The 65,206-nt window shown below is 47.2% G+C and overlaps 3 protein-coding genes and 4 non-coding genes across 10 annotated transcripts in view; 3 read left to right on the top strand and 4 right to left on the bottom strand.

Annotated features, from left to right (window-relative positions):
* Nucleotides 1-5,049: 5,049 nt before the first annotated feature.
* Nucleotides 5,050-16,341, top strand: LOC131697676 (lipid transferase CIDEC-like). Of its 3 annotated transcripts, none has more exons than XM_058988227.1 (6): nucleotides 5,050-5,196; nucleotides 11,896-11,955; nucleotides 12,728-12,869; nucleotides 13,122-13,271; nucleotides 13,409-13,596; nucleotides 14,346-16,341. In XM_058988227.1, the coding sequence occupies exons 1-6, from the start codon at nucleotides 5,120-5,122 to the stop codon at nucleotides 14,518-14,520; spliced, it is 792 nt and encodes a 263-aa protein (XP_058844210.1). In that variant the 5' UTR covers nucleotides 5,050-5,119; the 3' UTR covers nucleotides 14,521-16,341. The 3 variants fall into 3 exon arrangements, with proteins under 3 accessions (XP_058844210.1, XP_058844212.1, XP_058844211.1); XM_058988229.1 differs by lacking the exon at nucleotides 5,050-5,196 and adding an exon at nucleotides 6,606-6,713; XM_058988228.1 differs by lacking the exon at nucleotides 5,050-5,196 and adding an exon at nucleotides 10,128-10,394.
* A 7,965-nt stretch (nucleotides 16,342-24,306) lies between these two features.
* On the top strand, nucleotides 24,307-44,714 carry LOC117412076 (G-protein coupled receptor 22-like). The gene is made up of 3 exons (XM_058988223.1): nucleotides 24,307-24,777; nucleotides 39,604-39,689; nucleotides 41,358-44,714. Exon 3 carries the CDS (start codon nucleotides 41,455-41,457, stop codon nucleotides 42,844-42,846), a length of 1,392 nt encoding a protein of 463 aa, XP_058844206.1. The 5' UTR covers nucleotides 24,307-24,777; nucleotides 39,604-39,689; nucleotides 41,358-41,454; the 3' UTR covers nucleotides 42,847-44,714.
* Nucleotides 44,715-49,010: 4,296 nt separating this feature from the next.
* trnaf-gaa (transfer RNA phenylalanine (anticodon GAA)) lies at nucleotides 49,011-49,083 on the bottom strand. The gene has a single exon. It is a non-coding gene; the product is annotated as a tRNA-Phe (tRNA).
* Nucleotides 49,084-57,344: 8,261 nt separating this feature from the next.
* On the top strand, nucleotides 57,345-57,417 carry trnaf-gaa (transfer RNA phenylalanine (anticodon GAA)). The gene has a single exon. It is a non-coding gene; the product is annotated as a tRNA-Phe (tRNA).
* A 287-nt stretch (nucleotides 57,418-57,704) lies between these two features.
* Nucleotides 57,705-57,778, bottom strand: trnan-guu (transfer RNA asparagine (anticodon GUU)). Its single transcript has one exon. It is a non-coding gene; the product is annotated as a tRNA-Asn (tRNA).
* Nucleotides 57,779-58,684: 906 nt separating this feature from the next.
* Nucleotides 58,685-58,758, bottom strand: trnan-guu (transfer RNA asparagine (anticodon GUU)). The gene has a single exon. It is a non-coding gene; the product is annotated as a tRNA-Asn (tRNA).
* Nucleotides 58,759-63,777: 5,019 nt separating this feature from the next.
* LOC117962732 (inositol hexakisphosphate kinase 2-like) overlaps nucleotides 63,778-65,206 on the bottom strand; it is a 24,496-nt gene continuing 23,067 nt past the window's right edge. For both annotated transcript variants that reach the window (XM_058988225.1, XM_058988224.1), the window contains exon 6: nucleotides 63,778-65,046. In XM_058988225.1, coding sequence (XP_058844208.1) covers nucleotides 64,474-65,046 — 573 coding nt within the window. In that variant the 3' untranslated portion in view covers nucleotides 63,778-64,473. The remainder of the gene's footprint in view (nucleotides 65,047-65,206) is intronic.

The raw sequence follows: 65,206 nt of genomic DNA, 5'->3' as shown, positions 1-65,206 counted from the left end.
CGCTGCAGAGCTGAGAATGCAGTGTGTAGACTAGTGCTCATTATTATTAAGGTGCTGGTAATGACGGCGCTGCAGAGCTGAGAATGCAGTGTGTAGACTAGTGCTCATTATTATTAAGGTGCTGGTAATGACAGCGCTGCAGAGCTCAGAATGCAGTGTGTAGACTAGTGCTCATTATTATTAAGGTGCTGGTAATGACAGCGCTGCAGAGCTGAGAATGGAGTGTGTAGACTAGTGCTCATTATTATTAAGGTGCTGGTAATGACAGCGCTGCAGAGCTGAGAATGGAGTGTGTAGACTAGTGCTCATTATTATTAAGGTGCTGGTAATGACAGCGCTGCAGAGCTGAGAATGCAGTGTGTAGACTAGTGCTCATTATTATTAAGGTGCTGGTAATGACAGCGCTGCAGAGCTGAGAACGCAGTGTGTAGACTAGTGCTCATTATTATTAAGGTGCTGGTAATGACAGCGCTGCAGAGCTGAGAACGCAGTGTGTAGACTAGTGCTCATTATTATTAAGGTGCTGGTAATGACAGCGCTGCAGAGCTGAGAATGGAGTGTGTAGACTAGTGCTCATTATTATTAAGGTGCTGGTAATGACAGCGCTGCAGAGCTGAGAATGCAGTGTGTAGACTAGTGCTCATTATTATTAAGGTGCTGGTAATGACAGCGCTGCAGAGCTCAGAATGCAGTGTGTAGACTAGTGCTCATTATTATTAATGTGCTGGTAATGACAGCGCTGCAGAGCTGAGAACGCAGTGTGTAGACTAGTGCTCATTATTATTAATGTGCTGGTAATGACAGCGCTGCAGAGCTGAGAATGCAGTGTGTAGACTAGTGCTCATTATTATTAAGGTGCTGGTAATGACAGCGCTGCAGAGCTGAGAATGCAGTGTGTAGACTAGTGCTCATTATTATTAATGTGCTGGTAATGACAGCGCTGCAGAGCTGAGAATGCAGTGTGTAGACTAGTGCTCATTATTATTAAGGTGCTGGTAATGACAGCGCTGCAGAGCTGAGAACGCAGTGTGTAGACTAGTGCTCATTATTATTAAGGTGCTGGTAATGACAGCGCTGCAGAGCTGAGATTGCAGTGTGTAGACTAGTGCTCATTATTATTAAGGTGCTGGTAATGACAGCGCTGCAGAGCTCAGAATGCAGTGTGTAGACTAGTGCTCATTATTATTAAGGTGCTGGTAATGACAGTGCTGGAGGACCATCCACTCTAGGTTTAACAGGTAAGATGAGATCATGAACTACTGTAGGACTTGGAAGGTTTAATTGGTTCAGTTACAATTGAAACCAGGGTTGGAACAAAGACCAGGAGTGGAAAGGCCAACTTTGGCCACCCCTGGTGTAGAGACAGCATGTATAAATGTGACAAACTAGAGGGGTAATGAATGAAAAACAAAAGCAAACACAGGACAGTCAGGGGAGCCTGAGGCAGTGCCAGGCTATTATACAAAATAAATCAAGAGCCAAGGACAGGGATGCAGCCGCCCGTTTAAAAACAAACAAGCAAGCTAGCAAGCGATAAACCCAGGGAAGCATGTCTGTGCCGTGTGTGTATTTTTAACCCAGCTCTAAGTGGAATAAAAACTGAATGAGGGGCCAGCGAATCACTCAGCCGTAGAGGAAAGCGCTCTTCCATGACTGAGTGTTAATATTATTAGAATAGCGCAGACTATGTCAAACAGCTTGTTAGTGGTTTGTTCTTGTCTCTATTTATGTATTTAGAGAGGATGGATGTGAGTATTAGTAGAGGTCACAGAGCTTACTGAAACGGGGCCCCTGCAGTACCATCGCTCGTGGAGGGCCACACTGGCAGCTGTTGAAGTTGGTATACTCTGCTCTCTGAGAGCCACACTGACTGTCTTCATCAGCGGACGGGGTCACTTGATGTTCCTGGGGTTCACACTAAAAGAACACAGCAATAAACATTATAAGCAGGGGTTCACCTGACTCGTGTCATTAGGGTCTCATGTGAGTATCAGCAGAAAGGGTTTGGTACTCACCAAAACTAGGGGTCATCATCCAAGTCGCTGTCGAGCTCCACCTCCTCCTCCTACAGGAGGTCAAACCACTGGGATATCAAGGATGCTGGGTTCTGATCCTCCTTCCTGGAGCTCGGACGAGCCTGCGATGTGCTGACTGCATCCAAACTGCAATTAGAGGGTCAAAGGCTTCAGTGGTCATCTTACACAAACTACCTAATTAATTCATTAATTAATTAATTAATTAATTAATTAATTAGTCATTTTGCAGACGCTTTTATCCAAAGAGACTTACAGAGAGTAAGGGGTGAACTATGCATCACAGTGCGTATTCACAAAGCTGACAAGTCTAAGACTAGTCATTGTAGTCAATTTGGACTAAACTCTTATTCACGAACGAGTCTTAATGGAATTTTGGTCTTAAGTATGGTCTTCACTTTAAGACTACACTGGAGGACACTTAAGTCCTAATTTGCTATTCATCACACCTGTGTTTAACTAACATGGCTCTACAGGTGATACTGTACGATTTATCTGAATATCACCCACATGTGGAAAGCGTGTTTTTGTAGACACGGAAAACCCTTTGGAAGTTTTTCACCGAGTTGGGCGACAGTCAATTGAAATGCTAATAAATATTTTAAATACAGACCTTTCTCCCTCAAATAACAGAAGCAATGCAATTCTACCTCTGTTGCAGGTAAATAAAACGGTACATTACCACCTTTACAATCACTCGAACTTATTTAAATAAATGAAACTGTCAATTTTAGAATATTTTCTTTGAAACAAAACAGTACAAATTGTTAACTATAAAAACATACAACAATGTTCGCAGTACAAGACTACAATTAAAAAGCAGCGCTACCGAATCGTTTAATGCGGCAAGCTAGCGCAGCACAGAAACATTGTGTTCAATAAGAAAACAACATACAGAAAATGAAAGGAGGCGCGGCAACGGCACAGCAATGCGCCTCCAGCAGCAACGGCACAGCAATGCGCCTCCAGCAGCAACAGCACAGCAATGCGCCTCCAGCAGCAACAGCACAGCAATGCGCCTCCAGCAGCAACAGCGTAGGGTCGTCTCAGCGGTATCTATCAGGTTAATGTTAAAAGGTATCAGTTTAACCGGAATAATATACATTTATAATTTTTACCGGTTCAAATGCAGCTGAGAGTTCCTTAGAAAATAAAAAACACGCTCAAAGAACTGGAAATACTAAAATATACCTGTAATATCATGAATATCAATCAACTGATTTGATTTATTTTTAAATGTATTTTTCACTGAAATTACAGGTGACTTTTTTAAAAATATATATATAATTAGTGAGATAGCCTAATCACTGTGAAATAATTCAACATATCACTTTATTTACAACCTTAATATATAATTATAATGATGTGTTATTCATGTAAAATATCCAATCCTATTTTACAATATATTAGTTTGACATTACTGTATATTTTTACAGCACATTTTCTGACATTTTCTGAATCTTGTTGTTGAAGGAGACTCTTCGGTCCGTATCGCTTCGTTATGTTATTAATCTCCTTTGAAGCTGTAATCACACGGGGAGTGTGTCAGGAGGGAGCATGAGCTGGAAACACGTGGAGAAGAAGCCTTCTCTTACTCCTGGTGAGCGTGCCCCAGGAAATGAGGATGTGTGAATAAAAACATATCAAAACAATCAGGAACGTGTTGAAAATGTTTTATTCAAGCTTTTAAAAAAACAAAAATGAGCAACTTCTGGCAAACCTGGAAGGCTGAATCTGCCAGCCCCACTGGGACCTGGTTAAAATGTGTGGATTAATACAGTACATGGCATTCGGATTTGGCAACCCGTTGCTTCCACTAGGTGGCACTGTCGTATCAGAAGTTGAATGGAAGTTCTGATATGACAGACCCAGCGCTCCATTACTGGGATCAGGGGCTGACAATCAGGCGAGGGTCACTGGTGTGGCTCGGGCTGATTCACCATGCAAAGAGAAACGAGTGAACAAACAGCTGCTTGGGTTTGTGTGGATCGCTGTTCTCCACAGAGGCGAACAAAAGCAGCGATCATCATCACAAACCCAAGCAGCTGTTTCTTCCCTCGTTTCTCTTTCCATGAGAAAGTGATCACAAGCAGACAGGACCTGTTCCAGGGTGAGCAATCTCTCAGAGCTGCTGCCACAGCCCCACACTCACTCCTCTTTTTAAGGCGCTGGTTGGCGCTTGTACTGTCCTGCATCGAAGCCTCATCGTGTGTTTGCAGAGCATCTCTCTGCCGTCCCCCAGTTAATCAATCAATCAATCAATCAATCAATACACAGGAACAGCAATCCTTCAACTCTTAAATAAACATGATGTGCCTTTCTCTGAACTTACAATAACATAGAAGCATTCTCTCTCTCTTCAGCCCTACTGATGTTACGCTACTAGGATATTGTGTTCAGTTCTGGTCACCTCGTTACAAAAAGTATTTTGCTGCTCTAGAAAGAGTGCAAAGAAAAAAGCAGCAAGGACCAGGGGTCACAAATGGAGATTAGATAAAGGGGCATTCAGAACAGAAGATAGGAGGCACTTTTTTACACAGAGAATTGTGAGGGTCTGGAACCAACTCCCCAGTAATGTTGTTGAAGCTGACACCCTGGGATCCTTCAAGAAGCTGCTTGATGAGATTCTGGGATCAATAAGCTACTAACAACCAAACAAGCAAGATGGGCTGAATGGGGTCTCCTCTCGTTTGTAAACTTTCTTATGTTCTTATGTGTAGTCTTGTTTGGGTTTATTACTGGAAGTAGAGTTTGTACTGGTAATAAGAAACCCCCAAACGGCTGCAGCCACCAGATTGGCTACTGGTTCCAGTCCCTCTGAAAATACCACATTGCAAACATTCCAAGATGTGTTATTATCCGGACACTGATGCGTGCCTGTATTATTAGCATCGCATTCTCCTTCACACTGACGTTACCCTGTTACAAAACGCCCCGGAGCCCTGACCTCCACGGTGAAGTGAACTCTACCCCGCCACGAGCTCGGCTCTGTCACGTGAAGGAGGGTCCGGTCTCCACGTGATTGAGAATAATGACCAGCAGCTGTACAACACGGCAGCGTCCCAGCAGCCTCCTTCGCGTTTCATATGCTGGAGTGCACGGTGTGCCTGCCCGACACAGAGACTACAGCTAATAATATTAACACACGGAGAGCTGACAGCGAGTAAGTACAGAAGAGAGACCGGGTGCGAGTGATAGCGGTGTCGAGCAACCTCTCTTACCGCATTGTAATGCTTACAGGCACCCGAATTGAGAGGCTGTGTTCGCTCGATTCCTTTTACTGTTCGTTTGATTTGTGAGTTGCGGGAGTCTGTGCGTATTGCTGTTTATAGTTTGCACACAATGGGTGTTGTATGTTTTTTTTTGGTTTAATTTGGCGAATGTTACTAGCATTAAAATGTTTTGCTACCAAACAAAAACTGAGCGCACCAAACAAATGCTTGATCCAGCTCCCCGTGCCCGTGTGCCGATACAGCGAGTGCAGCTCTTCCCTCGTGTTAAACTACAGTGTTTAAGAGGGCGCTGCTGGAGTAGAGATTGTAGAGGCACACATACTCATCCCATTTCAAACATCACACATGCGGCCGCCACTGGATTCTCTAATCTAGACCTTGGGACGTGTTATTATTGTCCTTCCTTTAAAACAGTGTTTCTGGCTTGCGACAGTGCGGCGCTGTCGCTCGCATAAGAGTGTTTAGACAAAGTAGCTGCACCTGACCGCAGAGCGTTCTGCACGCGTGTGTGATTCTGTGACTGTAGCTGCTCTGTGTTTAGCGAGCAGAGCGGTTCATGGTTTGTAATTGACCTACTCGTGTTAAACGCTTGTCTCTCAGTATCTTGTAGTGGCTATTGTTGCCGTGCATTGAACTGGTTACTATTACAGGAGTCGATTGTTCTCAAGTGTGTGTTCTCAGTCGTGTACTATCTGATCGCTGTTTAATGAATTGTTGAGTGTGTGTTATCAGACGTGTTCTCAATCGTGTGCTATCTACCCGCTGTTAGTTTAATGAATCGACGAGTGTGTGTTATCAGACGTGTTCTCAATCGTGTGCTATCTACCCGCTGTTAGTTTAATGAATTGATGAGTGTGTGTTATCAATCGTTTAATCTCCTCACTGTGTGTATATTGCTGAAGAATGGGACACGGCACAGGAATAGTAACACACTGACCTGCTTTACTGTTCATTTAAACTGTGTCAGCAGCGCAGGGCAGGGCCGGTTACAATGTAACGGCTTGAGGTGTGCATGATGTAACCATTAATATCAAATTGTGAATCATTACTGTATCTGAACCACAAAGACAGTCAAATCTGAATCATATCAAATCACACTTAAAATAAGTCTGTCATTCATAAGTATCTATCTATCTATCTATCTATCTATCTATCTATCTATCTATCTATCTTTCAGAATAATCCAGTGTCATGACTAAAGCATGTTAGAAGCAGCTGTCGGGTAGCTGTCAGTTTTGAGCTGAGCTGCAGTCCGCACTTTGTAATCCACTCCACTGTGTCTGTGTTTGCATAGGTCCTAATCATCAGTGCTGGGTCACTTTGATGTGATACAAGTCTCTTAATATGAAAGCCAGTGTTCCAGTATGGTCGGGTATTGGTTAATAAATGAAGACGTGAATGCTGACTTCAAGCAAGCCGTTTGAACATCCCTCCGCTGTTTATCCAGGTGCAGTGAATGCATTGATCACAGATTTCTTTAGCAGGGTCGCAGTTTGCAGGACACCGCGTCACAAGCTGTAATTGTTTGCTGAAGCTTTGCATGATAGTCGAGGTGAATAATTCAGAGCTTTTAGTTTATGTATTACTAGCTTCATACAGCAAGTTTGAAACTCACACCAGCCCTGCTGCAGCCAGACCTGGGGTTTAGAACTCCCCTCAATGAAGTCTAGTATTATTATTATTATTATTATTATTATTATTATTATTATTATTATTATTGAAGTGATCAGGAGTTTGAGCGGGGTTGAAACTTGCACCAGTTCTGGGGTTCAGAACTCCCCTCAATGAAGTCTAGTATTATTATTATTATTATTATTATTATTGAAGTGATCAGGAGTTTGAGCAGGGTTGAAACTCGCACCAGTTCTGGGGTTCAGAACTCCCCTCAATGAAGTATATTATTATTATTATTATTATTATTGAAGTGATCAGGAGTTTGAGCAGGGTTGAAACTCGCACCAGTCCTGGGGTTCAGAGCTCCCCTCAGTGAAGTCTAGTATTATTATTATTATTATTATTATTATTATTATTATTATTATTGAAGTGATCAGGAGTTTGAGCAGGGTTGAAACTCACACCAGTTCTGGGGTTCAGAACGCCCCTAAATGAAGTATATTATTATTATTATTATTATTATTATTATTATTATTGAAGTGATCAGGAGTTTGAGCGGGGTTGAAACTCGCACCAGTCCTGGGGTTCAGAACTCCCCTCAGTGAAGTCTAGTATTGAAATGGCCTGCCTGGTTATTTCAGTGATTTACCTGAGCAAGGGCGGTTCAGATGCTCAGGGCTGCTGTGAGTTTCTAGCCCTGATGCATTATACACAAGGAGATTCCTTCATGACCAGCACAGGGTTGCCCGCAGTATCACCACTGCTCACAGAGTTGTTTTAGTTGATTGTTGGCGGTTCTTAAACTGTAACCCAAACAGCGATCTTGATTGGCAGGTGCTGCCTCTTTAGAACGCCCTGCGAAGTTACAAACACGCCACTCTCTGCAGCCAATCTGCACAGGCTGGAGCCGAGCGGAGAGTTTACAATCCCGGTTTCATCACATTTCAGCTGGCTGGGGAGTGCCTGCTGGACACTGGGAGCTGCATGCTGTGCCGGTGACCTCAGCGTGACTGGCTGTGGGAGAAACTCTGAGGAAATCTGCGCACTCAGTAGCTTGGCTTTGCTGCCTGTGTGTTTTTTTTAGCAGGGCTTTAGTCTTTGCAGTTTGGCTTTACTGTAGTGGTGCCTTTAAGACTCCCAGACGCTGTCTGAGTGAACTCCAGCAGAGTTATAAAACTGTTCTGTGCTGCTGCCCACCTTGTGCAAACAGTGGGGTGGGAGGGTGGGACAGAAGTGAGCTGTGTTCAGCGACTGAATACAGGGCTGGAAATAAGACTCCCATTGCAGAGCATATTGATCCAGTCCTGGTCTTGCTGTGACTTTAATAAGACACACCTCTGAGCTTGTTTACTATGCACTGGGGCTTGTCGAGCTTGTATTAAAACCTGAAATGAGTGAAACTGCCATCCTAGAGTTACTGCATGTAACACCGAGATGCAGCTGTTGACTATCGTAGAATCCAGGATGTTGGAGATTGCGTGACAAATGAGACAGTGTTGAGAGGCCTGCACTGTCACTCCCTATGCCTGGATAGTATTCTGAGAGCAGCAATGCTTCAATCAACCCATGACTGTCACTCCCTGTGCCTGGATAGTATTCTGAGAGCAGCAATGCTTCAATCAACCCATGACTGTCACTCCCTATGTCTGGATAGTATTCTGAGAGCAGCAATGCTTCAATCAACCCATGACTGTCACTCGCTATGCCTGGATAGTATTCTGAGAGCAGCAATGCTTCAATCAACCCATGACTGTCACTCCCTATGTCTGGATAGTATTCTGAGAGCAGCAATGCTTCAATCAACCCATGACTGTCACTCCCTATGCCTGGATAGTATTCTGAGAGCAGCAATGCTTCAATCAACCCATGACTGTCACTCGCTATGCCTGGATAGTATTCTGAGAGCAGCAATGCTTCAATCAACCCATGACTGTCACTCGCTATGCCTGGATAGTATTCTGAGAGCAGCAATGCTTCAATCAACCCATGACTGTCACTCCCTATGTCTGGATAGTATTCTGAGAGCAGCAATGCTTCAATCAACCCATGACTGTCACTCCCTATGTCTGGATAGTATTCTGAGAGCAGCAATGCTTCAATCAACCCATGACTGTCACTCGCTATGCCTGGATAGTATTCTGAGAGCAGCAATGCTTCAATCAACCCATGACTGTCACTCCCTATGCCTGGATAGTATTCTGAGAGCAGCAATGCTTCAATCAACCCATGACTGTCACTCCCTATGCCTGGATAGTATTCTGAGAGCAGCAATGCTTCAATCAACCCATGACTGTCACTCCCTATGTCTGGATAGTATTCTGAGAGCAGCAATGCTTCAATCAACCCATGACTGTCACTCCCTATGCCTGGATAGTATTCTGAGAGCAGCAATGCTTCAATCAACCCATGACTGTCACTCCCTATGTCTGGATAGTATTCTGAGAGCAGCAATGCTTCAATCAACCCATGACTGTCACTCCCTATGTCTGGATAGTATTCTGAGAGCAGCAATGCTTCAATCAACCCATGACTGTCACTCCCTATGCCTGGATAGTATTCTGAGAGCAGCAATGCTTCAATCAACCCATGACTGTCACTCCCTATGCCTGGATAGTATTCTGAGAGCAGCAATGCTTCAATCAACCCATGACTCATCACCGTGGCTTTTAATCCCACAGCCTCCATCATCTTGTTCTGCTTTTGAATACTCATGCAGTTTTCTCAATGCATTGATCGTATTCCTAAATATAATACTGTGTACGTGGTTTCAGCTGATGGTTTTTGGAAAGAGTGTATTTTAATATTTTTATAATAGTGTTCTTCATGCATCGGTTATTGTAAATTAGTACCCGTCCAGTATTCGATTAGTACAATGGTTCCTTGATTGCACCTCTAATATGCCATCAAGTTTAATAAAGCATTGTAAAGCACAGGGAGGCATGGTAAAGCATATTTACGATGGTAAATGTATAGTATAGCCAGAGGACAAGCGGGGGAGAAGTGCAGATGTACTGTGCTACACAGTGTGTGTGTGTGTGTGTGTGTGTAGTGATTGATTTTGTCATGTAGGTGAAAGGTGATCTCTTTGAGGCTCATGTGACTGCCGTGTGTAACGGTCAGGGTGGAGCCAGCTGATTAAGCCTGTCTTTCACAATCCGGAGTACAGTACAGAGAGGCTGGGTATTACTCAACAGGACACACCCTGACCCTGCAGTGAAGTCATTGTTGTGAAAGCTCGGGGTCAAAGTGCGCAGCTGGGCTGAGACAGAATCCAGCCTCCAGCACACGGGCACAGCCAGCATTCGAGGAGCAGGGAGAGCAGAGCCTTTCCACTTGTGTCTGCAGCAGCGTCAGTGCAGTACAGAGTCAAGCAGGGTTACACTGAGACAGAATCCAGCCTCCAGCACACGGGCACAGCCAGCATTCGAGGAGCAGGGAGAGCAGAGCCTTTCCACTTGTGTCTGCAGCAGCGTCAGTGCAGTACAGAGTCAAGCAGGGTTACACTGAGACACAAGTAAGTACTCAACGCACAGCAAAGCCAAATTAGTGTGAACTGAATAATATCTAAAGCTCTTTAGAACTGTCTGAGGGGGGCAGTATTAGAATTACAAGACTTCTTACTGCAGACCCAGGGAATATTTAGAGAGGAAACTGGTTTTCCACATTTTAAAAACTGTAATGTTCTGTACAAAATTATGAGCAGAATTACATGTGTGGATGAAACAGAGCGGTTTGTTTGACAAAGCGTTCAGCTGGATTGTTGAGGGTGTGTTAATCTATACCTTGTCTTAAAGTACAGGAGTGTGTCTTCTAGTGAGAAAACGAGAAGGCTGCATTATACAATAAGAGTCAGGGAAACAGTACATGTTAACTTAAACCCTGTTTTTAAAAAAATAAAAAAATAAAACAGTCCATAGGTGTCTTTAGTATTTGATACTAGCTGGAGATGTTTGAAGCTCGGACAGTGTGTGTGTGTGTGTGTGTGTGTGTGTGTGTGTGTGTGTGTGAGAGACTAGCTGGAGATGTTTGAAGCTCGGACAGGGTGTGTGTGTGTGTGTGTGTGTGAGACTAGCTGGAGATGTTAGAAGCTCGGACAGGGTGTGTGTGGAGATGTTGCTGATCTAACCCAGTTATTTTTGATCCTTGGAGAAACGCTTGTATTTCAGGTCCAGGGTGTTATCATTTCTGTATTTTGCCATTTCATTAAATGTTTGTTCCGAGTTCTATATTGCGATGTTCTGTACCAGGCTGTGGCTCGCTGCTCTGATGAGTGTGTTCTGTACCAGGCTGTGGCTCGCTGCTCTAATGAGTGTGTTCTGTACCAGGTTGTGGCTCGCTGCTCTGATGAGTGTTGTGTTACAGGTTGTGGCTCGCTGCTCTGATGAGTGTGTTGTGTTGTGTTACAGGTTGTGACTCGCTGCTCTGATGAGTGTGTTCTGTACCAGGTTGTGGCTCGCTGCTCTGATGAGTGTGTTGTGTTTTGTTACAGGTTGTGGCTCGCTGCTCTGATGAGTGTGTTGTGTTGTGTTACAGGTTGTGGCTCGCTGCTCTGAGTGTTGTGTTGTGTTACAGGTTGTGGCTCGCTGCTCTGATGAGTGTGTTCTGTAACAGGTTGTGGCTCGCTGCTCTGATGAGTGTGTTGTGTTACAGGTTGTGGCTCGCTGCTCTGATGAGTGTGTTGTGTTACAGGTTGTGGCTCGCTGCTCTGAGTGTGTTGTGTTGTGACTCGCTGCTCTGATGAGTGTGTTGTGTTACAGGTTGTGGCTCGCTGCTCTGAGTGTGTTGTGTTGTGACTCGCTGCTCTGATGAGTGTGTTGTGTTACAGGTTGTGGCTCGCTGCTCTGATGAGTGTGTTGTGTTGTGTTACAGGTTGTGGCTCGCTGCTCTGAGTGTGTTGTGTTGTGACTCGCTGCTCTGATGAGTGTGTTGTGTTGTGTTACAGGTTGTGGCTCGCTGCTCTGAGTGTGTTGTGTTGTGACTCGCTGCTCTGATGAGTGTGTTGTGTTCTCTTGCAGGTGGGTTGACTGCAGTGAAGTGTTGCTGATCATGGATTACGCAATGAAGTCTCTCTCCAAGTAAGTCGGTAAACGTCCACACCTGTTTCTGATACTTCTTCTCTATTGGATTTGTTTTTAAGTGTGATTGTTCTGAAATGTTTTCTAAATGCAGAGAATAAGAATCAGCGTTCTCCACTGTTACATATTGATGCATTTCACCCCAAAATGTTTCCATCGCTGGATGCAGTGTCCAATGTACCTGTTTTTATTTCCAGCACTTCTAATACACTGAGAGAGACTTCGTGCTGAAAGCGTTGGCATCACTTGTTCTGTTTCTTTTAGTATTTGCAAATCCGATTCTCTGAAAATGAAAACGTTAGGGAGTCTGCAGGAAGTGTGTGTTGACATTCCCGTGCAGGTGAGAGGTCACTGTGCAGGGTACCTGCAGCCTGCAGCTGGCTAGAGCATCTGACCCTGAATCATGAAACACACACTAAACATCCAGCGACCTGACGCTGCTCTCCCGCAGGTTTCAATGGAGGTCAGCCGTTCCATATCACTCAATAACAGAACGGCAGAGATGATGCTGATTCACAGCGCGGGTCCTAAAAGCACCGCTGACTGAAGAAGCGCTTCACAGAGGACTGGTTTATGCTTTGCATCGCTGTGGCTCGCTCGCCTTGTCTTGTGCTATCGGTTATTCAGAGATACTCTCAATGCACTCTCCAGTGTGTTAGCTTACAATTCACAAAACACATTGGCTAGTGTGACTGTTCCCATTGATATCAATATACTCTGGCATGTGTTCTACTCGCTCGCTGACTGTCGCCCCCCCGCCCCCCCTCCCCAGGTACGTCTCCGCCAGCGCCTCCATGACCCAGCAGCTGCTCACCGGCCCCGCCACCCGACCCAAACCCTTCCGGGTCGCAAACTTCAACCGCAGCATCAAGAAGGGCATCATGGCTGACGGGCTGAGGGACCTGCTGAACAAGGTGAGAGAGGAGAGGAGAGGGGAAGAGTTCTGTGGTAATGTATCCAACGAGTGCTGTTTGGTTCTGGGAGGTGAGGAGAGAGGGATAGAGAGGGAAGGAGAGATGGAGAGAGGTTGAGATCGTTGCCTCCCCAGCTCCTGGACCCCTGCATATCTCCAGTGTGTGCTGTTTGGTTCTGGGAGGTGAGGAGAGAGGGATAGAGAGGGAAGGAGAGATGGAGAGAGGTTGAGATCGTTGCTCCTGCCTCCCCAGCTCCCGGATGCCCTGCATGTATCCAGTGTGTGCTCTCTGGTCCTCGAGGAGGACGGGACGATGGTGGACACAGAGGAGTTCTTCCAGACCCTGGACGACAACACTGTCTTTGTCGTGCTGGACAAGGGACAGGAGTGGACCCCCAGTGATGTAAGGACATGGAGACACATTCTAAAGACATGAATCATGACATTAACAATGTATTGTGTATTGTGTGTGACAGCTTCCTCTGAGTCTCAGCATGCTCACTGTCTGTCTGTCTGTCTGTCTGTCTGTCTGTCTTTTAGAATGGAGAGTACCGCTTGCACCTCACGGACAGGCCTCGCCGCAGGAAGGATGTGGCCAGGATCACCTTTGACCTCTACAAGTCGAACCCCCGTGATTTAATTGGCTGCCTGAACGTGAAGGCCACCCTGTACGGCATGTACACCGTGTCATATGACCTGCGCTGCTACGGGGCCAAGAAGATGATGAAGTGAGTGTGAGCGTCCGAATATCTCTGTGTCTGTGCAGAGGCTAATTCAAGAGCTCAGACCTGCAGAACATCTCTGTGTCTGTGCAGAGGCCAATTTCAAGAGCTCAGACCTGCAGAACATATCTGTGTGTCTGTGCAGAGGCTAATTCAAGAGCTCAGACCTGCAGAACATCTCTGTGTCTGTGCAGAGGCCAATTCAAGAGCTCAGACCTGCAGAACATCTCTGTCTGTGCAGAGGCTAATTCAAGAGCTCAGACCTGCAGAACATCTCTGTGTCTGTGCAGAGGCTAATTCAAGAGACCTGGGCTTCTGTTTCAAGTGGAAGTAATTCATTTGCAGTAACCAAACCCAGAGGCTTCTTCATTGCAGCTGCTGGGCTTGCTCTCTGTTTCACTCGGACTCTCACATGAACTGTAGGGATGTGAATAGGACTCCTATTGCACAGCACTGTCACACAGTCCAGAGTTACTGCCAGCTTCTTCAGCCACAGTGTGTATAGGTAACGAGCGCAGGTGAGGCTTCTTAAACTCACAGTAAAACCAGGAGTGGATCACACTGCTGTGCAGTGGGAGTCTTATTTGCATCCCTGAAATACCGAAAACAGTGAATTTTATGAAGTGACTTAAACTTGTACTTGAAATATCGAGGGGAGCAGTGATAGAAGCGTGTGAATTGAATCTCTTTTTCATCATTGAAGGCACTGAGAGAGACCACAAGGTTTATGTAATGCATCGTGGTGTTTGTTTCAGGGAGGCCCTGCGCTGGACCCTCTTCTCCATGCAGGCCACAGGCCACGTCCTATTGGGCACATCCTGCTACATGCAGCAGCTATTGGACGAGGAGGAGCAGGGGGCGGAGCAGAAAGAGCAGCTGACCCAGCCCACGCAGCTGCAGAGCATCCTATGGGGAAAGACGGCGGTGTGACTTCACAATGGGGAGGGGGCGGGGCCACACTGAGGGCGGAGTTACACAGCATTCTTCACATGGTGCATGTACTGTACTGGAGTGTTGGGGACATTTGGAAAGGGGAGCTCATTTACAGACAGGCTGGCTCCCAAGCCATGCTTTATTGATCTGCTGTGCTTTGGTTGAGTTTGAGTTTTGAGTGTGTGTGGGAACGAGGCACTCTTGTAGTGTCTGTGTGTTGCGTGCTGTTCTCCTGCTAGCTACAGGTGTGTCTGCAGACCCTGTGTCTGTTCAGCTTCTTGTAGGAGATATTGTTCAGCTCTCCAGTCACACCCACACACACACACACACACCCACACACACCCACACACACACGTACACGTGCTCCAGGCTGTCAGTGCAGGGGGTGTCTGTGTGATTCTCACACACTCAGATTCCAGCTGCTTCTCTCTGTAAAGGAGCAATCCCGGACAATCCAGGGATCTTGCCATCATGTGCACCCTGATCTGTGTTTTTAATCTAGTTTCCACTCTTGTGTTTTAGGGTTGTAAAGCTAGGCGCATGGGATCCATACTGGAATATAACAATATGCTTGACTTTTATTTGGTGGCAACCCCCCAGTTCACATAACAGAGTTTATACGTTACTTTCTGTAATGCGGTACGAATTATCGCTATTGTTTTCCAGCGTATTTGAAATTATAAATTTTCCAGTGTTTATTTAGATTTTGAAAGCCACCCTCCTGCACGAGTTTTATTCAGCAGGAAGTACGAGAACGAGGTGTTTTTCCACCCCACTGACTGCCTGTGCTGCACAGGGATGTAATAATTATTTGTTTTTGTATTCACATTCCATTCTCCTTTTTGGGTTTACTGTGGTCTGTTTGGCCGCGCTGCGCGCCTCTGTTTGGCCGCGCTGCGCGCCTCTGTTTGGCCGCGCTGCGCGCCTCTGTTTGGCCGCGCTGCGCGCCTCTGTTTGGCCGCGCTGCGCGCCTCTGTTTGGCCGCGCTGCGCGCCTCTGTTTCGCCGCGCTGTCGTCTCACTTCACCATGTTCTGAAGCACGATTTCTCACCTGCCTTCGCGTTCGTTTCAGATCGTTGCTGCCTTTGTTTTAATGTGTTTAATGACTTGCAGAATGCACACTCCGTGAGCGCTGATGAAGGCTGGTCTCTGCACCGTCACAAATTCGAATGGATTGATTCACTTAATAGCACGGTTTGTATATATCTCTGCAGCACCACACAAGTAGGTGTGTAAAACACAGATCTGAAGAGAGATTCCCCTGTGTGTGAGACTGTCGCCGCCGCTCCTGAAGTGAGTAATTCAGAATAAACTCAAGTGTCCCAGATTGCTTGATCTCTGCAGTGAGTGGACTGCCTGCGCCTGGCTTGGTCTTGTGTTGCACGCTGACCCCGCTGTTGACCCTGTTCCTTCTCGTAGCGTGTCATGATGCTCTATACGTTAGCATGGCGCTGTCCGCTGTGTGCAAACACCCAGACTGGCCGTCTCCACAGCTCTCCTTACTGGGCTCTACTATAGGAATGCTTCAAGGAGAGCGAATGCTTACTCTTTAAAAAAAACAAAGCTCACGACTGCAGCTAGGAAATACAGAATTCATGTTTTTGTTTCTTTTTCTTTTGATAGTTGTTTCTTGTGTAAAGTTGTAGTTGTTTGGGGGAGGGAGGGGGAGGGTGGAAGATGTGTGTGAAGATTTTAACCCTTGCCTGTTAAAATGAATGATCAGTTCTAAGAAGCTAGCATGCAGATTTTGCAAAGTTACATTTTTTTCAAAGGTTTGAATTAAAGGATTTGAATGCATAATATGTGGGGTCGGGGGGGGGGGGGGGGATTGCTGCTGCTGTGGGGAGAAAAAAAATCTCTTGAAATAAATTGAAGGACTGTGTGTGTGTGTGTGTGTGTGTGTGTGTGTGTGTGTGTGTGTGTGTGTGCGTGTGTGTGAGTGAGTGCGTGCGTCATGTGTGTGTCTGTGTCTGTGTGTGTGCGTGCGTGACCTGTGTGTGTCTGTGCGTCTGACCTGTCTGTGTGATAATGCTGTATAACCCCCTCCCCCATCTCTGTCTGGATATAATGTGTACCACAGTAACGGCACAGCAAAGTGTAGTAAAGTATAGAGGGGTAAAGTAAAGCATATTTATATAAACAAGCTATATAAACAATGATACATGCATTGGAAAGCTAACCATTCTGTGCAAAGTTATTGTCAAACTTTTCTATAAGGAGTGTTTCAGGTCTCTGCTTTGTTGCATGGAGTGTGTTCAGTCTATGAATACAGGGGTGAAGCTGTATGTTTAATAGAATTGTGTAATAAAATGATTTGTAGATGATTCTTCTCATAATAAAAGTTTAATAAAAGCTGGGTTTGTGTTTGTTTTTCCTGCAGTGTTTCATTCTGTGTTGTATGCTTTCTGTCCTGTGCTGGTTCGTCAGTTTTAAAGCCCTCCTCCGTGCTCTCCTTGCTGTTCAGAGGGCATCACGGGAGCACTGGGCATACTGCGCATGTGATAGCATTGTCATGACTGGGTGTCCTGCTTGAACAGGTCAGCTACTCGAGGAGTAAGTGCGTCATTCCGGGACCGTGGAATTGCACAGGATAGATGCAGCCAGTTATTCCAATGCAATGACGTGGTTATGCATTCCCTGTATTGCAAAGCGCTACCACACAATGGACTCCAGCTGTCCTTATTAACCTGCCTGCCTGCCTGACCCCGTTTCAGTAAAGAAAGAAGCCAGCTCTGCAGTGTTTCTCAATCTGAGGAAGGGAAATGTATTGGAGACGATTGCGAGGCTCCACTTTGCAATGATGAGGAGCGCCATGAAAACAGTTCTGAAGCTAATTCCAGGTCCCGCCCCCACTGGAACCTGTCTGCAGCAACTCCACGTGAAACAGCAGCGAGAGAGTCGGTCTCGCTCTCAGAGCGTCGTGACAAAGCATTCTGAACGCTTAAAACACAACCGCTTCTCCAGAAACACGGGCGGTGCTTCTGTTTGGAGTTCATGACTTCTACACTGATGTGTTTGTAAGGGTGCGGTGGCTGCCTCTAATCAATCTCATTGACAGGATGCTTTCTCTTGCACTCTTTGTATGACAGACAAAGCAAAGAGTGTGCGAGGTGCATTAGAGGCAGCCACCGAACACTCGGTCATACGTGAAGGGTATGCAGTTAAACTTGTGTAATATCTATCCAGTGTGTTCTGTGGTGAGGTTGAGGCAGAGGACAGTCCCATTGCTGTGAGGCTCTCTGGGAAGCATGTGCGTCAGCCAGCCAGCCGGCCCCTGCCTGCTCCGGTAATTTAGTTTAAACACAGCTTTCCAGAGATCTCTACATCCCGTGGAAATGACAGAGGGAGAGGAGCCAGCTTGGATGATGAGAAAATGAGGAGCTGGCAGGGGGAATCGGGATCATTTCAAGGAGGCGCTGAGGCATCAGCGGGTGCGTGTTCGGAGGGATTGAAGTACAGAGAGAGCCTCTTTATCCGCAGCTGTCTGTCCTGCACACGCCCCATGCAGGACATGCGTTGCAGTGACTCCACCCAGAAGATTACTATGTGGTTTTGCAGCTCCTCCTCTTCAGTAATGACTGTCGTGTTCCTGTGTGTGATTCGCTGGCCCCGGGGCGTTCTTGAATAGTAATCGTTTGGACTTGACAAACCTGAAAGCTTACACAGGATTCTGATGGGGTCAGAACTGTAGATATGTTTAATTAACACTTGCTGTGCGTGTTTCTAAGTGTTTGTTGTGTATCGGGTTGAGAGTGGATTTCATTCTGGCTCGCTCCTTGCCTGTCAGGCCTGTGATTGACGCGTGCAAGAGAAAGTGGTCATGCTGGTTCAAGACCTGATTCATGGGAGGAACCAAAAACAGTCAATTCTACCCTGTGTTGCATTGCGTCCAGCTTAAGAGTTAATAGTAAGAATTTGTTCCACATCTCTCTCTCTCTCTCTCTCTCTCTCTCTCTTGTATATATATATAATATATAATTCGTTCATTTCTGGACAGTAAAAGGAAATGACTTGCAAGGATTTATGTACTGCTGAAAGTGCCTGTGATTGAAAGAGTTTGCTGAGGAATTCTGTCCTGCTTGTGTTTCACAGTGAAGGACTGCGCTCGTATCTATGCTGTCTCCTGCAGCCTCTCTGAAGTTGTTGTGAACAGTTATTCGCATGTCCTGCGTGTTTCACAGTGAAGGACTGTGCTCGTATCTATGCTGTCTCCTGCAGCCTCGCTGAAGTTGTTGTGTACAGTTATTCGCATGTCCTGCGTGTTTCACAGTGAAGGACTGCGCTTGTATCTGTGCTGTCTCCTGCAGCCTCTCTGAAGTTGTTGTGTACAGTTATTCGCATGTCCTGCGTGTTTCACAGTGAAGGACTGTGCTTGTATCTATGCTGTCTCCTGCAGCCTCTCTGAAGTTGTTGTGTACAGTTATTCGCATGTCCTGCTTGTGTTTCACAGTGAAGGACTGCGCTCGTATCTATGCTGTCTCCTGCAGCCTCTCTGAAGTTGTTGTGTACAGTTATTCGCATGTCCTGTGTGTTTCACAGTGAAGGACTGCGCTCGTATCTATGCCGTCCCCTGCAGCCTCTCTGAAGTTGTTGTGAATGCTGCTGGTACGTGGTGTCACATTCAAATCAAGCATTACAGGGATTATCACAGCCTGGGTCCCAGTGTGGAAGTAAGGCAGTTCCCTGGCAGGACTTTGATCTTGTGAAACCGACACACAGAGCAGTGCCTTGCATAATGCATGTCTGAACCAGCGCAGTGCATGTTTGTAATAGAACGGTACTCTGTACGTTTGACAATCCCATTTCAAACTCATATAAAAGAGATTACTGTCATAGAAGGCGCACTGTATTACATGCATATGTGCATGTTTGTGGTTTATTTTTTAAATGTAGCTTGCCAGCCCAGATTGAGTGGCAGCTTCAAGGCACAGCAGATGGCAGAGTTTGCCCTCAGCACCTGGTACATGGTGCCAACAGGCTTATCTGCATTTGTGCCAGCGCTGTAATATTGTCGACATGTGTGAGAATCAGCAACAGCTGTTAGTGGTGTTGATGTTTGCTGGCATCATTGCAATATGTAAGTGACCATGCATCTCATTTCTGTATTCTATTACAGTCAATTTGTAGTTTTGCTGTCATTCAATTCCTGCATTCTTATCTGTCAGCATTCAATTCATTTATAGATTTGAAAGAAACCCCCCTTCTGGAGGCCGAGGACGAATCTTTACAGCTCAACAGGAGGCTGCTGGAGTGGATATGCTGGCTGCTGCCAACAACACCATGCGTTTGAGAGAGAGTCAGAGCACAATCATCCAAGATAATGAAATAATTCACATTGTAAATCGTGTCAGTCTAGCAACAAGTGACCGTGTCCTGAAGTGAAAGCAGCGGACAGTGACGCCGGTGTCCAGGGTGCCTTCGGAATAACGATGGGGTAAAGGAGGTGAGGCACCAGTATGCACACGCAAGTCATTTCTGCACTCCTTACAATACTGCAATGCACATGTATACTGCTGGAATAGCTAACAATATGCAGCATACTGATATCTTCACATTGCGTGATCTGTGATACTGTTTTTCTTTCTTCAGAGCACAATAATGGAGCTTGAGGTCAGTATCCCTCTACATGATTTCATATACGTGGATGAGGCTGGCTTCAATTTGAACACATTGAGTTGATCACAGTTGATATACCCGGTTAACGAGGAGGAAATATTTGCATGGGTGCTGGTATTATTATTTATTTATTTAGCAGACGCCTTTGTCCAAGGCGACTTACAGAGACTAGGGTGTGTGAACTATGCATCAGCTGCAGAGTCACTTACAACTACGTCTCACCCGAAAGACGGAGCACAAGGAGGTGAAGTGACTTGCTTAGGGTCACACAATGAGTCAGTGGCTGAGGTGGGATTTGAACCTGATTACATGCCCTTTTCTTTAACCACTGGACCACACAGCCTCCTGTCTCCAGGAATGGTGTTGTTTCCCATATCCCCACACAACACAGCACGCCTGCTTGTGTTTTTAGATACGATGTACGGTAGTCTTGTACCCCTAGAGGAGAGAGGACTGGAGGGGCCGCAGTTGACACACTTTGTTGTAATATGGGACAATGTTAGCTTCCCCCACTCTGCTCTTGTTAGGGAGTGGTTCGAAGCTCATCCCCGTCTCTCAATGGTGTTCCTCCCTCCATACTCTCCGTTCCTGGACCCCAGAAAGGGTTAAACATGCTGTATTGATGGTAGTATTTATTGTACCGCTGTGAAATGGCTGATCATGTGAGCTTTTCATTAGATGACAGACTGTATTGTTTTGATGTACTTATTTCATTTTGTGACATATTTCATATTTTTAGAGCATTAGAGCAATTTGCAAATGAAATGTGTTATTTTGCAAACTATGTTTCAGTTTTAACTGTTTTGAGAAAGTAGCCCAGTGTTTCATGAAATGTATGTAAGCGATTTGGAAATACTGTAGAGGAGAGCTGGCTGGCTCTTCATTTCATACTTTAATAAAGACTCCAGGCTTCAGCTCTCGTGCTGTAAGCAATGTGTCACTGTCCAGCAGACGAGAGTTTAATATCTAACCGCTGCAACGGAGAAGGAGAGGAGGAGAGAGAGCGGCTCTGCGTTTACACACAGTAATTGCTGCAGCTGATTGATGACAGAGACAGAGACAGAGAGATATTATCAAGGTTTCCACAACACCCCTTAGAAAAGTTCACCGCAGTGCATTTGCAATGTAATTCATTTTGCTGTTTCCCATGGTTATACTATGTGTTTACCATGGTCTGCAATGCTTTTTTTTAACATGCTTCCCTATGCTTTACCAGGCTTGCAGCGCATATTTGAAGATAATATTTAACATTAATACCTCAAAGTGTGTGTGTGACTCTGTGACTGTTATTACTTATTATTATTTATTTCTTAGCAGATGCCCTTATCCAGGGCGACTTACAATTGTTACAAGATATCACATTATTTTTACATACAATTACCCATTTATACAGTTGGGTTTTTACTGCAGCAATCTATGTAAAGTACCTTGCTCAAGGGTACAGCAGCAGTGTCTCCCATCTGGGATTGAACTCACAACCCCCCGGTCAAGAGTCCAGATCTCCAGTGGACATGCGCACACTGACAGATAAACAGGCAGATCTCAGTGGACATGCGCACACTGACAGATAAACAGGCAGATCTCAGTGGACATGCGCACACTGACAGATAAGCAGGCAGATCTCAGACCTAGTCGTTTTCTCGAGTGCCCTGACTTTAGCAGAGACAGGACTGCCACCTGGACCCGTAATCCACGGACGCTGGCCTGCCTGCCACTCCAAGGCTCTGTGGATGTTTTAATGAATGAATACAGACTGTTTCCTCTCAGGTCGCTCTCTCCCGCGGCCTCGACAGAACAACAGCACCTGGAGCGTGGGGAGGTGGGGAGGTGGGGAGGGAGGGCTTCTTCCCAGCTGCTATTCAACACGTCATTATTACCTGAACGAATGTGAATTGACACCCCTGAGACAATCTGGCAAACAGGACGCTCCTGCACTGCATGAATACATGAATGGACGTGTTTTCATGTCCCCTTAGGATGGCGGATTCAATATCATTAACATGCAAGAATAATGATGCAGAACAGGCCAGGATATCAGGTAACACACATTGATTTTGCGTGGGGTCAATACGTTTTTGAATTGATCAGCAGTTGTTCCACATTTATTGAAGTTCGGGTTCATGTTGATAAACGGTCAATAGAAATGCACTAGTGATGAGATACAGGTGCAATGTCTTTCACCCTTTCTCCACCCCCACACTCACTCCCTCCCTCTCTCTCTTCCCCTCTCCAATGTCTGTTCTGTATTCCAGACCCAGCTTCTCTCAGTGTGTGTGGAAGGAGTCACCCCCCCTCTCCTCCACCCCATTGGTATTCCAGGACTGTCCTGCAGCGCTGAATCACAGAGCCCTGGACGGAATGCTAACGATCCTGGGAATAGCCTGGCTGGCTGGGAAAGCCACCTCAACCCTCCCTCCTTCCCTCTCTTTACTTCTCCCTCTCTATCCACACCTCTCACTCCTCCATCTTTCTACATCTCTCCCTCTCCCTCTCATAACTAGACTAGATGGAAGTGTGTTCTATGCATGCTTCACTCTGAGGATCCGCGCGTGTGTGACCTTTAGATTGAGAAGGAGGAGAACGCACCACGGAGACCCCGGCCTCTTAGAACACGCATGCAGGGCGGAGAGGGAGGGGGTCTTCTGAATGTCTGACCCGCTCATGAAAGCTGAGAGACTTGGCTGCCTTAGGAGAAGCTGCACAGACCTCTTTGAAGCGCTTGATAGATTCAGGAGTCTTTGATATTAAAAGTCAGACCAGCCCACTGCACATGTGATCTGGCTTTTTCATCTGCCTCTCTCTGTCTGTCTGTCTGTCAATATACTGTTTCTGTCTGTCTGTCAATATACTGTTTCTGTCTGTCTGTCAATATACTGTTTCTGTCTGTTTCTCTAGTGATCTGTGTGTCCGTCTGTCTGTCAATATACTGTTTCTGTCTGTTTCTCTAGTGATCTGTGTGTCTGTCTGTCAATATGTTTTTTCTGTCTGTTTCTCTAGTTAGATTTTGTTTATTTTTGTTTGTATAAATAAAAGTGCACACAAGTGCTGAAGTGCTATTCTGGTGTCTGGGTCTGTGTTTTAAAATGGTAAAACGAACCTCAGCCGCGAGGCTGTGTTACAATAGATAAACAGCTAGATAAAGATAAAGCTCTCTGACTGTCTGTCGTATGCAGGGGCGCTGGAAGTAGGGGTGCTGGAGGTGTGGCAGCACCCCCTGGCTTGGCATGGCTTCCATCATATACAGGGGACACAGTTTTGTTGAATGGCTTCATTTAAAAATGCTTCCAGTGCCACGGATCGTATGGAAGGTGTTTGTTTGAGTGTATAAACTACAGGAGGCATGGCAGTTGTATTCTCTGTCCTAAGCTATAAGTTCAGAGGCTGCATGCCCTGCACAGGTGATTCTGAGGTGAGCTGGAGTAAGAGCTGGACTCGCTCCAGGCACCGTCCGGGCAGCTTCCCTGCTGCTGCTGCACAATGCAATCCCACATAATGGATGCTTCGCTGCTTCCAGTTCATATATATATATTAAACACACGGAGAGAATCTGCTGTCATGACATCATTACCCAGGGCTGCTGATCATTAGCAAGCCTGGTGTCCTCCTGCAGCTTCACTGCCGTGTCTAAATAAGAGATTCTCTCCTAGGAAGAGCTACAGTATCAAACAGCCTCCTCTCCCTTTCTCTCCATCCCATCTCTCTCTCTCTCCCTCCATCCCTCTCTTGCCTGCTCAATCTCTTTCCTAAGGTAACTCTCTCAAAGAGAAATATTTTGAAGGTCATTTCCATTAAAACTCTCTCCCCCCCCTCTCTCCCCCCCCCCTCTCTCTCTCTCTCTCTCTCTCTCTCACACGTTTCTTCTATGACAATAGAAGCCTGCAGATATTTGATATGCACTACAGTGCTTATTATATAAGAACTGTCCTGATGAACAATTACATTACCTGTATCCCAAATGTAATGAAATAAAATAAACCCAGCGCACGGTTCATTCACCATCCCCTCGATGATTTCTCGATGTGTTTACTGTATCAGCTCTTGCATATCTCCGCCTCCCTGCCCCTTAGTCGTCCTTGACTCTCTCTCTCTCTCTCTCTCTCTCTCTCTCTCTCTCTCTCTCTCTCTCTCTCTCTCTCTCTCTCTCTCTCTCTCTCTCTCTCTCTCTTTCTCTCTGCCTCCTCTCTTTCCCTTCAAAGCTACAGGATGGTTGCAAGCCTTGTGTTGCTGTGGGCTGGTCACGGGTTCTCCTGTGTGTATTTCAGAAGGCGAGGAGCCCGTATCGTGCAGCTTCGTGGTATTGAGTGCGCTGTGCTGCTTGCACGCTGTTGGTTGTCCGGCGTCGCTTCGAAGCGCTTTATAGATTGACAGCGAGTCGCTGTACAAGCGGAATTACAATCGCTTCATTACTGCTGGTCTGCGGGACAGGGGGCTTACACCGGCTCGTGTTGAATAATAATAATAATAATAATAATAATAATAATAATAATAATAATAATAATAATAATAATAACAACAATCCCATCACCTGGAAACCTGCTTTTTGACTTTACCGCCGCTCCGCGCTCATCTCACCTGAGTGTCCCGGGAAAGACGCGTGCTTCTTGGGGATAAGGAAAGCAAGCCCCGCGTTCTGAAAAGGTAAGCAGAATATATTGCCCGGTGGCGGCATTGTTTTAACCCGTCCGCTGCCTTGCTGCTGTGTGGAGAAAATCAGAATAGAAAACAAGAAGCGGTGCGAGCGCAGTGAAAAGAGAAAAGCAAGCCAGCGGCGTCGCTGTTAAATACAGTGTGTGTGTCATCCAGAGAAACCAAACGGGGTGTTAGCGCCTGTGTGTGTATTTACAGCATGCCTGCATGCATGCGTACATACATGCATAAATACATACAGTCTAGTGGTGTATCAAATGTGAATGCCGTGTGTTTATTATGGAGATTTAATTAGGTCATTTATTATTGTTGTTGTTATAATAATAATAATAATAATAATAATAATAATAATAATAATAATAATAATAATAATATGTCATTTATTGGTAGCTCGCTCGTTTTTCTCTCGGATGCAATGGACCATGAGAAGTTGGGATCAGCTCAGATCCGAGTGGAGCGCTCCCTGTTGTTTTAGGGTTCATGCATTCAAACACTTGTCCACATCAAGCGTGCTCACCGAGTGCTGGCGGGTCGGTCCTCTGTATGGAGCAGCTGAGCTTGGACCTCAGATTGCTACATCATCATTTCAGCGAGTAACGCGAGTCACAAATGCAATAGAAAAAGCGCGAGCAGCGGCTGCCTGGCGAAGGTAAGTGGAGTTTGGAAAAGCCAGGTCTGTGTTAACATGAAGTGTGATGTGAAATGAAACGATGCAGTACGAGCACGCGTGCTTTGCATTGTGTGCACTGTTGAACAGATCTGTATCAGTATTACTAACATTAGCGATGGCAGAATTAGCCACGCTGACGCTTGTCTGCTTCACCTCATTTCTGTTGGTCGTAACTGAAGTGACGGGCGGTGAGGCTTGCATTTATCTGAAGATATTGAACCCGAGTCCTGTCAGGAGCTGGTCTCCGGTGACTGGGGGTTGAGTGTGTGTTCATGTTAACAGATTAGCGGTGTGTGCTGTCCCTGCTGCTCCCTTTCATTTCTTTACCCGTGCTTGTGTGAAGTCGTGTAGCGCTCTGGAAGCCTTCCCTGGGAGAGCAGGGTTCGAGCGACCCTGTGAAGCGCTGCTTTCAGAACAGCGCCGCCTCTCAGCAGTGCCTCATTCACTGATCCATGACTGAATGATAACGCAACGGCTCACCTCCATGCAAAGCGATGGGAGAGCCCGGTCCGGTTCTTGTAGTGCAGTGTTTAATACAGGCCAGGTGGTAAACTGTGAATTTAATGCAGCTTCTATAATACACTGCAGAGTGAGCTGGTGAAGACACGTACAAGCTAAGTGAGAAAGAAGTTGCTAGGTGACTGTAACCTCTGCAAAGTGTTTAATTACCTCTCATTACACAAGGCACACATCCCACAGAACAGACAGCGGGCTCTGTGTTCAGGGGGAGGACGCGGCCCTGCATTGCTCTGCAGTTTTCGTTCTTTGTTTCGTTCTTTTGCTCGCTCTTTCCCTGTATTTCGTTTGTTTCTTTTGAAGTGTTACTGTGGCACTATATTCTCTCCTTCCTATTGCAAAGTCATCGAAGCACTTCCTGGTTAAGCTCTGATTGGTCGGGTCCCTGCTGAGTTTCCCAGTCTTCCCAGTGCTGCAGGCTCTGTCATCACGATGGCTGTACACAGTAAGGGAAGGTGAGGTCCAGTCATGTGTATACAAGTCCGTGCTCCTCCCTCGCTGTGGTACTCGGTACTCGCTGGTGCAGTCCCAATGAAGCAGCGCCTTTTAGTTTTAGTTGCCCCTCTGTTATGAAGACTGCAGGGGTCCCTAATCTTCAGAGTGAAGCGCAATCACAGCTGAACAGCACCGAGCCACACCCCCAGCTAACCCGAGCACGACAGCTCGTTAATGAGCAGTAATGAGTGGGTGTAATGAGCCGTTCTAGGTGAACGTCGCTGATGATTAAAATGAGCATATGGTTTCTCTGCAGGTCAGATGATATTGGAAAGCGACTGCTGCTGTGTGATGAGCAGTTTGAAGGGTCAGGAACCTGGAGGCGGGCGGGCGAGAGGGCGGAGAAAGTCACGAGACGTTTCAGGAGCAATCCCACAGTTACCAGCCTCCCTGCGATGCAGGTGCTGAAGTGTCTCAGTATGTGTGAGTGAAGAGGCCGTGTTCGTTCTCTACCGTTGTTTCCAGCCTCCCTGCGATGCAGGTGCTGAAGTGTCTCAGTATGTGTGAGTGAAGAGGCCGTGTTTGTTCTCTACCGTTGTTTCCAGCCTCCCTGCGATGCAGGTGCTGAAGTGTCTCAGTATGTGTGAGTGAAGAGGCCGTGTTCGTTCTCTACCGTTGCTTCTGGCTGAATACTGAAAACTCCATTGCTGGGTTCTAGTAACCATGGCAATCACAGAACCAGTGTCTGTCACTCAATCTACTCTCAGGAACATGAGATTTGGGGGCGGTTGGGATGGTATGGAAATAACATCAGAAAATAATGCATTGATCTCGCTGCTCTGTGGGGTTGCAGCTCTGTAATACTGACATACACAAGCTGTCCAAAGCCATAATCTCTGCAAACAATAGAAGGTGCACCATTTTAAAAGTTCCCCACTGTAAAAACCCAGCAAAGTGAAATACAGCACAGTGAAATCATGGTAAAGCATAGGGAAGCGTTGTAAAGCACAGAGAGGTGTGGTAAAGCATAGGGAAGCATTGTAAAGCACAGAGAGGTCTGGTAAAGCATAGGGAAACATTGTAAAGCACAGAGAGGTCTGGTAAAGCATAGGGAAGCATTGTAAAGCACAGAGAGGTGTGGTAAAGCATAGGGAAGCATTGTAAAGCACAGAGAGGTCTGGTAAAGCATAGGGAAGCATTGTAAAGCACAGAGAGGTCTGGTAAAGCATAGGGAAGCATTGTAAAGCACAGAGAGGTCTGGTAAACCTTGACAAACTATTGTAAATGCACGGTGTAATCATGGGAAAACTGCAGAATTACCACAATAAACTCTCGCAATAAACACAATAAACACTCTCAAGTGTAGTGCGGATAGGGAATGGGGTACCAAGGGGTACCTAACAAATTGGTTGATGTAACATCATTGAGACCCTTTTAGACTTGACAGAGTTTTGTGATCAATCAGCTGCTGAGTGCTGGCGGGCGAATGTTCTCCTCTCGTTGGTAAGTATTCTTCTGTTCTTTGGCTCTCCAGCAGTGAATCTGGGTGCTAATGAGAGCGTGTCTCAGGAGGAATGACCCTGCACTGCCAGCGCAGTCAGCACCTCCAATACAAATACAGCAGCTTTAATTACTTCATGGGTTCCGCCCAGGGTTGCCTTTGTAGATTCAGCTCCTCAGAGGTTCCCTTAATTGGACTTAAAACCTGCAGAATCTCATTTCCTAGGAGTAAAACACACACACACACACGCACGCAGGCACACACAGACACGCACACACACAGACACACACACAGACACGCACACACACACACACGCGCTTACACACACACACACACACACGCACGCATACACACACACACACACACACACACACACAGACACGCACACACACACACACACGCGCTTACACACACACACACACACACACACACACGCACGCACGCACACACAGACACGCACACACAGACACGCACACACACACACACGCGCTTACACACACACACACACACACATACTTTATTGTGCAAATGTACTTTATTAAACTTCAGGGCTTATTCAATTGAAAGTTTAAACATTTAAGAATTGAAATGTTAACACCCGATGGCCAGGTCTCTTTGTTTCATAGTGCTGCTGCTAAGCATTCCCCTAAAGCAGGTCACACCCCCCCCCTTTGAATCCTCTTCCCTGGGTTACTTTCCTCTCCCTGCTGCTGTGACCTGGTTCTCAGGCAACATGACAGTCCCAGGGGGAGAGCAGGGGAAGAGAAGGATCCCTTCCCAGGCAACAAGCACCTCTCTGGGGCCCAGGCAGCAGCTCCACCGGCTCCCCTGTCCACAGAGCAGCCGGGTGTCTGGGGGGTCACGCGCTCCGCTGTCTTCCTGCCTCAGCCTGCTTGTTGTTGAGTTGAGGCTGCTGGCTGCTTTTTATATAGCCTGGGTATGCCGATGGGATTCTCAGGGCTTGGCTCTGATTGTATCTCTGTGTGCCTTTCGCTCCATTTCATTCCAGCACGACAGGGCAGCTGCTAGTTATCGCGGTCCCTCCTCGAAAGAGAGTGTTCTTTATTTCAACAAGGTGCAAAATCAAGGTAGCATCGTGTTCACCGTGTGGAGCGTGACAGCCAGCCAGGCAGGGAGGCAGGGAGGCAGGGAGGCAGGGAGGCAGACAGGCAGGCAGGCAGACAGGGAGGCAGGCAGACAGGGAGGCAGGCAGACAGGCAGACAGGCAGGCAGACAGACAGGCAGGGAGGCAGGCAGGGAGGCAGGGAGGGAGGCAGACAGGGAGGCAGGCAGACAGGGAGGCAGGGAGGCAGACAGGCAGGCAGGCAGACAGGGAGGCAGGCAGACAGGGAGGCAGGCAGACAGGCAGACAGGCAGGCAGACAGACAGGCAGGGAGGCAGGGAGGCAGGCAGGGAGGCAGGGAGGCAGGGAGGCAGGCAGACAGGGAGGCAGGCAGACAGGGAGGCAGGCAGACAGGGAGGCAGGGAGGCAGGGAGGCAGGCAGGGAGGCAGGCAGACAGGCAGGCAGGCAGGCAGACAGGGAGGCAGGCAGACAGGCAGGCAGGCAGGCAGACAGGGAGGCAGGGAGGCAGGGAGACAGACAGACAGGCAGGGAGACGTTGCAACCCTTGTTTCATTGGAATGAGGTTGTGGTCGGGTTCATTGACTCTGTACTGTGTTGAATGGAGATTGCTGTGTCTGTCTAATTTAATGCACACGGATACCATTCCTAAAGTTTACTATAGTAAAAGCACAGCAAAGTGTAACAAAGCACAGTGAAAGCATGGTCAAGCATAAGGTAAGCATTGTGAATCAGAGAGAGGTGTGGTAAAGCATATTCAAAAAATATAAACCATGGTAAACTGCAAAAATACTGTGCACATTTCCTGTGGTAACTGTGGAAGAATGCAGCTGGCACACAGCCAGCCCGCAGCCTGCGTCGGTGTATTAAATCAAAGTGACTGTGTAACAGAAGCTCAGGTCATTGCCCATCAATAATGTATGCGCTGCCCACTCAATACCACCCGTTCTCCTACAAGCCTCCTCGAGAAGGTCAACAGGCAGAAGTGACTCTCCATCGATGGAGGTCGCAGGCCAGGGCTGGCTTGTGTTTCAGATGGTTATAAAGCACCCTCGGGCTGTGAGGGAAATCCATGCTGCAGATCCCCTCCATGCATAATTAAAACCAAACAGAGACCCAAGCGGTTTGAGGGGTCGCACACATCTGTGTTTTAAAAGGCTTAAGGATTTTACCACTGAAAGCTGTTTATCCCACAGTCTCACTCTTCAATCTCTTTTCTTGCTGGTTATTAGCATTGGCGATGCAGGGAGCCTATTCACCGAGCTTCAGCTCTGCGGTTATTCTGGCAGCTTCATGAAAAGAGTCTCATGCACTGATCAGGTCCATCCGTCCTGTCTGTGTGTCTGTCTGAGTGTCTGTGTGTCTGTGTGTCTGTGTGTCTGCCTGTCTGTGTGTCTGTCTGCCTGTCTGTGTGTCTGTGTGTCTGTCTGTGTGTCTGTCTGCCTGTCTGTGTGTCTGTGTGTCTGTCTGCCTGTCTGTGTGTCTGTCTGCCTGTCTGTGTGTCTGCCTGTCTGTGTGTCTGTGTGTCTGTCTGCCTGTCTGCCTGTCTGTGTGTCTGTGTGTCTGTCTGTGTGTCTGTGTGTCTGTGTGTCTGCCTGTCTGTGTGTCTGTCTGCCTGTCTGTGTGTCTGTGTCGTCCCCCCCCCCCCCCCCATCATTTTAAAAGCAATTTGGCAGTGATCCGAGAATGCATGAGAGCGGGTCAGAGGAGCGCTGCTCTGGGGTAATTGCACACCTCGCTATCCAGGGCACCCTAATCTCTGGGAAATGGAAAAGATGACCTCCGGCAGATAACAGCAGCCTTGTAATTCCACTCAGTAATCTGTATTTAACCAGGGGAGCAGAGAGGAGACAGACGTGCAGAGTAACAAACCACAGAGAGGGGACAGACGTGCGGAGTAACAAACCACAGAGAGGGGACAGACGTGCGGAGTAACAAACCACAGAGAGGGGACAGACGTGCAGAATAACAAACCACAGAGAGGGGACAGACGTGCAGAGTCTAACAAACCACAGAGAGGGGACAGACGTGCAGAGTAACAAACCACAGAGAGGGGACAGACGTGCAGAGTAACAAACCACAGAGAGGGGACAGACATGCAGAGTCTAACAAACCACAGAGAGGGGACAGACGTGCAGAGTAACAAACCACAGAGAGGGGACAGACGTGCGGAGTAACAAACCACAGAGAGGGGACAGACGTGCAGAGTCTAACAAACCACAGAGAGGGGACAGACGTGCAGAGTCTAACAAACCACAGAGAGGGGACAGACATGCAGAGTCTAACAAACCACAGAGAGGGGACAGACGTGCAGAGTAACAAACCACAGAGAGGGGACAGACGTGCGGAGTAACAAACCACAGAGAGGGGACAGACGTGCAGAGTCTAACAAACCACAGAGAGGGGACAGACGTGCAGAGTCTAACAAACCACAGAGAGGGGACAGACGTGCAGAGTAACAAACCACAGAGAGGGGACAGACATGCGGAGTAACAAACCACAGAGAGGGGACAGACGTGCGGAGTAACAAACCACAGAGAGGGGACAGACGTGCAGAGTCTAACAAACCACAGAGAGGGGACAGACGTGCAGAGTAACAAACCACAGAGAGGGGACAGACATGCAGAGTCTAACAAACCCCATAGCAGGTCTGTGAGGCAGCCCCTCATACAGAAAGACCTTCAGCAGCTATTCAAGCTGAGGTCTTGGAGGATATTACTGGCTGTCTGGCTCTAGTTCTGAATAAATGAACAGGTGGAAGGTTGAGTCCATGGTATCTCCCCTCTCCCCATCTCTCTGCCTCCCTCTCCTCTCTTCCTCTGTCCTCTTCCCATCTCTCTCTCTCCCCTCTCCCCATCTCTCTTCCCCTCTCCTCTCTGTATGTCAGTGTGGTCCGCTCTGCTCTGCTCTGCTCTGTGCTGTGTGAGTGATGTGTCCTGGGATTAGAGAGGAGTTTAATTCACAGCAGAGCCCAGCGTGGCTCTCGTCCCTTCATCTCCGATCACACTGGCTGCTCCAGCTCGACGGGGCTGCAGCGAGCGGGGCAGTAATTAAGAGAGATTGAATCTAATGAGCTGCATGTCTCTCCCTGTCTCTCTGTGTTTGTGTGTGTGTGTGTATGTGTTTGTGTGGATCTGTGGATCAAGATTAGGAGGAGTCCGTATCCAGCTGCCCTCGTTTTGATGACAGTAGCGCTGCATTAGTTCCAGTGGTTTTGCAGTGGAGCTGTGTATTAGTTCCAGTGGTTTTGTAGTGGAGCTGTGCATTAGTTACAGTGGTTTTGTAGTGGAGCTGTGCATTAGCTCCAGTGGTTTTGCAGTGGAGCTGTGCATCAGTTCCAGTGGTTTTGTAGTGGAGCTGTGCATTAGTTCCAGTGGTTTTGTAGTGGAGCTGTGCATTAGCTCCAGTGGTTTTGCAGTGGAGCTGTGCATTAGCTCCAGTGGTTTTGCAGTGGAGCTGTGCATTAGTTCCAGTGGTTTTGTAGTGGAGCTGTGCATTAGTTCCAGGTGTTTTGTAGTGGAGCTGTGCATTAGCTCCAGTGGTTTTGCAGTGGAGCTGTGCATCAGTTCCAGTGGTTTTGTAGTGGAGCTGTGCATTAGCTCCAGTGGTTTTGCAGTGGAGCTGTGCATTAGTTCCAGTGGTTTTGCAATGGAGCTGTGCATTAGTTCCAGTGGTTTTGTAGTGGAGCTGTGCATTAGTTCCAGGTGTTTTGTAGTGGAGCTGTGCATTAGTTCCAGTGGTTTTGCAGTGGAGCTGTGCATTAGTTCCAGTGGTTTTGTAGTGGAGCTGTGCATTAGTTCCAGTGGTTTTGCAGTGGAGCTGTGCATCAGTTCCAGTGGTTTTGCAGTGGAGCTGTGCATTAGTTCTAGTGGTTTTGTAGTGGAGCACAGTATTTCAGAAGTCACAGGGTTAAGGTGAGTGCAGAGCTGTTTAACTGGACTGTAACATTAATATGATGAACTCCAATCAGTGTTTCTGTGTTTTTGGGCTGCAGGCAGTTTGAGAGCCACGCTGCTGCCTAACACCAGCCCCAGCCTCACTGCCTCAGCTCTTCTTATAGACTCTGTGTCTGTGTGACTCTAACACCAGCCCCAGCCTCGCTTCCTCAGCTCTTCTTATAGACTCTGTGTCTCAGTGTGACTCTAACACCAGCCCCAGCCTCGCTGCCTCAGCTCTTCTTATAGACTCTGTGTCTCAGTGTGACTCTAACACCAGCCCCAGCCTCGCTGCCTCAGCTCTTCTTATAGACTCTGTGCCTCAGTCTCTCTCTCTCAGCTTCGATCTGGAAGTCAGAGCTTTAGATGCGTCGGTTGAAGTGGAAATTAAAGTCTCCCACGTTTTAGCGAGGGATTAGAGAAGTAGGTCAGAGAAGTTTTTTGTAAGGGGGAGAGAGATCAGCAAGATGCCTAAGCTCCTGAGCGATGGAGAGAGAGAGAGAGGGAAGATGAGGGAGGGTGAAGAAGGGGAGGGAGAGGGAGAGGTGATCTCAGTGTAACTGTGTACACACAGTACTAACACATCATTTCCAACTGAATATGAAAGCAGTAAACATCAATTCAGGAACCGCTCCCCACTCCCAAGAAATCTCTGTTGAGAGTCTCACAGTTGTGTCTGAATGCAGTGTGTATATTGAATGCAGCTCTGTTGAGAGTCTCACAGCTGTGTCTGAATGCAGTGTGTATATTGAATGCAGCTCTGTTGAGAGTTACAGTTGTGTCTGAATGCAGTGTGTATATTGAATGCAGCTCTGTTGAGAGTCTCACAGTTGTGTCTGAATGCAGTGTGTATATTGAATGCAGCTCTGTTGAGAGTCTCACAGCTGTGTCTGAATGCAGTGTGTATATTGAATGCAGCTCTGTTGAGAGTTACAGTTGTGTCTGAATGCAGTGTGTATATTGAATGCAGCTCTGTTGAGAGTCTCACAGTTGTGTCTGAATGCAGTGTGTATATTGAATGCAGCTCTGTTGAGAGTTACAGTTGTGTCTGAATGCAGTGTGTATATTGAATGCAGCTCTGTTGAGAGTTACAGTTGTGTCTGAATGCAGTGTGTATATTGAATGCATGGCTGGTAGAGCTTGGTGTTTCTTATCTAAGTATTGCAGCCCCTCCTGTGTCTAGTGAGGGCAGGAAGGTGACCCCTTTCCTACGATACCCCCTAATCCACAGCGGAGCAGGAGCGCTGTCTGGAGAGATGCGCTGCCTTGCGGTTATGGGATTCATAATCGGGGGGTGAGGAGGGGATGCTTTTGGGATGTTTGAGATTAACCTTCCAAAACCTCGGACCAGCTCTGAGCTGCAAGCAATGAACTGAATCTGCAGCTCATCTGTCAGTGTGCAGTACTGGGGAGGCAGAGCCCTTATATAAGAGTCCCACAGGAAAAGCAGAGCCGAGTGTAGTGCAGCACAGTGACAGCATGGTAAGGAACGGCAAGGTTATGCTGGCTAGAGCATATTAATAATCATGGCAAACCGGGGTAAACTGTGATCAATGCAGAGTATAACCATGGTGGAGAACTGCAAAAACACAGCGCTGAACTTTTATAAGGGCGGCACACAGACTGTGTGAAGGAATAGGGTTAACTCCGTTTACTGTCTGTGTTAGCAAATGAAGTTGATAAACTGGGGAGGTTCAGGTGGCAGGACTGCCCCCTACACACATTACACCCCCCACCTGTCAGAGCAATATAAACAGACTGCAGAGTGACCCCCCCCCCATTGCGTTTGATTCATGGGGGGCTCTGCTGCCTCGTCCAGCTGGCCAGGGGGTGTGGACCCTCAGACCCTGCAGTTCCATGCATCGCATCATCATCAGTGAAATAGGAATCGCTCACGTTTCTGTGTGCTGGGGGTTTGTCAACAGTTTGAAGGTGCTTCAGAGGGTGCGGATCAGCTGCCTGGCTTGCTTCTTGTTTTGTTTCAGTAATTGCCTGCAGCCTGAAAGGATGTTTGCTCAACACGACGCAGAGAGTTTGTGGAGATATTAATAGCCAGCCCGGAGGAGCGCTTTGTTCTGGCACCCTGTATCTGTGCTTCATGTATCAGAAAGCATGGTGATTCGAGGCCTGACCGACATGGCCGCTCCCTCCTGTCTCTTCCTGAGGTTAACAAGGTGCTGTAAGGATGTAATGGTGGCTGGAGCAGTGTGCACTGTCTTTGAAATGAGATCAGAAGGGAATGATTGCTGGTACAGTGCTGGGACGCTGCACCGATGTGAGTCCTCCACACCTTTCTGGGCTTTACAGTGCTAACCTGTCCTAGACCATGCTTTCACTGAGCTGTGTTTTATAGGATGACTGATTTGCTGTATCGTCTGCGTACCTGCGACTCCTCTGTCACAATGCGGGGCCCAGCTGTCACTATGGACGGGTTCAGGGTTAGCAGTGTACACAGATTGATGTATCCTGAGCCCATCTGTGCACCAGGTACGTGCTGTAATGAGCGCTCTGTGCTGTGCAGCAGGAATCTGACACAATCATCCAACACAAAACAGTACTTACTGGTCTGCTGTCTTGCACAGTGTAGTGAAGCACAGAGCAGATCGTGAGCAATGTCTTTCAGAACGAGTCGAAGCTGTGAAGTGCAAGGTAACAGACCACACCTGCAAACACAGCACAGTGTAGTAAAGCACAGAGCAGATCGTGAGCAATGTCTTTCAGAACGAGTCGAAGCTGTGAAGTGCAAGGTAACAGACCACACCTGCAAACACAGCACAGTGTAGTAAAGCACAGAGCAGATCGTGAGCAATGTCTTTCAGAACGAGTCGAAGCTGTGAAGTGCAAGGTAACAGACCACACCTGCAAACACAGCACAGTGTAGTGAAGCACAGAGCAGATCGTGAGCAATGTCTTTCAGAACGAGTCGAAGCTGTGAAGTGCAAGGTAACAGACCACACCTGCAAACACAGCACAGTGTAGTGAAGCACAGAGCAGATCATGAGCAATGTCTTTCAGAACGAGTCGAAGCTGTGAAGTGCAAGGTAACAGACCACACCTGCAAACACAGCACAGTGTAGTGAAGCACAGAGCAGATCGTGAGCAATGTCTTTCAGAACGAGTCGAAGCTGTGAAGTGCAAGGTAACAGACCACACCTGCAAACACAGCACAGTGACCGGCTCTTCACCTGCTTGATATTCGAATTCCTCACCGTCCCTGCTTGCCTCTGCTCAGCTGACACGTGCGAGCAATGCCAGCACTCTGCCCTTCTAATGAAAGTGATGTGTGACGTGAAATGAAATCCAGCCTTTCTGCTGCACGGATCATCTCCCCGGGTGAAGAACGAGCAGCTCATGTGAGGAACCTTGGAAGACGAGCCGCTGATTATTTTGGGGTTTCTGGTTAATAAGCCGTACGATTCCACATTATGTTTCATCAGAGCATGTTGAAGGATTTTATCTCCGTATTCCTGGGGGAGTTTAAAGTTCTTAGACGTGTGCAGATTCCAGAGTTGAGAATAACCTTCTTGATCACCACAGTAAAAGCCTAGCACAGTGTATCAAAGTGCAGTGTGGAAGCATGATGAAGCCGAGAGAGATATGGTAAAGCATACCGTGGTAAACTATGGTAAATGTGTAGTATAAGCGTGGAGAAGCCTGGGGGAATACTGCAAAAGCAGTGCAGTAATGCCCATCAATGCTCGTCCGCTTCCTTGCAGCTGATTCATCTCAAAGTTTTGTCAAGTCAGGACCTGAAGGATCCCAGTGATTCAGCATCCACAGCATGGCTAGGTAACCTTGGTAACCCATCCTGTCCCCTCACCTCTCTCTGAGTGAAGAAGGCTCTCCTAAGCCTCTCTCCACTTCATTCCCGTCTGTGAGTCCTGGTTTCTGTGCTGTGCTTGAAGTATTGGCTATAGGGCTAAGCTGTCAACTTCCCTCAATCTCTCTTCATTTGTCCTTGCTTGAAGCTCTGAGATCAGTCTGCATAGGGTCTGGCACAGGAGCTCCAGTCACTCTGTGGACTTGCACAGCACTGTGTCTGACTCGTACCCTCGGAGTCATGCAGGACACGTACAGGGTGACCCCTAGAAACACTGCTGTAGAGCACCTCTTTTTAAGGGCTATAGGTAGAACTATAACTTGGTAAAAGAAACTAGTCCAGTAGCCCAACTGTCCCAACTCCTCTCTCCTCCAGTGCAGTGATAGACTCCTCTCTCCTCCAGTGCAGTGATAGACTCCTCTCTCCTCCAGTGCAGTGATAGACTCCTCTCTCCTCCAGTGCAGTGATAGACTCCTCTCTCCTCCAGTGCAGTGATAGACTCCTCTCTCCTCCAGTGCAGTGATAGACTCCTCTCTCCTCCAGTGCAGTGATAGACTCCTCTCTCCTCCAGTGCAGTGATAGACTCCTCTCTCCTCCAGTGCAGTGATAGACTCCTCTCTCCTCCAGTGCAGTGATAGACTCCTCTCTCCTCCAGTGCAGTGAAAGACTCCTCTCTCCTCCAGTGCAGTGATAGACTCCTCTCTCCTCCAGTGCAGTGATAGACTCCTCTCTCCTCCAGTGCAGTGATAGACTCCTCTCTCCTCCAGTACAGTGAAAGACTCCTCTCTCCTCCAGTGCAGTGATAGACTCCTCTCTCCCATGATAAGTCACTGTGGGACAGCTCCCTCTCGCTGGTAATGGCAGGTTTCATTGTGACAGCGCTGGACTGTGTGAATGGAGACGGGAGGCTGGAATTACAATCATTCGTCTTTTATCTCTGTGTCTGATTGATGTTTTTATCGGGAGGGCAGGCAGCTCGTCACTGCTGTGCCGTCGTTTTATTCATTTGATCTTTTTGTTTCTTTTCTTCGTTCCTGTGGGATTGACAGCATGACTGGAGAAATTGCTGGGGCAGAGCTAGGGCTTTGTCACTGTCTGTCTGTCTGTCTGTCAGGATACAACACCTGTCATTAGCAAACGAAAAAATGAAGAGCATTCTGTGATTAGATTGGGTAGAGTCTGTGAGTGCTTTCTCGTAATGAGACTTAATTACACACAGATATACAGACACACACTGACACAGCCAACCACACACACACACTCACACACACACACACACACTGACAGGCTGCTGAATGTCACTCTTGCTCTGATCTCAGAGGAAGTCATTATCCAGACTACAGAAAGCTTGCTTTGTGTGTGTGTGTGCGTGTGTGTCAGTGTGTGTGTCAGTGTTTGTGTGTGTGTGTCAGTGTGTGTGTGTGTGTGAGTCTCTGTGCGTGCGTGTGTGCGTGCGTGTCAGTGTGTGGGTCAGTGTTTGTGTGTGTGTGTGTGTGTGTGTGTGTGAGTCTCTGTGTGTGCGTGTGTGTGCGTGTGTGCGTGTGTGTCAGTGTTTGGGTCAGTGTTTGTGTGTGTGTGTGTGTGTGTGAGTCTCTGTGCGTGCGTGCGTGCGTGTCAGTGTGTGTGTGCGTGCGTGCGTGCGTGCGTGCGTGCGTGTCAGTGTGTGTGTGCGTGCGTGCGTGCGTGCGTGTCAGTGTGTGTGTGCGTGCGTGCGTGCGTGTCAGTGCGTGTGTGTGTGAGTCTCTGTGCGTGCGTGCGTGTCAGTGTGTGTGTGTGTGTGTGTGTGTGTGTGTGTGAGTCTCTGTGCGTGCGTGCGTGTCAGTGTGTGTGTGTGTGCATGCGTGCGTGCGTGTCAGTGTTTTGTTTGTTGTATTTAATAACGGGGACCCGTCTCCTCTGGAAGCTGCTGCCCTAGTTACTGGATAAGAAGCAGCCGAGAAGCTTGTTAATTAGGTCTGTGTAAAACTAGGCTACCCAGAGAAGTGGCACCATCTGCGCTCTTCACTGTACCAGCAGCGCTGACATGCCGTCAGCACACACTGATGGGGGTGCAGCCCTGGTGATCGTGCAAAGCCAGGCTCTGCAGTAGCATCACTGACTCTCTCCTCCACGAGGTCATTCAATTGGAAGCTGTTTGAGACACAGTGACAGTCAGAGCTCATTACTGCACACCCTCAATGGCACGATTGTGTTTTCTGAATTAAAAAAGAAATCCCTACAGTACAATCCCTCCAAATGAAATGCTTGAATCTGGGTTTGGTAAATCTGTGTCTCCATACAAAATGCAGCTGTGCATCATTGTATTAAAGTCTGTGTTCAGGTATTATGCAATTTTTCACATGTTTATATTGTTCATTTACCAAGCATTGCCACAAGCTGCATTTTTTGTAAGGCAGAGGGATGGTTAAGGGCAGGGGTGGCCAAGGTTTACACTTCCACTCCTGGTCTTTGTTCCAGCCCTGTTCAATTGAACCAATGACAGCTGCATCCAGACCCTGAAGTCGTTCGCTGCCTCATTGTATCTGTTCAAGCTGGAGTGGAATGGGCCTCCAGGACCTGATTCAGGGTTTCTGCAAAACAGCTGTTGACTGGATTTGAGGTCCCCCAGCGACGTGTAAAGCAGATGTTCTCTCACTCTCTTTCTCTTCTTCTCCCCTTCTCTTTCTCTCTCCCTCTCTTCCTTTCCCCTGCACTCCCCCGTCTCCTCTCTCCCACATGAACCTTTCTCTCGCTCTCTCCCCCTCCGTCTCTCTCACAGGCTGCCAGCTCAGTGAGTCTTGTGTGGGTGTGTGTTTGATTTACAGGTTAGCAGTGTTTCACACGTGTTCTGAAGCGTTTCCTTGTCCCTCCCCCTCTAGGGCTGCAGGCATTCGATTGGACTGACCAGCAGGAGGAGGAGCTCTGACTGGTGACCAGCCACTCAGCGCAGTACACACTCAGAGAGGTGAGAGAGTGACACCTCCTGTGTAAGGGGTCCGTCAGTCCAGAGTGAGAGAGAATCTCACCCCAGGGTTCAGTTTGAATTGTGGTGACTGCTGCCCAATCCCTTATAATAGAACTGTTGTTTTATTTTTCCCCGCGTAGGGTTAAGATGTGCTTTCTTCCCATCTCGTTCTTCTGAGTCTCTGCAGACAGTCACTGAATTGATTAACCTTGACTGCGCAACAGAACAGCACAGATTGAAATGAGGCGAACGCTTGGGTTTTGTGTTGGCTTGCGCCGCAGCTGAAAAACAAACACCTGATTCAAATAAATAAAACCCAACCACAGGGAGTGCCAGGCCTCTGAAGGTCTGTCATGGGAGAGCCTGCTGATTGCTTTCCACAGACGCCAATCCATTAACTGGGAGGCTCTCTTTGTTTCCCTGCATTGTTGCTATTGAGATGTAGAAATGCTAAAAGAAACGGATTGAATTCGATGATTGAGTTTATAATGTAACATTGCAAAACCTGAAACGCTCATCAGTGCAGCATCAGATCAGCACCAGGCAGAGGGACAGGGTGCTCCAGGTCCAGATCAGATCAGCACCAGGCAGAGGGACAGGGTGCTCCAGGTCCAGATCAGATCAGCACCAGGCAGAGGGACAGGGTGCTCCAGGTCCAGATCAGATCAGCACCAGGCAGAGGGACAGGGTGCTCCAGGTCCAGATCAGATCAGCACCAGGCAGAGGGACAGGGTGCTCCAGGTCCAGATCAGATCAGCACCAGGCAGAGGGACAGGGTGCTCCAGGTCCAGATCAGATCAGCACCAGGCAGAGGGACAGGGTGCTCCAGGTCCAGATCAGATCAGCACCAGGCAGAGGGACAGGGTGCTCCAGGTCCAGATCAGATCAGTACAACGCAGAGGGACAGGGTGCTCCAGGTCCAGATCAGATCAGCACCAGGTAGAGGGACAGGGTGCTCCAGGTCCAGATCAGATCAGCACCAGGCAGAGGGACAGGGTGCTCCAGGTCCAGATCAGATCAGCACCAGGCAGAGGGACAGGGTGCTCCAGGTCCAGATCAGATCAGCACCAGGCAGAGGGACAGGGTGCTCCAGGTCCAGATCAGATCAGCACCAGGCAGAGGGACAGGGTGCTCCAGGTCCAGATCAGATCAGCACCAGGCAGAGGGACAGGGTGCTCCAGGTCCAGATCAGATCAGCACCAGGAGACACAAAGCACTGCACACAAAGCAGGGAAAGAAATTGAGGAGTGTGATGTTTAAATGATTCTGTATGCGTGTGTGTTTGCATTGCACTGATTATCCAGAGCTACATGACACTCAGCAGTGCTAGATTTAGAAATGCTAAAAGAAACTTCATACATTCAATGACAAACCTTTCCACTGAAGACAATGAGAAAGACCTTTGCAGATCTGCAACACAGGGACTGGCTGAAAAACAAATGCAGGTTACGTTGTATAAGCAGTGATGTATTGATCTCTGTGTAAAGGATAACGACTTGGGAGTAAATGGCTTTGAGAATCTAGTCATCAGTTTTTAAATTGACAGATGTTTACTGACGCTCTCTCTCTCCCTCCCTTCCTCTCTCTCTCTCTCTCTCCCCCTCTCGCTCCCCCCTCTCTCTCTCTCTCGCGCTCTCTCTCCCCCCCTCTCTCTCTCTGCTCTTCCAGGACTATTCCTGTGCACGAGGGGAGTGCAGGAGGAGGTGGGGACGGCAGTGTCTCCCGGCCGCACGGCTATGCGCGAGTGTGATAGCGGGTCACGGCCATGGAGACGGACAGCTACAGGGGGCTCCTGGAGACCAGCGACGGCTTTGACCCCGAGTTGGGGGGCTGGTCCCTGCCCTACCCGCTGTGGCTCCAGGTCTCCCTCACAGGCTTCCTGATGCTGGAGATCGTGCTGGGCTTCAGCAGCAACCTGACTGTGCTGGTGCTCTACTGCATGCAGTCCAGCCTGGTGGACTCGGTCAGCAACACGGTGACCATGAACCTGCACGTGCTGGACATCATCGTGTGCGTGGTGTGCGCGCCGCTCACCATCGTGGTCATCCTGCTGCCACTGGAGCACAACGCAGCCCTGCTATGCTGCTTCCACGAGGCCTGCGTCACCTTCACCAGCATCGCCACGGCCGTCAATGTGCTGGTCATCAGCATGGACCGCTACGACATCTCCGTGCGGCCCGCCAACCGCATCCTGACCCCTCCCCGCGCCGCCCTGCTGCTGGCCTGTGTGTGGGCCGTCTCCCTGGCCGTCTTCTTCATCCCCTTTCTGGAGGTGCGCTTTTTCGGGGACCCGGGTGAGGGGGGCGGCAGTGAAGCGGCCTGGGAGAACCGCACCCTGCTGTGCCTGAGCGGGGCAGGAGGGAGGTGGCAGGCGGACTATCACAGAGAGCTGGGAATGTACTACCATCTGCTCCTTCAGATCCCCATGTTCTTCGTGGCCATGGTGGTCATGCTGGTCACCTACTACAAAATCCTGCAGGCGCTCAACATCAAGATCGGCTCACACTTCAAGAGGAGCCAGCGGCGCAAGAACGCCGGGAGCAGCGGGAGCGTCGGCAACAGCAGCAACAAGAACAAGAACAAGAAGAAGAAGAGGAAATCTTCCGGCCAGATGGTCACTGCCCCCAGCGAGACCAAACTCCTGACCCAGCCCCCTCCCCTCATCCCCAGCTCCACCCCCCAGCCCCCAGCCCCTCAGATGGGGGTCCAGGCTTCCGTCTCGGTCATCATCGCCCTGCGGAGGGCGGTGAAGCGGCACCGGGACCGTCGTGAGCGCCAGAAGAGGGTGTTCCGGATGTCTGTGATCATCATCTCCACGTTCCTGGGCTGCTGGGCTCCCATCTCGGTGGTGAACCTGCTGATCCTGTGCCTGGGCCCCAGCGACAGCCTGGTGACAGTGCGGATCTGCTTCCTCGCCCTGGCGTACGGCTCCACCGTCTTCCACCCTCTGCTCTACGCCTTCACCCGGCAGAAGCTGCGCAAGGTGCTGAAGAGCAAGGTGCGGAAGCGCGTGGTGTCGCTGCTGCAGGTCGACCCAGCCCCCAGCGGCACCGTCATCCACAACTCCTGGGTGGAGCCCAGGAAGGGGGGCCGCAGGCCGAGGCTGGAGTGCAGCGACGCCACGGACCGCTGCCTCACCGAGGCTGTCAGGGAGTGACTCTCTGCCCTTTTACACCCCTCCCTCCCGCCTTTCTTTATTTCCTGCCTTCTCTCTCCCAACCTCTTTCCTCTCTCTCTTCCTTCCTTTCCATTCCCCCCATTTTTTCCACCTTGCTTATTTTCTTTGTTTAATTCTTCTCTCTTCTTTTCCTCGTTTCCCTTCTTTTCCCTGCTCTCTCCTTGATTTCTTGCCTTCCATCATCTCTGCTGTCTTTCCTCTTTTTTCCTCCATGTCCCTGTCCCTCCATTCCCTTTTCCCTTCCTCTCTTATTATTATTATTATTATTATTTATTTCTTAGCAGACGCCCTTATCCAGGGCGACTTACAATCGCAAGCAAATACAAATACATTCAAGTGTTACAATATAAGTCATACAATAAGAACAAGAAATACAATAATTCTCAAGTGTGACAAACCACAATTCAATAATACAGCAGATAATAGTGAAAGTTACATCAGGATATGATTAAGTAGTGATAGTTACATCAGGATATGATTAAGTACAAAATACTACAGATTAAACACTTGGCAGATTACAATATTCTGAGGTACAGGATTAAATGCAGTAAAATAGGGGGCAGATAAGAGCAAAATAAAGCATATTTAAATGAAGGGTGATAGTGTCCCAGGATACAACAGAGGAGTTCTACAGGTGCTGTTTGAAGAGGTGAGTCTTAAGGAGGCGCCGGAATGTGGTCAGGGACTGGGCAGTCCTGACATCTGTAGAGCCCCTTGCCTCAGTCTTCCTCCCTTCCCTGTATTATTGTATTTGCCTTGTCTCGTTTTATTGAGAAAACAACCAGCAAAACTCTCTCTCTTTTTCTGACTCTGTAGACTGCAACCATTGCAACAGGTGCAGCAGCACAGTGTGTATCCTCATGTGTGAATAACCACAGCACTCTATGAACATTCACAGTGCATTCTGTATATACACCAAGTACAATGAATGGGACAGAAAGTCTGTTCAGATCTGTGATACTGGAGAATCACTTTCCTTAGATCGAGCTCCGTAGGGTAAGGAACAGAGCGATTCGCCTGCTCATTCTGTCACTGGATTTGAATGAATTGAAGATAGATTCTAGAATGATTATTGGATTTGAATGAATTGAAGATAGATTCTAGAATGATTATTGGATTTGAATGAATTGAAGATAGATTCTAGAATGATTATTGGAGTTGAATGAATTGAAGATAGATTCTAGAATATTTATTGGATTTGAATGAATTGAAGATAGATTCTAGAATGAGATCCAGTAAGAAGAACACTCACTCAGGATCACCATTTCTATGTAAAAGTTATTCGATGCTGGAGATCTCAACGCTTGTGGTATGAAGAACATGAATTCGCTAAGCGGGACTTGAATGGATCAATCCCATAGTGACTGTAAGGTTAGCATTCATTGCAAAGCTCTTGTGGGGTGGGTCCCTGTGGAGACGTTCCTGGCAGTGTGGATGCAAGAAGCATCTGGAAGTGAGAGCTTGTTTCTAGTTTGTGGGGGGAGCGGGATACAACATGTTTCTGTAATAAAGACTGTGTGACAATTCCTTACTCAACCACTGCCTGTTACCCCAGACCAGCTTCAGATCTGCAGTGCTGTCCAGATACAGTGTACAGGATACATGTGCAATAGGGCCCCACAGGGGGGGTGGGCGTATAGGTCAAATATACGGATGCCCCCGAGGAGTCTGTGTGTTGGACGAATACACACACCCCGAAGGGCCGTACTGAATTTATCATTCAGGTCAAACACTAGATTTGAAAAAACAAAAAGCATAAATGATGCTTCGGGCAAAAAAATGATTCTTTTTTTTTATTAAATATCCTGACGCCAATAAAGTAGTCCCGTTTATAACTTTGAACTGCACACTAAGTTAAGCTGAGCAAATTCATTTAATTGAAACATGCAAAAATGAGTACATGTTTATTTTTGATATGGGTTGAATTGTACACTGCCATTGAAAAGATCCACCAGGAGGCGCAGTTGAGACGGCACTGAATTATTTATTTATTTTTTCATCTCGGTGGAAGCAGAACGGAGGCAGTGGGTAAAAATAAATTCACTGCCGTCTCGGATTTCAATAAGTTAAGGTCTGTGTTGGAAAGGGGTGGATAACGTGCAGACGTGTCTTTTTGTGTTTTTCTGTAGCGTCTACAAACTGCTAAACAGACATTATTTGAAGTGAGTGTGTATGTTGACAGACCCCCCAGTGGTTTATTCCAGCTCTGAGACGAATGTAGCTTGAAATGTCATCGTCTTCACCATGGGCATTCCTTCCATTTCCACAGAAATCCCTCAGTATTTTATAAAGATTTTCTGAAGATGTGCATATTCCACAGTTGACAATCTGTTATTTTGCTTCAGCCAGTCCTGAAAGACAGTGGTTTTAAATGTTTTCTTGTTTTTTTTTTCGTTTTGCTGTCTTCCAGTTAATGTTCTTCATCCAGCTCTGCTTGGTACTGTTGGGGTTGTTTTGCTGGTAATTGGTCACTCAGTTTGATTGTTACTGTCCATCTGTAACTGTAAACAAGATGGATCCCGGTACTTTAAATTCTGTGAGGCAGCGCAGTGATTTCAAATAATGTGATGAGGCTCCAGCTGTCCGCATCCATCCAATATACAGACAGCTGGAACCTTGCTCGACCAATCACCTTGCTTGTTTCACGTTCCCTTGCCAGCCCTGGATTCTAAATGATGTCCATGCAGACTGCTCAGCCCTGTATCCCGTTCTGAATGTATGTGTTTATTAGATTGCAGAGCTGTGAAGGACTTCATTGCTGAGTTTTTGCAATGGACACGCTAAGATTGCGTTGAGTTCCTCACTGTATTTGAGCACATCCCCTCCCATACAGAATTGTAAAAACCCCCAAGAGCTGTCAGAAAACATTCCAGAATTAAGAATAAGCTTCATGATCAAAGTTTACCTCTGTAAAAGTAAAGCATTGATGTAATAAAGCATAGGTACGCATTGTAAAAGCCCAGAGAGGTATGCTAAAGCATATTTTAATACCTTGGCAAACCAGAGTAAACGATGGTACATGCATAGAATAACCATGGGGATACTGCAGACCCTTGCAGGGGAATCAAGGGAATGATTAACAAGCATCTGTCTGTAGGGATGATGGGAGCGGGACAGGGGGGGAAGGAGGAGAGAGGAGGAGGAGGAGAGAGGGAGGAAAGAGGAGGGAGGAAGAGAGAGGCGGAGGAGGAGAGGGAGGAGGAGAGAGGAGGGAGGAGGGAGGAGAGAGGAGGATGAGGAGAGATGAGGAGAGGAGGGAGGAGAGAGGAGGGAGGAGAGAGGAGGGAAGGGAGGAGGAGAGAAGAGGGAGGGTGGAGGAGGAGGAGGAGAGAGGAGGGAGGGTGGAGGAGGAGGTTTTAATTCTGCAGGGGAATATCACACCCAGCCTCTACCTGTCACACAAAGACACGTTTTAATGCTTTGCTGCCCACTGTAATATATTTGACGTTGAGAAAATAGGCATTGAGAGGGATGGGAGCTTAACCAGGGCAGTACATGAATACATTGAGAGGGATGGGAGCTTAACCAGGGCAGTACATGAATACATTGAGAGGGATGGGAGCTTAACCAGGGCAGTACATGAATACATTGAGAGGGATGGGAGCTTAACCAGGGCAGTACATGAATACATTGAGAGGGATGGGAGCTTAACCAGGGCAGTACATGAATACATTGAGAGGGATGGGAGCTTAACCAGGGCAGTACATGAATACATTGAGAGGGATGGGAGCTTAACCAGGGCAGTACATGAATACATTGAGAGGGATGGGAGCTTAACCAGGGCAGTACATGAATACATTTGCAAGTGCGCAGGAGTGTGGAGAAAGGAGACCTGCTCGTGAGGAGCCTCGTGTCCTCACTTCTGAGTCACACTCCTCTGAACTGTTCAAAGAAGAGAGAGAGAAGAAGCCTCGCTGGTGGAGGAGCGTTCCTCCCGAGCGTGCTGCTCTGTCCGTGTGTACACAGAAGCTGTAGCGTGTTTGTGTAACGTGAATCACTGTCTGTGTTTGTTCATATCTGACTCTACATGATGTATAGTGTGTGACATTTTATTGTATTTATAGGAGGCTGAATTGAAGTCTAATAAAAAAAGAAAATCAATATTTCATCTGGTTTCCCCTGCTGGTTTCTTTCCATTACTGTCTCTGTCAGGCACAGTGAATTATCAATACAAAATCACACTGTGTAATCGTAAGAGACGCAGAGAGAGAGAGAGGGAGCGCGAGAGAGAGTTTGGGTTAGACACTGCTGTGCTACAGAACCCTTTATGATTCCCATAATAATTTCATATAGAGAATATGGGCTGGGTTTCATTTTGAATATCTTCTGAAAAATGTAATGGAACCTGTGAGGCAAATGAAGGTGTGATTATTGCATTAATGAAGTCTTATTACAGCGCTCTCTCTGTCTCTCTGTCTCTCTCTCTCTCTCTCTCTGAGCAACGGACTCATAACCTCAAGGCTGTGGATTCGAGCCCCTCGTGATTGTTAATCTGAAATGCATTTCCTGATTGCATGGAGTCTTTCATTTTTAAAGAATGAACCTTATAGACAATGTTAAACAGCCTCTCACCTCAGGCAGATGGATAGTACAGAGGTCTGGTTTATTAAGTCCTGTATCTATGTGACTATTGGTGGACAGGGTTCAAACCTGAGCAGAGAAATTCAATGTGATGTTAAATGCCTTGTTTTATTTTCACAGAATCTTTGATGTAATGTTAAAGGTAAACTCAGCAGGGGGTCTGTGCTGCTGGTCTATTTCAGCATCCTTGCAACCCCTCAGCTGCACGCATGAAGAATTCAAATACTGGGGAGCATTTGAGAGGCGCTCCCCAACTGAGCCAACCAGGAAGCTGCTGAAAGTATTGTCCTCAGATTCTCTTGGCAGCTGGTTCAAGTGACACAAGTTATGTTTTTATCCCCTCATTTTGAGAAATATTGTTTCATTTACCTTATAGAGCTACTGTATAATAGGGTTGGGTTTGATCATCCCTCCTCTCTTCAGTAACTCTGCGTGCGTGTGCATGCTGACAAGCGAAGTGAATCTCATATACCAGGTTAGAGTGCTAGACTATCACAAGCAGCCAGGTGGTGGAGTGGGCTAGTTCACTAGTGCTGTCTGCCTCTCCCCTTGGAGGTCTGGGTTCAAACCAGCTCACAGGACAGGTGAACTGAGTTTGAAACCAGACCCACAACACAGTGGCACAGCATGACTGGTGTTCTTTGATTAAGAGACTTAAAAAAAGAATTGATAAATAAACACCAGAGTTGTGTTTGAAGCCTTGTGTTGTGTGCTTGTTTTGTTTCTCCACAGTGACTATTGGTTAGAATGTGTCTTTTTTTCCAAGTTGGTTCATTTCCCTTGTAGGCAATGTAAACCTAACATCAGGGACAGCTGCTAGGTGGTGCAGTGGGGTCGGTCCCTGTGCTTAAATGCTGTTTACCTTGAGAGACTGGGATCAAATCCAGGCTGCAGATTGAAATCGTCTGTTTTCACAGCACCTTGTAGTTTGAATCTGTTAAAGACACGATAGAAGTGACTCTTTTATTGGATAGTTCCAATTATCTGCATTTTGTACAAATCATTAGTTAATGTACTGGAGGTCATTTGACAGAAGGATAGAGCAGCTCTCTGGCTGGCTCAGTTGGTAGAGCACTGGACTTTGACTTCTAGGATTACTGCTTCAAATCCCACATGAAGCACAAGTGTTAATCCCTTAGTTTTAAAAAAAAATATTGTTTAGTTTAGCTTTTTATCAATAATGTTTGGCTTTGAATCCAGTTCATCACAAACGCAATCGGTTAGTGCGTTCGGCTGTTAACCGAAAGGTTGGTGGTTCAAGCCCACCCAGGGACGGCTTGCATTTTTTTAAATTACATTTTTATTTAAAAAATAACTAAATAAATAAATAACAATAATAATAATAACAAAAAAATCCACTTATACAAGAATTCCGGCATGCATTTACCTAATTAAGTATTATTAAAATGAATGTTTTCTAAATTATTTGTCTACAGTATTGTAATTCATTACTTTAAATGTAAACGAATTCCAAACCAAAACACAAACATACATTAAGACAAGCATTGTGTTTGATCGCATTTAAATACATTGTAAGTTAAAAAACGGTGGCCGACCTACTTTGCCGAAACCCGGGATCGAACCAGGGACCTTTAGATCTTCAGTCTAACGCTCTCCCAACTGAGCTATTTCGGCTCGGTTGAAGCTTACCCTGCATGTGTGTTCCATCGCCGCTATTAGACAATGCGCCAATCCTACCACTGGGCGTCGCTGTTTCTCCGTGAAGCAAATGTCAGGTCACCATGACCCTTGTGATATAGATTCAGCGGAGGGTTAAATAAGCGTGAAACGCCCATTTCACGTTGAAATGTGAAAGCAGTCACCCCGCTGTTTCCTTACGGTCGGGCCAGCGCTGCATACAGGGGCATGATGTCATGATCAGTTCTGAGCACACGTTCAGCAGCAGGAGGTCATGACATTTCAGAACCCATAACAGTGATTTTCTTTTTTTTTCTTTAATTTCTTAACATTTCGGCCACGATAGAAAATGCAATATTTATAACACACACGACCTGCTGGCCAGGCAGCTCAGTTATTAGAGCAGCGGACTCAAAACCTCAGGGCTGTGGGTTCGAGCCCCCTTGATTGTTAATGTGAAATGCATTTCCTGATTGCAGGCAGGTGGTCCAGTGGATTTGTTTGCTTCTCTTGTGTGTGTTACACTTGGTGCACTGAGTTCAATTACTCAATTCTGTACTCTTTCATTTTTAAAGAATGAACCTTATAGACAATGTTACACAACCTCTCACATCAGGCAGATGGATAGTACAGAGGTCTGCTTTACTACCTTTCTGTCTGTGTTACCACTGGGGACCAGAATTCAAACCTAGGCAGAGAAATTCAATGTGATGTTAAATGCCTTGTTTTATTTTCACAGAATCTTTGATGTAATGTTAAAGGTAAACTCAGCAGGGGGTCTGTGCTGCTGGTCTATTTCAGCATCCTTGCAACCCCTCAGCTGCACTCATGAAGAATTCAAATACTGGGGAGCATCTGAGGTGCTTTGAGAGCTTTCTGATTGGATTAGTTGGTGGAGCACTGGCCTCTGATTCTCTTGTCAGCTGATTCAAGTCACACTTGAGTTATGTTTTTTTCCCCTCATTTTCAGAAATATTGTTTCATTTACCTTATAGAGCTGCTGTATAATAGGGTTGGGTTTGATGTGAATCTCATATACCAGGTTAGAGTGCTAGACTGTCACAAGCAGCCCGGTGGTGCAGTGGGCTAGTTCACTAGCTCTGCCTGCCTCTCCCCTTGGAGGTCTGGGTTCAAACCAGCTCACAGGACAGGTGAACTGAGTTTGAAACGAGACCCACAACACAGTGGCACAGCATGACTGGTGTTCTCTGAATAAGAGTCTTAAAAGAAGAATTGATAAATAAACCCCAGCGTTGTGTTTGAAGTCTTGTGTTGTGTGCTTGTTTTGTTTCTCCACAGCGTCTGTTTGTTTGAATCTGTCAGATACAACAGAAGTGACTCTTTTATTGGATATTTTCAAGGCAGGAATCACCTCCATGTTGTACAGATCATTAGCTAAAGTACTGCAGGGAATATGAGAGCAGGCTTGAGGTTTGGGTTGGAATCCATTTCAAGTCGCAAATGAAACGAAGCTGAATCACCTTAGCTCCAGGTCCACACCACACAATGTAATAATGTGTTTCACGCAGGAGAGCCAGTCAGCTGGATAGCTCTGTCAGTAAAGCAGGGGACTGTGATTCCCATGGTAGCGGGTTCAAGTCCTGCATGTATATGCTTCTTCGTTCTCAAATATATTAATTCATTTTGACCTTTTGTGAGCTTGGTTTTAAATCCATTTCAAGTCACAAGTCTCTCTCAAGCTGTTTATGGCTCCCCAGGTCTACATCACAACATGTAATAATGCTTTGACCAGGCCCCTTCATAAGCAGGCTGGATAGCTCAGCTGTAGAGTGTGGGATTCTGTTTCCCAGAATTCTGGATTCAAACACAGCAGGTGTTGATTGCATGTGTATATTCCTCTTTTTCTCTTCAAAAACATTCTCCTTATTGATAAACCAAGTGCCATGAAAGCGGGCAAGGTGGTCCAGTTGTCTGATCTGGTGTCCTCAAATGCAGTAAATGAGACCCAATGTATTTATTGTACACAGAATGGATTGAAGCCGTGCTGTGCAGCTCAGTGTGGTGTTCGGCAGCTCTCTGGCTGGCTCTCTGGGTATATGAATTGAAGCCGTGCTGTGCAGCTCAGTGTGGTGTTCGGCAGCTCTCTGGCTGGCTCGCTCGGTATGGTTTGGATTCAGGCACCCCGTGTGGGCCTTTGAGCACGTCTGGTTATTGTGTGATTCTCAGCACTCTGGCTGACTCAGTATGGTTTTGGACGTGCATTACCTCTTTCCGCCACTGGGTGGAGTCTTGAGCAGACATTCAGCAGTAGTAGGTCATGACATTTCAGAATCCATAACCTCCTACTGCTGCAAGTATAACTAAGTCGTTTTTCATTTATTTCACACTGATTTTATTATTTTGTATTGTTAAATGTTCGAGTTATGGGTTTATTAGTCCAATGTTGATATGCTGCTGCGTTTCAATGTTGTGTTTTGTTTGTTTTTTTAACTTTTTATTTTCAAAATACAAAAAGTGATATTTTCATGAAAAACATTCACGTTTATTAAAAAAAGTTTTAAAAACGCGCCCTCCAGTGGAACGATGAGGTATTGCATGTCAAGGGTAATATATGTGTTATTCTTGGTGTATTTTCTATGGCTTGCAATACCTCATTATTCCACTGGAGGGCAGTGATTTTTTTTTTTTTTTTTTAATTTCTTAACATTTCGGCCACGATAGAAAATGCAATATTTATAACACACACGACCTGCTGGCCAGGCAGCTCAGTTATTAGAGCAGCGGACTCATAACCTCAGAGCTGTGGGTTCGAGCCCCCTTGATTGTTAATGTGAAATGCATTTCCTGATTGCAGGCAGGTGGTCCAGTGGATTTGTTTGCTTCTCTTGTGTGTGTGTTACACTTGGTGCACTGAGTTCAATTACTCAATTCTGTACTCTTTCATTTTTAAAGAATGAACCTTATAGACAATGTTAAACAACCTCTCACCTCAGGCAGATGGATAGTACAGAGGTCTGGTTTATTAAGTCCTGTATCTATGTGACTATTGGTGGACAGAGTTCAAACCTGAGCAGAAAAATTCAATGTGATGTTAAATGCCTTGTTTTATTTTCACAGAATCTTTGATGTAATGTTAAAGGTAAACTCAGCAGGAGGTCTGTGCTGCTGGTCTATTTCAGCATCCTTGCAACCCCTCAGCTGCACTCATGAAGAATTCAAATACTGGGGAGCATCTGAGAGGAGCTTATGTTTTTTTTCCCTTATTTTGAGAAATATTGTTTCATTTACCTTATAGAGCTGCTGTATAATAGGGTTGGGTTTGATGTGAATCTCATATACCAGGTTAGAGTGCTAGACTGTCACAAGCAGCCAGGTGGTGCAGGGGGCTAGTTCACTAGCTCTGTCTGCCTCTCACCTTGGAGGTCTGGGTTCAAACCAGCTCACAGGACAGGTGAACTGAGTTTGAAACCAGACCCACAACACAGTGGCACAGCATGACTGGTGTTCTCTGATTAAGAAACTTAAAAAAAGAATTGATAATAAACCCCAGCGTTGTGTTGTGTGCTTGTTTTGTTTCTCCACAGCGTCTGTTTGTTTGAATCTGTCAGATACAACAGAAGTGACTCTTTTATTGGATATTTTCAAGGCAGGAATCACCTCCATGTTGTACAGATCATTAGGCCAGTTCAAGTCACAAATGACTGCAGCAGTACAGCTGGTAGGATGGCTCAGTTGGTAGAACACAGGGCCCTGATTCCCAGGGTTGGTGGTTCAAACCCCGTGCAACGTGCATGTTTTTCTTGGTTTTTTTTTTCAAGTTGGTTATTTTACCTTGTAGGCAATGTAAATCTAACTTCAAGGACAGCTGCTAGGTGTCGCAGTGGGATTGGTCCCTGTGCTTAAATGCTGTTTACCTTGAGAGACTGGGATCAAATCCAGGCTGCAGATTGAAATCGTCTGTTTTCACAGCACCTTGTAGTTTGAATCTGTTAAAGACACGATAGAAGTGACTCTTTTATTGGATATTTCCAATGATCTGCATTTTGTACAAATCATTAGTTAATGTACTGGAGGTCATTTGACAGCAGGAGAAAGCAGCTCTCTGGCTGGCTCAGTTGGTAGAGCACTGGACTTTGACTTCTAGGATTACTGCTTCAAATCCCACATGAAGCACAAGTGTTAATCCCTTAGTTTAAAAAAAATATTGTTTAGTTTAGCTTTTTATCAATAAGATTTGGCTTTGAATCCAGTTCATCACAAATGCAACGAAGTGGAATCACATTAGCCCCCAGGTCCACACCACACAATGGAATAATGTGTTTCACGCAACAAGAGAGCCAGTCAGCTGGATAGCTCTGTTGGTAGAGCAGGGGACTGTGATTCCCAGGATAGTGGGTTCAAACCCTTGTCAGAAACAGGTGTTTCATTTTCATTTTCAAACACTTTACCCTGTTTGATAGACTTGGGTTTACAGAACAGGACAAGGTGTGTGGTCTAAGTATACAAATAATAATATAAAGAGGATGATATAAGGGCTTCTGTGCAAAGCTAGATTGTCATAAGCAGACAGGTGGTGCAGTGGGCTAGTTCACTAGCATGCTGTGCTGTTCACATTGGGGGACTGGGTTCAAATCCCGGTGAGTTCCTTGTTTGTTTTCAAAGACTTGGTTAATTTCTTATATAAGACAATGAAAAAGCAGACTCCTCCATGGAAGAGAGATGGACTGGGTTCAAATCCAGGCGAGTTCTTTGCTTGTTTCAAAGAATGTGTTAATTGAGCTTATATATAGTGTGAACCAAAGCATTCCTGTGGGAGCTGGTGGCGCAGTGGCTATGCTGATGGCCTTCTCTCCCTGAAGACGGTGGTTCGAATCCTGGTCCCGGAGGCGAGTTCCTGAGGTAAGTAATGCTGTTGGTTGTGAGTCATGGTGGTGGTTGTAAATCTGGGTGTTGACTGTAAGTAATGATGCAGGTTGTAACTAACGATGTTGGTTGTGTCTCCACAGACGGAGGAGGGCCGTGTGCCCTGAAGAGGAGCCGGAAGAGGATGAAGAGGGGGCTTGGGCCCCCGGCCGCGGGGGGAGTGGAAGATGGGGGTGTTGGTACCATGGGGGAAGGAAAAGCAGGAGGTGTAAACATGAGCGAGCGAGCGAGCAGGCAGGGATATTGCTTTTGCCCTGCTATCTGACAGGGCAAAAGCAATGTTAAAGAAGCTCTTATGTCCTGTAATTATCTCTGACAGGCCCTAAAGAAATGCTGGAGAAAATTAAAGGCAACATTCCCTGCCTGCCCCCATGTTTACACCACCTCCTTCTTTTCCTCCTCTCTGGTACCAACACCCCCATCTTCCACTCCCCCCGCGGCCGGGGGCCCAAGCCCCCTCTTCATCCTCTTCCGGCTCCTCTTCAGGGCACACGGCCCTCCTCCGTCTGTGGAGACACAACCAACATCGTTAGTTACAACCTGCATCATTACTTACAGTCAACACCCAGATTTACAACCACCACCATGACTCACAACCAACAGCATTACTTACCTCAGGAACTCACCTCCGGGACCGGGATTCGAACCACCGTCTTCAGGGAGAGAAGGCCATCAGCATAGCCACTGCGCCACCAGCTCCCACAGGAGGGTGTTGATCCACACTATATATAAGCTCAATTAACACATTCTTTGAAACAAGCAAAGAACTCTCCTGGATTTGAACCCAGTCCATCTCTCTTCCATGGAGGAGTCTGCTTTTTCATTGCCTTGTATAAGAAATTAACCAAGTCTTTGAAAACAAAGGAGGTATTCACTGGGATTTGAACCCAGAACCCCAAGGTGAACAGCACAGCATGCTAGTGAACAAGTCCACTGCACCACCTGTCTGCTTGTGACAACCTAGCATTGCACAGAAGCCCTTATATCACCCTCTTTATATTATTATTTCTATACTTAGACCACTGACCCCTTGTCCCGTTATGTAAACACAAGTCTATCAAACAGGGTAAAGTGTTTGAAAATGAAAAAGGAACACATACCCCTGACATGGGTTTGAACCCACTACCCTGGGAATCACAGTCCCCTGCTCTACCAACAGAGCTATCCAGCTGACTGGCTCTCCTGCTGCGTGAAACACATTATTACATTGTGTGGTGTGGACCTGGGGGCTAATGTGATTCCACTTTGTTGCATTTGTGATGAACTGGATTCAAAGCCAAACCTTATTGATAAAAAGCTAAACTAAACAATATTTTTTAAAACTAAGGGATTAACACTTGTGCTTCATGTGGGATTTGAAGCAGTAATCCTAGAAGTCAAAGTCCAGTGCTCTACCAACTGAGCCAGCCAGAGAGCTGCTCTCTCCTGCTGTCAAATGACCTCCAGTACATTAACTAATGATTTGTACAAAATGCAGATCACTCCATTGGAAATATCCAATAAAAGAGTCACTTCTATCATGTCTTTAACAAATTCAAACTACAAGGTGCTGTGAAAACAGAAGATTTCAATCTGCAGTTTGGATTTGATCCCAGTCTTTCAAGGTAAACAGCATTTAAGCACAGGGACCGACCCCACTGCGACACCTAGCAGCTGTCCCTGATGTTAGGTTTACATTGCCTACAAGGTAAATGAACCAACTTGGGAAAAAAAAAAAACATTCTAACCAATAGTCACTGTGGAGAAACAAAACAAGCACACAACACAAGACTTCAAACACAACTCTGGTGTTTATTTAGCAATTCTTTTTTTAAGTCTCTTAATCAGAGAACACCAGTCATGCTGTGCCATTGTGTTGTGGGTCTGGTTTCAAACTCAGTTCACCTGTCCTGTGAGCTGGTTTGAACCCAGACCTCCAAGGTGAGAGGCAGACAGAGCTAGTGAACTAGCCCCCTGCACCACCTGGCTGCTTGTGACAGTCTAGCACTCTAACCTGGTATATGAGATTCACATCAAACCCAACCCTATTATACAGCAGCTCTATAAGGTAAATGAAACAATATTTCTGAAAATGAGGGGAAAAAAACATAACTCAAGTGTGACTTGAATCAGCTGACAAGAGAATCAGAGGCCAGTGCTCCACCAACTAATCCAATCAGAAAGCTCTCAAAGCTTCTCTCAATTCCTCCCCAGTATTTGAATTCTTCATGAGTGCAGCTGAGGGGTTGCAAGGATGCTGAAATAGACCAGCAGCACAGACCTCCTGCTGAGTTCACCTTTAACATTACATCAAAGATTCTGTGAAAATAAAACAAGGCATTTAACATCACATTGAATTTCTCTGCCTAGGTTTGAATTCTGGCCCCCAGTGGTAACACAGACAGAAAGGTAGTAAAGCAGACCTCTGTACTATCCATCTGCCTGATTTGAGAGGTTGTGTAACATTGTCTATAAGGTTCATTCTTTAAAAATGAAAGAGTACAGAATTGAGTAATTGAACTCAGTGCACCAAGTGTAACACACACACAAGAGAAGCAAACAAATCCACTGGACCACCTGCCTGCAATCAGGAAATGCATTTCACATTAACAATCAAGGGGGCTCGAACCCACAGCTCTGAGGTTATGAGTCCGCTGCTCTAATAACTGAGCTGCCTGGCCAGCAGGTCGTGTGTGTTATAAATATTGCATTTTCTATCGTGGCCGAAATGTTAAGAAATTAAAAAAAAAAAAAAAAAATCACTGCCCTCCAGTGGAATAATGAGGTATTGCAAGCCAAAGAAAATACACCAAGAATAACACATATATTACCCTTGACATGCAATACCTCATCGTTCCACTGGAGGGCGCGTTTTTAAAACTTTTTTTAATAAACGTGAATGTTTTTCATGAAAATATCACTTTTTGTATTTTGAAAATAAAAAGTTAAAAAAACAAACAAAACACAACATTGAAACGCAGCAGCATATCAACATTGGACTAATAAACCCATAACTCGAACATTTAATAATACAAAATAATAAAATCTGTGTAAAATGAATGAAAAACGACTTAGTTATACTTGCAGCAGTAGAAGGTTATGGGTTCTGAAATGTCATGACCTCCTGCTGCTGAACGTGTGCTCAGAACTGATCATGACATCATGCCCCTGTATGCAGCGCTGGCCCGACCGTAAGGAAACAGCGGGGTGACTGCTTTCACATTTCAACGTGAAATGGGCGTTTCACGCTTATTTAACCCTCCGCTGAATCTATATCACAAGGGTCATGGTGACCTGACATTTGCTTCACGGAGAAACAGCGACGCCCAGTGGTAGGATTGGCGCATTGTCTAATAGCGGCGATGGAACACACATGCAGGGTAAGCTTCAACCGAGCCGAAATAGCTCAGTTGGGAGAGCGTTAGACTGAAGATCTAAAGGTCCCTGGTTCGATCCCGGGTTTCGGCAAAGTAGGTCGGCCACCGTTTTTTAACTTACAATGTATTTAAATGCGATCAAACACAATGCTTGTCTTAATGTATGTTTGTGTTTTGGTTTGGAATTCGTTTACATTTAAAGTAATGAATTACAATACTGCAGACAAATAATTTAGAAAACATTCATTTTAATAATACTTAATTAGGTAAATGCATGCCGGAATTCTTGTATAAGTGGATTTTTGTGTCATTATTATTATTGTTATTTATTTATTTAGTTATTTTTTAAATAAAAATGTAATTTAAAAAAATGCAAGCCGTCCCTGGGTGGGCTTGAACCACCAACCTTTCGGTTAACAGCCGAACGCGCTAACCGATTGCGCCACAGAGACTGCGACACCAACGGGCGACAGTGAGGGGAAGTGAATCTCGACTAGCGGGCTTCCTGTCCCATCTCTCGTGTGATACCCTGTTCAGCCGCTAGATGGGAGTGTTGTATTAAAAATGATGTTGAAACGCCACAAAACACGAACTATTTTTGAGACAAATGCCTGAAACAAAAATACTACCCAAAGGGAAGCGGGACTGAAATAAAGAGAATTAGATCAATCGCAATAGAAAATGAATAACGAATGACTATATCTCTCTCTCTCTCTCTCTCTCTCTCTCTCTCTCTCTCTCTCTCTCTGTCTGTCTCTCTCTCTCTCTCTCTCCTATGTAATAGTTATGTTTATCGTGTCAGAGTCACATTGCATCTAATAATGATGTCACATCTATAAAGCTCGTTTGAAGTAACCGTCCCGCTCCGTAAACGCAATACTGAAGTTTGAGCATTTCCTGCCATTATCCTCAGCCGAAATATCTCATTTGGAGCGCGTTAGATTGAAGCTCGTAAAGTCTCTGGTTTGATCCCGATGTTATAAATGATAGTGTCTCTGTGAACCACTGTCCTGAGTGGTCGGATTGCATAGGGACGTCACGCCACCTTCCTATTCGCCTTGTACTACAAACAAATAACCTGTTCTAATTCATTCTGTCTGTCTGTCTGTCTGTCTGTCTGTCTGTCTGTCTGTCTGTCTGTCTGTCTGTCTGTTCTCTTGTATTAAGAATTAGCTGATCCAGAGAAGTAACCGATCCTCGGTCTGGTCTCGACAGAAAATGGTGCTGTGCGTTTTTCATATCCAGTGTGTCACTTAAAATGATTCTTTGTGTTAATCATACTGAATCAGGTAAATGCGGGTCATCATTTTCGTAATTGAGTAGAACGTCTATTTCTTAATAAAACTGAAAATAAATCGCGTCCCTGGGTGGGCTTGAACCACCAACCTTTCGGTTAACAGCCGAACGCGCTAACCGATTGCGCCACAGAGACGAACTCAAGCAGAAAACAGAACGAGCAGCGGAAATGTGAAGCGTCACCCGGCAGGCGAATCGCGTCCCCCGGGGAACACAGGCAGTGCGATTGAAGTGGGGGCTGCAGCTTCATTACTGCGCTCTCCTGGGGTCGCGCTTGTTTCTGGTTGTGTTGTTTGTAGATTAGAGAGTCTTTTCAACATTCCGAATCGATCTGAGAGGGAGAGAGAAGAGGGGCAAAGAGAGAGGGAGAGAGAAGAGGGGCAAAGAGAGAGGGAGAGAGAAGAGGGGCAAAGAGAGAGGGAGAGAGGAGGGACAAAGAGAGAGGGAGAGAGAAGAGGGGCAAAGAGAGAGGGATAGAGAAGAGGGGCAAAGAGAGAGGGAGAGAGAAGGAGGGACAAAGAGAGAGGGAGAGAGAAGAGGGGCAAAGAGAGAGGGAGAGAGAAGAGGGGCAAAGAGAGAGGGAGAGAGAAGAGGGGCAAAGAGAGAGGGAGAGAGGAGGAGGGGCAAAGAGAGAGGGAGAGAGGAGGAGGGGCAAAGAGAGAGGGAGAGAGGAGGAGGGGCAAAGAGAGAGGGAGAGAGAAGAGGGGCAAAGAGAGAGGGATAGAGAAGAGGGGCAAAGAGAGAGGGAGAGAGAAGGAGGGGCAAAGAGAGAGGGATAGAGAAGAGGGGCAGAGAGAGAGGAGGGGCAAAGAGAGAGGGAGAGAGGAGGGTCAAAGAGAGAGGGAGAGAGGAGGGGGCAAAGAGAGAGGGATAGAGAAGAGGGGCAAAGAGAGGGAGAGAGGAGGGGGCAAAGAGAGAGGGAGAGAGGAGGGGGCAAAGAGAGAGGGATAGAGAAGAGGGGCAAAGAGAGAGGGAGAGAGGAGGGACAAAGAGAGGGATAGAGGAGGGGGCAAAGAGAGAGAGGAGGGGCAAAGAGAGGGATAGAGGAGGGGGCAAAGAGAGAGAGGAGGGGCAAAGAGAGAGGGAGAGAGGAGGGTCAAAGAGAGAGGGATAGAGAAGAGGGGCAAAGAGAGGGATAAAAAAGGGGGGGACAAAGGAACATAACAGCCCCCTCACTCCTTCTCCCTCTCACGCCTCACACTCATGTTGTTTATTATTCAGGCGCTGATGTAAGCAGTCTCTCTCTCTCTCTCTCCCTCTCTCTCTCTCTCTCCCTCTCTGTTTTTACTTTGCTTTCTGCTGAATCATCTTATCAGACACTTTGAATTCCAGAATTCCCCTCCTCGTCCCCCTCCCAGGAACGACAAAAACAAGAATATGTTTGCTCAGACCAACCCCTTCTGATCAAGTTGAAGTGCACACAGACTGCACTGGGAGAGGCAGGTTGTGTGTGTGTGTTCAGGTGCACACAGACTGCACTGGGAGAGGCAGGCTGTGTGTGTGTGTGTGTGTGTGTGTGTTCAGGTGCACACAGACTGCACTGGGAGAGGCAGGCTGGGGGTGTGTGTGTGTTAATGCACTGGTCAGTGCTCCTGAGTGTTGTTCTGGTTATCTTGTGTCAGGGTGCATTCGTTCTGTTAAACTCATTCGTTTTGGCCGTGGTTTGCACGCTGCGGCTCGCTCTGTTAAACTCATTCGTTTTGGCCGTGGTTTGCACGCTGCGGCTCGCTCTGTTAAACTCATTCGTTTTGGCCGTGGTTTGCACGCTGCGGCTCGCTCCGTTAAACTCATTCGTTTTGGCCGTGGTTTGCACGCTGCGGCTCGCTCTGTTAAACTCATTCGTTTTGGCCGCGGTTTGCACACTGCGGCTCGCTCTGTTAAACTCATTCGTTTTGGCCGTGGTTTGCACGCTGCGGCTCGCTCTGTTAAACTCATTCGTTTTGGCCGTGGTTTGCACGCTGCGGCTCGCTCTGTTAAACTCATTCGTTTTGGCCGTGGTTTGCACGCTGCGGCTCGCTCTGTTAAACTCATTCGTTTTGGCCGTGGTTTGCACGCTGCGGCTCGCTCTGTTAAACTCATTCGTTTTGGCCGTGGTTTGCACGCTGCGGCTTGCTCTGTTAAACTCATTCGTTTTGGCCGTGGTTTGCACGCTGCGGCTCGCTCTGTTAAACTCATTCGTTTTGGCCGTGGTTTGCACGCTGCGGCTCGCTCTGTTAAACTCATTCGTTTTGGCCGTGGTTTGCACGCTGCGGCTCGCTCTGTTAAACTCATTCGTTTTGGCCGTGGTTTGCACGCTGCGGCTCGCTCCGTTAAACTCATTCGTTTTGGCCGTGGTTTGCACGCTGCGGCTCGCTCTGTTAAACTCATTCGTTTTGGCCGCGGTTTGCACACTGCGGCTCGCTCTGTTAAACTCATTCGTTTTGGCCGTGGTTTGCACGCTGCGGCTCGCTCTGTTAAACTCATTCGTTTTGGCCGTGGTTTGCACGCTGCGGCTCGCTCTGTTAAACTCATTCGTTTTGGCCGTGGTTTGCACGCTGCGGCTCGCTCTGTTAAACTCATTCGTTTTGGCCGTGGTTTGCACGCTGCGGCTCGCTCTGTTAAACTCATTCGTTTTGGCCGTGGTTTGCACGCTGCGGCTCGCTCTGTTAAACTCATTCGTTTTGCCCGTGGTTTGCACGCTGCGGCTCGCTCTGTTAAACTCATTCGTTTTGGCCGTGGTTTGCACGCTGCGGCTCGCTCTGTTAAACTCATTCGTTTTGCCCGTGGTTTGCACGCTGCGGCTCGCTCTGTTAAACTCATTCGTTTTGGCCGTGGTTTGCAGGCTGCGGCTCGCTCTGTTAAACTCATTCGTTTTGGCCGTGGTTTGCACGCTGCGGCTCGCTCCGTTAAACTCATTCGTTTTGGCCGTGGTTTGCACGCTGCGGCTCGCTCTGTTAAACTCATTCGTTTTGGCCGTGGTTTGCACGCTGCGGCTCGCTCCGTTAAACTCATTCGTTTTGGCCGTGGTTTGCACGCTGCGGCTCGCTCTGTTAAACTCATTCGTTTTGGCCGTGGTTTGCACGCTGCGGCTCGCTCTGTTAAACTCATTCGTTTTGGCCGCGGTTTGCACGCTGCGGCTCGCTCTGTTAAACTCATTCGTTTTGGCCGTGGTTTGCACGCTGCGGCTCGCTCTGTTAAACTCATTCGTTTTGGCCGTGGTTTGCACGCTGCGGCTCGCTCTGTTAAACTCATTCGTTTTGGCCGCGGTTTGCACGCTGCGGCTCGCTCTGTTAAACTCATTCGTTTTGCCCGTGGTTTGCACGCTGCGGCTCGCTCTGTTAAACTCATTCGTTTTGGCCGTGGTTTGCACGCTGCGGCTCGCTCTGTTAAACTCATTCGTTTTGCCCGTGGTTTGCACGCTGCGGCTCGCTCTGTTAAACTCATTCGTTTTGGCCGTGGTTTGCACGCTGCGGCTCGCTCTGTTAAACTCAGCCACACTCCTCTTCCCTGCAGAGACGCACACGGATTATATTTAGCAGGAATTAACCGCGGATCTAAGAATACCATGTATAGGGCAGGTTGTCATGGAAACAGATTAGAAACCCGAAAAAAAAGTTTATTTGACTCTAGCAACCCGAGTCAGAGAGGAAGTGCAGTCTCACAGGGGAGTAAAAAACTAAAAGGGGGTGCAGGGTTTGTGGGGTCCCCTGCGCAGTTCCATTCAGCAGGGCACGGTGGCATTTGTAAATTTATTACAAGCAGCTTAAATCTTTTTCTCCTTCTCTAAACACTGGATACACGCATGGAAGAAGCATGAGAATGTCGCAGCAGGCAAGTTTATTTCTGCAAACATCCTCAACGCTCGTCGTAAATATTTCATCGCTGGCAAAACGCCCACATCATAGACCTTTGCACTTTGAAATCCCAGGAAGTTCCGGCTTCGTGTAGCACGCAGTGAGGACATGATGGACGTGCAGCCCTGGTAAAATCAGACAGACAGACGGACGGTGTTGTGAGGGTGATACAGTGGTAGTGTGTGAGGAGGTAGGGACGTGTCACGTGATCTGACAGTGCCCCTGGAATGTTCAGGATGTTCAGTAGATGTAAACTTTACATTATGAAACATCTGTTGCTGTTGACACGTCCGAGGTGGTGCAGCATCATCAGAACGAAGCTGCCTGGGTCAGACGCTCGCTGCTTCACAGTGTTGACACGTCCGAGGTGGTGCAGCATCATCAGAACGAAGCTGCCTGGGTCAGACGCTCGCTGCTTCACAGTGTTGACACGTCCGAGGTGGTGCAGCATCATCAGAACGAAGCTGCCTGGGTCAGACGCTCGCTGCTTCACAGTGCTGCCCTCTAACTGACCGTGAACCTCAGGGGTCGGAAAACAAACAAAACAGAACCCAAGCATGCAAATGAAGGCGTCTGCGGATCGTGTGCGGACTCTCAGATAATGGCCCTGATTCAATATGCTCACACTCCTGGGTCACATTAAAAACCTCAGACTCCCGGGTCACATTAAAACCACATTATCCAAACAGCCCCTCGTTAGCCTGCCTCTTCTTTCTTTGCTTCTCCCGGATCAGAGAGTGACCCAAATCCTATTAAAGTTGGGATTGGCACTTTGCTCTGGGGGAGCGTGCCAGTGGAGAAGACCTTGACCCTCAAACCAGCTGCTGGGTTGAGGCCTCTAATCAGCTAGACTTTGTTTCTGATAGTTTTCCCTTGGCATGTCAGCTAGACTTTGTTTCTGATAGTTTTCCCTTGGCATGTCAGCTAGACTTTGTTTCTGATAGTTTTCCCTTGGCATGTCAGCTAGACTTCGTTTCTGATAGTTTTCCCTTGGCATGTCAGCTAGACTTCGTTTCTGATAGTTTTCCCTTCGAATGCTCATTTCTGCAGTCAGACAGACTGGCTCTTAACAATAACTCGCTACACCAGCTGCTTACCACAAACAACAAAGTCTATTATTTGTATTTTATTTTTGACATATACTGTACACACAGAAATTTATTATATATATATATATATATATATATATATATATATATATATATATATATAAACACAGAGAGGTATTTCAAAATTGTCAAAACAATATGGAATGTTTTCTCCTCTTCTTACACCACCTCTTTACAATTTGAATTCTCCAAAAGTTTTCTCTTTCTTACTTGCTTTACAAAGTTATTTTAGTATAGTATTATTATTATTCTTTGTAGAAATATTTCAAATAAATAAAACATCTTTCTTTATGTCTGGATTTAGGGAAGGGGGGTAGGGGTGGGGGTAGAGCGCCCCCTGCCCTGGAAATGCCCTTTGAACTCTTCACAGAAAGTCCTTCCCATCTGTCGATGTGCTCACGTCCGTGTGTGAGAGAGAAGACACGGGGACAATCACACCCTCTCTCTCTCTCTCAAGAGTCTTTGTAGGCGGGTCGCTCCAAGTCCCAAAGAGCCCCTCTCCTCGGGGCTGCATTTATTTTTTTTTGGGGGGGGGGGGGGGGGGTTACGACGACGATAGGATGAAGATGGTTAGGGAAAGGGGGGGTCACCTCCGTAACGAACAAAAAGAAAGAAAAAAGCAAGGACTGCAGCTTTAACTGCCACAGCTGCTCCTTCGTGTTTCATCTCTGGAGGGATAACAGCAGTGGTAGCAGTAGCAGTAGCAGTAGCAGTAGCAGTAGAGTACAGTAGCACAGAACTACAATCCTGGCCATCGCAATGGTATTTTTCCTTCCATTGGTTCTTTTCTAATATTACATTTTCTTATGCAGGTCGTTGTGTTAGAATGTGTTGTATCACCACTACCACCATCATTATCGTTATCGATGTCGTACAACACTGTCCTAGTTAAGAGTCTTAGCCCAGATTTTAGTCCCCGCTGTCGTCCTGCAGCTCTTTAATAATCTCTATCAGATTCTGGAGCCCGAAGATGTACCCCGTGTCCTGGCCCTCGTGGACCACGCTGTCCTCTCCGTAGTAGCGGCACGTGGTGTGCGCAAAGTCGATCATGCGCACGTCCACACTGCAGGAGCCACCGCTGCCCCCCGGACCCCCGCTGCAGCCCCCCGCCGCGCTTCCGCCCTGCTTGCCCCGGACTTTCCTTTGCTGGGTGAAGGCGAAGGCTCCCTCCCCGCCCTCCTCCTCCTCCTCCTCCTCCTCCTCGTCGCCCTCCTCTCCGCCGCGGTGCCGGGGCTGCTGCTGCACCTTCTTGCCGTCGTAGATGATGAGCAGAGAGCTGGAGTAGAAGCGGTACGACTCCTGGGCCTCCAGCACGGCCTTGAGCTCCGAGAGCTTGCGCAGGACCGGCTCCAAGAGCTCCCGCAGCAGGAAGCGCCCGTTGTGGAAGAACTGGAACAGCGCCTCCTTGAAGCCCGGCACCGTCAGCTTGCGCCCGTGGTACTTGTTCATGAACATCAGCTGCCCCGAGTCTGACTGGTACACCTGATAGGGAGGGAGAAGTCACTCAGGAAAACCACACACACTGAAAATGTACAAAGACGTACAACCCCCCCCCCCCCCCCCCCCATGGCTCAGTTTTATTAAAGAAAAATAGCATTAGGGGTTGGACCCAAACAAAACACACTTTGTAAGTCAGGACAGT

The sequence above is a fragment of the Acipenser ruthenus genome, chromosome 16, assembly GCF_902713425.1.
Source record: "Acipenser ruthenus chromosome 16, fAciRut3.2 maternal haplotype, whole genome shotgun sequence".
In the NCBI taxonomy this organism is placed as follows: domain Eukaryota; kingdom Metazoa; phylum Chordata; class Actinopteri; order Acipenseriformes; family Acipenseridae; genus Acipenser; species Acipenser ruthenus.
Note: the sequence above shows the minus strand (reverse complement) of the source record. Positions and strands in the feature narration are given on the sequence as shown.

Bases quoted from the DNA above. Each gene is read 5' to 3' on its own strand.
- LOC131697676 (XM_058988227.1), top strand. From the start codon at position 5,120: ATGCTGGAGTGCACGGTGTGCCTGCCCGACACAGAGACTACAGCTAAT. The intron at 5,197-11,895 runs GTAAGTACAGAA...GTTCTCTTGCAG, and splicing joins ACACGGAGAGCTGACAGCGA to GTGGGTTGACTGCAGTGAAG. The intron at 12,870-13,121 runs GTGAGAGAGGAG...CTGCCTCCCCAG, and splicing joins TGAGGGACCTGCTGAACAAG to CTCCCGGATGCCCTGCATGT.
- LOC117412076 (XM_058988223.1), top strand. From the start codon at position 41,455: ATGGAGACGGACAGCTACAGGGGGCTCCTGGAGACCAGCGACGGCTTT.